We start from the raw sequence: 72,089 nt of genomic DNA on the forward strand, positions 1-72,089 counted from the left end.
CAGTAGTTGCTTTAGAACTCTTATCAAGCCAATCAGCTTATTCCAAAAGGATTAAAATTAAATAAAGCTCCTTCATTTAATACAGCTTGGGAAAGTTTCAAAGAAGAGTGGATGAGAATTTTAAAAACATGCTCCTTCTCACTAATCAATTTAATAATTAAGGAGAGGAGTTTGGATCTGATTTATCTAAATTAAGAGATTGAGGATTTTAAATTTCTCCTTGAACCCTTTATGGACTTGGGGGATGTGAAAACTAAAGGAAAAAGGATATTAGCACAATTAGAAAAAAACAGTAAGAAGCAAAAAATAAAGAAAAAAAAATACCAAAGAGATATTGCGAATTTAAAAATAAGAGATAAAGTGATAGTGGAAGATAAGAACTCACCACTAACTTTAAGATACATTAATAACAATCCTTTTAAATATAATAAAAAGCAATAAGAAAAAAATAAAATAAGACTTTTAGACAGATGAATCCTAAACAGGGATGTCTTCGGAAAAAAAGAACCTCAAAATCAATATTATAGTAGGGACAATCCCAGGCAATACCCTGGTAAGAAATCTCAGAGGGCATATTACCATTCAATTACCATTCGAGGTGATCGCAAATGAGAACTATTAATAAATTCTTTGGTAGAAATCCAGAAATTCCATTGAGGAACATATTCTCACCTTTAGGAAGGGAAGAGATACCTTCTGGTTCTTCCTCTTTTTTTAACATGGAATTGTTGGACCCCCAGGAGAGATTAAAGTATGTCAAACCACATAAGAAAACTAGCAGGGGGAAGAGGGGCGGCAACAAAAAAGCTAGATGTTTAAACAAGAAACAAAAAAATAAAACTATGAAAAAACAAAGAAGAGAGGAAAGAGTTACATAACAAAAATATAGAACACCACCTAGGAAAAGTTTTCAACTTTAGCTCCTATCAGTTATCAGAAGAGGAACTTAGGGCCTGATTCAGACCCACTCGCGAGCGGCTGTCCGCTCGCAAGTGGGTCGATGGTCTGCACTGAGCATGCGCACGACGGCGGGAGCTCCGTCGTGCGTATGCGCCAGACGCGACGAGCGAAGGACTTTCCTTCGCTCGTTGTGTCTGATCAAAGGGGGCGTGCTGTCGATGTTGATTGAAAGCACACCCCCTTTGGTGGGCGTGCCGAGGGTGTGCCTCCCTGATGGGGGCGTTCCCAAGGGAACGCCTACCGTCAGAAGCCGGCCCACTGACATCACTAGTGATGTCAGTGGGAGTGATTTTGGCTCTGATAGAGCCAAAATCACTCCGGGCCTTGCGGTTGAAAACCTCAACCGCAGGCTCCGGCTCGCAGTTTCGATGGTCGCGATGGTCAAGACCATCACGGCCATCAAACTGCACGCTCGTATAGGCTGTGGGTGGTGACCCACAGCTATACGAGCGTCCATTATGGAGGGCGTAATTATGGAGGGCGGCCCTCATTCAGAGCGTGCGCTCTGCTCAAAAAGGGGAGTTTAAATGTATGAGATATGCGCTATTTGCATTTTTACTAAATATTTAATTGAGGATATCAAATGCTTTTTATTTTGAAAATAAAGAGTAGACTAAGCTTCACTTCATTGTACTGTATGATGTCATATGGGAGAAACATGTAATGGAGAATAAAATATAATGAATAATTTAAACCACAGTAATGACAAAGTAATAGATCAAAGCTTGAGTCTTAAAAGTACATTATTATGTCTTCAAATACTTTAGTATCATGGTGTTTGTCAAGTGGATGGTGAAGCTGTGGAAAAGAACAGTGATGTCTTTGTTTTTCTTTTTAAAAACTACATTAAAAAAATGAGAAAAACATGTTAAAGTAATTGTTACCTTAGTACAGTGGTTCTTAAATTTGGTCCTCAGGACCCCACATAGTCAGGGCCGGATTAACGGGGGAGTGACAGGGGCGGTCGTCCCAGGGCCCCAACATATAAAGGGCTCCCACACCCACCAGAGGTTAAAGTGGAGTGGAATGGGAGAAGGAACCAGTTCCGCCTCCTCTGGCAAACCTCAGCCCGGCGCTGCAGGGAGGCTCCATTACCAGCGGGCGCCTGGCTCCCTTCCCACAGTGCCAGTGGCAGCCGGAGGCTGGAGTTCACTCCTGAGCTCCCAATTTTGGCTCCAGCAGGGTGAAGTGCACTATGGGAGAGACACAACGTCTCTCCCATAGTTCCGAGAGCAGCCTGTCGGACAGACGCGGATGCAGGAGTGGGGCTTAAGATAAGAATTGTGTTTTTTATTTTTCATGTAAGCGGCTTCACTATAGGGGGCACTACTACAGGGGGCATTACTAATGGGACAGGGGCATTTCTAGAGAGGAGATGGCCCGTGTGCAGTCTCCGACACGGGCCCCCTCTTCTCCGCCCGGCGGCCGGTAGCACTGAGTTATAGACTCTGGGCACTAGAGTGTGTCCAGAGTCTATAATGTATGCACAGGTCACCGGGAAAATGGCCGTGGCGGCCATTTTCCCTGTACTGCACATGCGCAAAAGACGGGAAAATGGCCGCTGCGGCCATTTTCCAGTCGTTTTACAGCACCGGACCCCCGCACCGTCGCGGGACTTCGAAGAGGTAAGTAATATTATGGGTGCAGGGTGTGCTGTGCAGGGCCCCCTTGGACCCAGGGGCCCGTGTTCCCCGCACACCCTGCACCCATTGGGGACACTACTACAGAGGCATTACTATTGGGGGCACCACCACAGGGGGCATTACTACTGGGGCATTGCATATGGGCACTGCAGAAGGGGCACCACTCCTGGGGGCACTGCATAAGGGGCACCACCACTGGGGGCACTACATAAGGGGCACCACTACTGGGGGCATTGCATAATGGGCACTACCACTACTGGGGGCACTGCATAAGGGGCACCACTACTGGGGGCACTGCATAAGGGGCACTGCATAATGGACACTACCACTACTGGGGGCACTGCATAAGGGGCACCACTACTGGGGGCATTGCATAAGGGGCACCACTACTGGGGGCATTGCATAAGGGGCACTACTGATGTGGGCATTGTATAAGAGGCACTACTATTGTGGGCATTATGTGTATTAGGGCCACTACTACTGTGGGCATTGTTGTGTAAGGAGCACTACAGTGGGCATTGTGTAATACAAGGAACGCAAGTGTGCGCACACGCACCCGGCCGTTGCGAGAATATGCTAATGAATGCATACGCACGGCAATCGCAGCAGAATAAGCAGACACCCAGCACTACATAATACCTCCCACTTCGCTTAACTTGCATCCTCTATACCTGGAAAGACAGCGGAAACTTCTGCCATACAGTAGTATTTACGGAGAGTATTATTTAAATTTACTGATAATGGAATTCTAAAATGCAACAAATGTCCCACGGTACTATCTTCATTGGCTCTGCGTATTCTCCTTATGTCCCCAGGGTCCAAAGACATTCTGGTTTTTTGACTTTTGACCATCTTGGCCATGGGTGTTTGGGAAAGTAGATTGTAAAATAAAATTATACCAATGTTATAGAATATTTTGGCACTACCCAATATATTTATACCAATCTGTTCTGCTTACTATGGGGGCATTTCATTTCAGCACACTGCTTAATCAGTCTAATGATTTCTACTCGCACCCTCAGGAGGGAGAAATCTGACTAAAGTGCCGACCGCGAGGCTGATTTCCGGCTTAGTGTGGCGCTAACAGCCTCACGGCCTTCACGTTAGTCGCAGAGTGACGGTTCTCGTGACTAAATACCCAGGTTAAGTCGTGAGAACCGACATTCTCCGACTTAACTGCTTCCCATTGGAGTAAACATCACACTGAATTGAATCGCCCTGTATGAATGATGCTTAACCCTAAACCCAACAAAAAAAAAAGTCAACATTCTGTTATCGACATGGTAAATGACGACATTCTGAATGTGCCGACATTTTATCCATGCCGATCCAAGTGTATGTCGCCATATCGGTTGTCATCCGAACGTCCATGTCGACATTCTGATTGCTGACATTCAGAAACTGTCGATATTCTGAATGTCGACGTGACACCAATTATGTTGCTATTCATTATTTTTATTGATGGTTGTTAACCATATGTTAGGTTAAACAATAAATAGAACATAACATTACCATTACTTTTGAATTTGATGCGATTATTTCTTTTGTCTGGTGCAAAACAATTACATGCTATTATTATGCTGTTTTCGTCACTGCTTGCTGTGTCCCAGAATAGATTCGCTCATCTATTTACACAGTTTTGTTCTTTTGCATGAAGATTTAAATAAACTTCAGCTTTCAGCCACAGAACCTTTTTCTCTTTGTTGGCCGTTTTCAGAAACACATTAAACATTCGACATTTGTTTGTCTGAAATATAATGGTAGCACAATCTAGTTCCATGGTTGTCATATTTTAATGTAAGTGATTTTATGCACCCAGAACACATGTGGGTCCTATCTCTTAAAATATTTATATTCATGCCCATTTGTCTGTGAACAAAATGGCATAATTACACTTGGATCACTGACAACAATTTTCAATATCACGTGCAGCTGTGTCAAGCCTGGTTCCATGAACTATAATGATCATAAATATGATTAACAAATGTCTTTGTTCTCTAATGACAGCAGTCGGGTGCCCAATATAGATTTACACTACTCTTAAAAGCATTTATGAGCCATTATCCACAGTGCTCTATTATATATTAAGGAACTCCTTGTAAAGTAGTCGAATCGATGTGCCAAGCTTTGCAGAGCTGTACAAAATGACATTCTATCTGGAGGAGTGAGATTACTGAAGAGGTAATGGGATGGTGAAGGTGTATTTCTTAGGGGTGCTCCTTTCGGTGTGGAAGGGCACATGGACATTTCAACTGTCCACCTTGGTGTTTGCACCAGCTCTGGATAGGGGGACATTGAGTCTTATCTAGAGTTCCTGATAGGATGTTTTAGAAGGGGAATAGGAAGGTGAAACTAGAGCTGCTGCAGCTGAGACCCCGCTACTATTATCAACCCCTGTATTCGGGTCCAGGCATCCCTGTTGCTTGTCCCAATAAAAGACTGGGACCAGGGACTGACAAGTGGGGAGGTCTGAGAGGCATTAAAGGGGTATGTAAGGTTATTATGATTAAACTGTATCCTCCTTAGTGATCAGCACTCTGCCCGAACACTATTATCCTATACTTTCAATGGGTTGGGTACGGGATCCTGGCGGTCGGGATGCCGGCGGGCAAAATACCTACAGCAGCATCCCAACAGTCAGAATCCCGACGCTTGCAGGTAAGTACCCCTACCCTAACCATACCCCTAACCAACCTTTCCTGCATCCTAATGCTAACCCTCCCCCCTGCAACCTACCCTTAACCCTCCCCCTAGTGCCTAACCCAAACTCCTAATCTAGCCCTCCCCCTAATTCTAGCATTTGCCGTCGGGATGCTGGCGGTCGGTATTCTGAGAGCTGACATCCCGAGGGCCAGGATGGCAACTACATCCCCTTTTCATGCAGAATGGGAAACATGCAGCACTAGGAGCCTTCACCTACTGCCCTGTTTGTTATAGCTTTTAACATGTGTTAAAAATGCCTGCTGATTTTGTTTTTAATGGTAATGTACAGCCCCTGAAGTGTGTCCCAGTGTTGTGCAGTTTGCCCAATGTAAAACACCACATCAAATCCACAAATGTACTGTAAAAGATAGCCTTAACATCAGGGCCGGCTCCAGGGGTCGGAACAGGGCAAAAATGGGGGCGTGGCCTAATTACCATAGGACACGCCCCCTACGTGACGTTATTTGTAGGCGTGCCCGCATGGCACACCTCCAAATAATGTCAGGCTGGGGGGAGTCTCACTAACTGGGCTTCCCCCAGCCCTCTCCTGTGCATGCGCACAGCATCTATTCAGACTCCGGGTCCGGCACCACCGGGGGTCCCCAACCTCCCAATTTGACCACTTGCTGCCCACTTCGACACACGGGTGGAACAGCGGGACAGTACTGTCCCGCTGACATTTGGGTGTTGGGGAGGGGTGCGCCAGCCCTGCTTAACATTCCCTATCTTCCAAAACTACGTTATAAAAGAGGATAACATGAGTAGTATTTTTCAAGATAATAATGGAAACCTACTACAGTTCATACTGTGATCTGGAATTAGGATGGAGGTGTGGCTACCACACCCTGGGAGTTCGACTTATTCATAGTGGGCGTGGCAACACCATTTTATTGCTACACACAGTGGAGACCATTTTATTGCCGCCACACTGTACATAAGTGTAAATACTTCCCAAACTCCTACAAATTGGGAAGAATATACTGAGTATGGGATTACAAGATTTTGCTCTCAAATCAGGATTGTTCCAGTAAAACCGGGATGGTTGTGAACTATGTAAATAGTTGTTGAGATGTTAGATAGCAGATGAATGCTGTGTTATCTGCTTTCTTTGGTGGTTACTCATTTGTTCCTGTCCCTGATCTCAAATACGTCAAAGCTAAACGTACTTTGTTAAAGGGTCCCCTCCCATGGGCATAGCTATAGTGGGTGCAGGGAGTTCCATTGCTAGTGGGCCCAGAGGCTTAGGTGGCCCTGACACAGGTCATATAGTTGTCTACCAAGTTCCCTGAATTACCTGCTGAGCAATTGGGCCTCAGTGAGGCGACATTCCATTTTCAGTGAATTATGTGAATAGTGGATAGTATAATGGTAAGGGGGTCCTGTAAGGTGGCATATTCTGAACTGTGCACTGTAATGTGGCACAATATGAATTGGAGGCACTATACTGTAGTATGGCATAATATGAACAATGGACACTGTAATAAGGCATAATACAAACTGGGGGCACTGTAATGTGGCGTAATGTAAATTGGGGCACTACAATGTGACATAATATGTACTAGAGACCAGGGCCGTAACTAGGGATGTGTGATCGGTGCGCCGCACAGAGAGCAGGGCTGTGTGGGCAACACAGTCGCTGCCCCGCTGCTTCTGGAATGACACCCTGAAGCCAGTATTGGATTGCAGCAGTGTCCTTTGGACGCTAGAGGCAGACACCCTGCCACTTGTACACTGCCCGTAGATGATCCGGGCACTGCTGCACTTATGGGTGCTGGCGGCTCCTCCTGTTGTGTGATGTCATGTGCAAAGGGGGCAGGGCTAGCATATTGCACTGTTAAGCCCTGTTACAGGCTTGCTGGGGACACTGTATGGTATAATGTGAATTGGGGGCACAGTGTGGCATTATGTATACTGGCAGCTCTACAATGTGGCATATTGAGAAGTAGTGCACTACTATGGGGCATTCAATGAAGTAGGGCACTACTAAGGGACAGAAAATGAAGTAGGGCATTACTATGGGGTGGGGCATAACATGAATTAGGAAACTGCTATGGGGAATAAAATTAACTTAGGCATTACTATGGAGCATAAAATGAACTGCTGCAGAGAAAGGTGTTTCTCTAGAAGCATTAGGGTAGGGGCCCTTTCAAATTGGTGCTATGAGGCCCACAAAGTTCTGGCTATGCCCCTTTTTCCTCCTAAATATATCTTTAAATAGTTTCACTTGTGTGCAGGGGCGTATCTATAATGGGTGCAGGGTGTGCGGGGCACACGGGCCCCCGGGTCCTGGGGGGGCCACTCTGCACCCATAGGTAATTATACTTACCTCTCCACCGATTCCCGAAGTGCTGCTCCACAGCGCCGGTTCTGTAGAGCAGCAAACTTTTTCCCAGTGATCTACGCATGTGCAGAAAAGATGTCCCCAGGAAAGTAGGCGCGGGCGTCATTTTCCTGGAGACCCGCGCATGCACTGTAGATTCTGGCATGAAGCCAGAATCTACAGCACTCAGTACCACCGTCAGAGAGGAGGGGTCCAAACGGAGGCTGCACACAGGCCCCCTCTTCTCTTAAAACGCCCCTGCTTGTGTGCGTGGAGGATGGGGTTGTTATAATTAACCCTGCCTGAGTGGAAGTGCAGAGGTAATAATGTTAGTGCTATTTTAGTGTCAGCTGTGGGTTGTGAGTAATATTGTGGTATTACAGCAGCATTATACACAGATTGATATAAAAAAAAGTAATTGGCTCATTGAGATGAACATGCATATGGGGGAGTGAAGCCTGGCAGAATGTGAAGCTTGTGACAAGGATGAAATAAAACATGATCATTCTGATGAACGGCTGTACCAGGATTCAGCATTAGTGATCAAGTAGCCTACAGCATTAATGTGTTTTTCATTTAAATGGACAATATGACATATAGATATAGGTGGTACCATTTTTTTAATATATTATAGCATCTACAGGCAATAGTGGAATCTGCTATTCTGTTATTTTGTGGAATCTGCTATTCGCTATTTTGTTTTAGGCTGATGTGGCCAGAATCATGGTATTAATGTAAGATGAATAAAAGAATGGGGAAAGGAAAACTTTACATTAAAAAATCGAAAACATAACTTTTATAATCTCAAGAATCTAACTTTAAAGTTTATTTGAAATACTTCAAAGAGAACTCATCAAGCAAAGTCTACAGGGATCCCTACCCAGTCATTGCGAGATCTACCCTTCCCTCATGAATGTATTTTGTAACCCTAGAGGCTGTGCGGCCTGGAAGCAGCAGCAGGCAACAATGAAAAGGATAATAGGTGAGTGAGTGTGCAGCAATCTGGCCTATTTTTTGGATCACCTGGAGGGCAGGTTCAATGGGGAAGTGCCGGGGCATGAGGATATGACGAGACCCTCACTGAACACTTCTCAAGATAAGTATAGAAGGGAAAAACGTACCTGCCCTGTGGTGCAAGTAGTTGCAATTTTGGAATGCAGTCAGGATACTGGTGGCCACTATCCCACCCGCCGATATCCCGACACTGACAACCAGACAGGGGACTAAAGATAGGCGTTGAAATCCCGACACCCATCATTAGCCCCACTACAAAATACCAGCACCGGCATACCGAACAAAGGTAAACCGGGTGGCTTACAGTCTAGCTGCGCGGGGGAAGTTAGGTTTAGGGACCCCCGGGGGGACTAAGGGTTAGGCATCCCCGGGAGGGTTAGGGTAGGGACAGAGGGGGTTAGGGTTAGACACCACTAGGGAGGGTTAGGTTTAGGGTGCAGGAAGGGGGGTTAGGTTTAGGCACTAACGGGGGAGGTTAGAGTTAGACACCACTAGGGAGGGTTAGGTTTAGGGTGCAGGAAGGGGGAGGTTAGGTTTAGGCACTAACGGGGGGAAGTTAGAGTTAAGCACCACTAAGGGAGGGTCAGGGTTAGGGGGAGAGAGGGGAGGGTTAGGTTACATACCAGCCCCAGTCGGGTATTAGGTCCGTCGGGGTTCCCCTGTCGGTATTTGATCCGGTGGCTATGCAGCCGCTGCCATTAAATAGCGATTCCGAAATTTCTTTGCAGTCTGCTGTTTACAAGTGTAATCTCAAACCAATCACGGCGCGTGCATGGTATGGCTCTCACACATGCGCAATGGCTAAATATCGCTCAATCTGAGTAAATATTGGCATTGCAGAAATCTTTGAATCAGGCCACTGGGTTACAGACATACTGTAGGGGCAAATTCAGAGTTAGGAGCAAAGGAAAAAAAAAATTAACAACTTTGCACCTATTACTCACAATGCAATGTGCTATTTATCATGCTCTGAAAACTAAAAATAAAGCCCAGAAACACTTTCCCAAATCCTGCGGATAATGGTGATGAGGAGAGTTAAGTTTCAGGGCATTTATCTCTATTTTAATAAATAGACTCCTATGAAATATTACTGCTTCTAGTGTAACGTTAGCCTGGCTGGGATGGTTATGGGATGCTGACAGTTGCGATCACGACACTCAGAATCCCGACAGGGTTAACATACTGTCACTTGTTGGTCGGTATGCTAACTCTCCCCCTCTCCCTACCCTAACCCTCCCTCTTTGGTGCCTAACCCTAACCACCCCCCTAGTGCTTGAACCTAACCTCCCTCTCCCCGCACCGTAAGCCTAACCCTGCCCCAGTGGCGTATCTATAATGGGTGCAGTGTGTGCTGGGCACATGGGCCCCCGGGTCCAGGGGGGCCCCGCACCGCACATACTGCACCCATATTTTTTTTAAACTTACATGTCCGAGTTCCTGTGTTGGGTGTCACTGCTGCTCAGACCACCGGAAAATGGCCGCCGCGGCCATTTTCTGGCATTCTGCGCAGTAGACTCCGGGCACACTCTAGTGCCCGGAGTCTACTAATGCTCCGGTGGCTGGCCAGCCGCATCAGTCACCAGGGAGAGAGGAGGGGGCCCCGCACGAGGAGTGCACATGGGCCCCCTCCTCTCTTAAAATGCACCTGCCCTGCCCCATTGGTGCCCGACCCTAGCCCTCCCCCTAATGCCTAACCCCTAAACCTAACCTTTCCCCCAACCCCGCTACTTACTTTCGGCATCCCGGCAGTCGGGATGCCAGAACCAGGATTCTGACCGGCGTTGGGATTCCGGTGCCAGGTAATGTAAGCATCGGCATCCTGACCGCCAGGATGCCGAACGCATCCCGCTTGGATATTGGTTTAACCCACTAAAGGGCATTCTTCGCTGCGGTTAGGTAGCAGGAAGACTATAATGTTTTCTACTATGTAAATGAAGCCATCTATTGTAAATGAGCAGTGAAGTCCGTGTTCACCACAACTCTGGCTGTCACTTTTAATTTTAGTAGATTCTCTGACAGATGATCTCTCTTTGCTCTGATGATTTCATTGCCTTGCAATATAATAGAACATGGAATTAAATATCTAGTGATAAAAAGGGTCCAGCAGTGACCTGTAACCACAATTAGATCACACAAGCCATAACATCTAATAAGTCACTTAGTTTGTGAAAAGATCGTGTATTACTGATCACAGTGCATCAAATATTTCTAGACTATAAATTTACTATGCAAAAGATTCTGGAGCAATCACAGTCACCAGTGACGGATCACAGACTGCATTTGATGTGGCAGTAAGCCTGCTGGGACCAAACGGATCTGGACCATCTGTGTTGCAAATGCCAGCCGGACAAAAGGCTCCTCTACAGGCGTCTCAGTGTTCAGAACTGAAATAACAGGATAATGGCAGAGAAAAGATATCTGCTAACAATTACCCTGCTCTCTCTTCTTCAGGACTTCATGGAAAAGGCTTCCACCACTTACAGGAATGTATTATTTTAGTGTATGGTGACAAGCGAGTATAATTAGAAAAATCAATAAATTGTAAACTATGAAAAGAAAAATAAAAGTAAAATCACGATATGAGAAGGTACCTCAGGCATGTACCAGGGACTGTGCCAATACCAAGGAGAGCTCCTGCATAGACCCCAGAACCCAGCTCAGGGACGGATTTAATACATCTTTTAAAAACAAATAGAAAAGATAGAAAAGAAGCATTGAAGCATAACATGAAATTATATTAATTAAGGGTACAGCACGGTTGGCACAGTGGTTATCATTAATGCTTCACAGCCCTGAGCTCATGAGTTCAATTCCTGACCAACGCAATATCTGTGTGGAGTTTCTATGTTATCCCTGTGTTTGTGGGGTTTTTCTCCCACACTCCAAATATATACTGGTAGGTTAATTGTCTTCTGACAAAAAAATTATCCTTAGTGTCTATCAGACTGATTCTGAGTTTGGAGCAATGCAAATAAAAAAAAAAAAGTATTTTTGTACCCTGCCAAACAAGCCATGTTGCAATGCAAGGGGTGCATATATAATTTTTTTTTTTGCATGCAGGGTAAGTACAGGCTGCTTTCACATGTAGCCCACAAATGCTGGATAGCTTTATTTTTAGACTACAATTTAGATTTGAGTTTGGACAGGCCCTTGTCAAATCTAAATTTCTCCGCACATTTTAAGTCTGGCCCATCTGCAGTGCAAAATGGTCTCACCAGAGCCGGATTTAGGCCTCATGGGGGCCTAGGCAAGATACCAGTATGGGGCTTCACTCCCTCAAACAATACATAGCATTATATTTTCTTTCCTGATTCATGCACTTACATTATTTTTAGTTTTTCCTCCTTATATTCAACTTTTTAAAGCTTTAACCATAACCCCTAATACCCTAACCCAGTGGTTCCCAAACTGTGCGCCGTGGCACCCTGGGGTGCCTTGGGACACATGCAAGGGTGCCTCAGGACACATGCAGGGGTGCCTCAGGACACATGCAGGGGTGCCTCAGGACACTTGCAGGGGTGCCTCAGGTTGGTGGTCCAGCACCAAATTAAATTATTTATGTTCAATGTAATGTAAATATGTGGACAAACAGAAGCACAAACCTGTCCACCACTATATAACCAAACCTAAGGATGACAGGTAAGTACAAGTTACTTCACTTTACCACTTCACTACATTTTTCTCTGAATCTCTCAATAACAAACTTTTGGCTTAAGGGTGCCCTGAAAATAATGCTGATACACTAGAGTGCCGTGGTTCAAAAAAGTTTGGGAACCACTGCCCTAACCGCTAAGCCCTACACCAACCCAAATAACCTATCCCTAATACCCCAATCCAAACACCTAAACTAAACCTAATACCCTAACCCAAACCGCTATACCAACCCAAATCTCTAATACTCTAATATCTCTAATACCCTAAGAGAACAACTAAAATAACCCTAATGCCCTAACCCTGATTTTCCCTCTTAGTATGGGTGCCCTCTGTACATACAACACATAAGCCGGATCTGAAAGAGAGCCAAGGAACAGACGGTCGCTGCGAGGTGGCATCTGCAGTGGGGGCTGTGGTGGGGACATGCAGAGAAATGTGTGTGACTGTTCTCAGCTTAGTGAAAAAATGGCGATGACTCTCCCCCCCCTCCCCCCTCCCCCAGCTCCACTTTATTTATTTTTCTAAAGTACACTATAGGACTTATTTTTTATGGTATGTTATATTACAAGTATATTACAAGTACCTAACATAAAAAATACAATCATCCTGAATTGATGTACTAATAATACTAATAATATCACGATCATCATAATAATACATATACTTGTAATATATACTATACATATACATGTATCATATATAGTATATTATTAGATATAGCTATATATATATGTTTTAGATATCTAATATATATATATATATATATATAGATATGTGTATACATATTATATATATATATATATATATATATATATACACTGTGTGTATATATATATATATATATAATGTGTGTATATATATATATGTGTGTATACAAATATATATATGTTTCATATATAGTATATTAGATATATATATATATATATATATATATATATACACAGTGCCTTGCAAAAGTATTCACCCCCACCCTTGGTTTTTTACCTTTTTTGTTACATTACAACCTGTACATTTTTTTTATCTGAATTTTATGTTATGGATCTGCACAAAAGAGTCCAATTTGGTGACGTGAAATGAGAAAAATATATATAAAAAAGAATCTTTATAAATAAAATTCTGAAAATTGGCATGTGCATATGTAATCACCCCATTTGCTATGAAGCCCCTCAAAAGTTCTGGTGCAACTAAATACCTTCAGTAGTCACATAATTAGTGAAATGAAGGCCACCTGTGTGAAATCTAAGTGTCACATGATCTGTCAGTATAAACACACCTTTTCTGAAAAGCCCCAGAGGCTGCAACACCACTAAGCAAGAGGCATCACACCATGAACACCAAGGAGCTCTCCAAACAAGTCAGGGACAAAGTTGTTGAGAAGTACAATTCTGGATTGGGTTATAAAAAAATATCCAAAACTTTGATGATCCCCCCGAGCACCATCAAATCCATCATCATCAAATGGAAAGAACATGGTACCACAACAAACCTGCCAAGAGAGGACCACCCACCAAAACTCACAGACCAAGAAGGGCATTAATCAGAGAGGCAGTACAGAGACCAAAGGTAACCCTGAAGGAGCTGCAGAGTTCCACAGCAGAGACTGGTGGATCTGTGCATGTGACCACAATAAGCTGTACACTCCATAGAGCTGGGCTTTATGGAAGAGTGGCCAGAAAAAAGCCATTACTTAGTGATAACAATAAGACACGATTTGAGTTTGCCAAAAGGCATGTGGGCGACTCCCCAAATGTATGGAGGAAGGTGCTCTGGTCAGAAGAGACTAAAATTTAACTTTTCGGCCACCAAGGAAAACGCTATGTCTGGCAAAAACCCAACACATCCCATCACTCCAAGAACACCATCCCCACAGTGAAACATGGTGGTGGCAGCATCATGCTGTGGGGATGTTTTTCAGCAGCAGGGACTGATTTGAGTTGATGGAAAGATGGATGGTGCTAAATACAGGGATATTCTTGAGCAAAACCTGTTTCAGTCTGCCTGTGATTTGAGACTGGGACGGAGGTTCACCTTCCAGCAGGACAATGACCCGAAGCATACTGCTAAAGCAACACTCCAGTGGTTTAAGGGGAAACATTTAAATGTTTAGTCAAAGCCCAGATCTCAATCCAATTGAGAATCTGTGGTCAGACTTGAAGATTGCTGTTCACAAGCGGAAATCATCCAACATGAAGGAGCTGGAGCAGTTTTGCCTTGAGGAATGGGCAAAAATCCCAGGGGCAAGATGTGGCAAGCTCATAGAGACTTATCCAAAGCGACTTGCAGCTGTAATTGCTGCAAAAGGTGTCTCGACAAAGTACTGACTTTAGGGGGGGTGAATAGTTATGCACGCTGAAGTTTTCTGTTATGTTGTTGATTCACAATATAAAAAAAAACACAACTTCACAGTTGTAGGCATGTTCTGTGAATTAAATGATGCACAGAGCGGGAGTTGAGGTGGAGACAGTGACAGTGACAGATTTTGGACAGAGATATCTGGCTGGTGTGATCCATCTGAGGAGGTGGTACTGGGAGATACACTGGGCCCTATAAACGCTGATGAGCAGTCAGAAAGAAGGGGACGGCCGCCGGCTCTGAGGCACACCTCAGGTACAGTGCCCGGACTCGGTAACTTTGAAATTAAATTGCAACTTCTCCTCCAGTTATAAACCATTAGCTACAGTAACAACTGTGTAACATAGAAACTCACTGGGAAGGCCTAACATTACACTGACCTGCTATAGCAGTTTCTTCTAACGTGATTCACGCTTACACTGGCTATATTTACAGTCATCAGTCAAACACTACCCTGTGAATATTACAAGAGAAAGCAAATAAATAGTGTACACCACTGAGCTCAAACGTAAAGACATTTTGGTTAAACCAAAAGGTAAATTGTTGTATTGTGCAATTTATTTATTGTAACGTGTTGTGAAGAGATTGCAACAGTTAAATTAGTGCTAAAGGTATTTTGCAACCTAAGAGTAATTTGTTGACATTGAATTGTATAATTGTATTGATATGTGCATTGTACTACAGGTTGAGTCTCCCATATCCAAAATGTTTAGGACCAGGGGTATTTTGGATATCGGAATTTTCCGTATTTGGGAATATTTGCATACCATAATGAGAGATCTTGGGAATGGGACCCAAATCTAAACACATAATGTATGTACTGTATGTTTCATATACACACGGCCTGCAGGTAATTATATACAATATTTTCAATAATTTTGTGGCTCAAAGTTTGTGTACATACATGAAATTCATTTATGTGTCATATACACGTTATACACACAGCCTAAAGGTACTTTTATACAATATTTTGAATAATTTTATGCCTTAAACAAAGTTTCTGTACATAGGAACATCAAAAAGCAAAGATTTCACTATCTCAGGCATGCTAAAAAAAACGTATTTTGAAATATTCCGTATTTTGGAATATTTGGATATGGGGGACTCAACCTGTATATGAACTGATCTTTTACTTTTCTCGAAAAATAAACCTAAACCTAAATAGAGGAACTTGCGTCTCTGAAAGGCTGGGGTAATTCGGGAAGGGGTACCACATATATGTGATAAATATTTTTGATACATATATGTTATATTTATATATATATATGTGTTCAGGATTATTGCTAGGTTGTTCTCTGCACTTCCCCTCCCCACCCATGGCTCTCACTGCTGCGATGGAGAGGGGGCAGACCAGCGCCAGCAGAGGTACATAGTACAGGGGAACAGGCCTGGCGCGGCGGGGTGGGCTAAGGTGACACAGCATATGCAGGAAACATACTACTAGTAATATATGAGGGAAGTGGAATAACATGAAATAATGTATGGAGAGAAGGAAATGTAAAATTGTGGAAGTAGATGGAACAATATAAAGGAAATAGATTGATATTTAAGGTAGATGGCATTTAAGGAAGCTTTGATGATATGGGCGAGAGAGAATGATTTGAGATGGATTTATATAATAATGATAATAAAAGGACATGGAATTAAAATAGAAAGACTATGGGGCCTATTCATCAACTGATAAATGGCCCGGTAACCATGCAGAAACACTAGTAGGTTACCGGGCTCATTATCATTAGGGGTCCCATATAGACCACCTGATATACAGCAAACTCCAAAAATGGAAAGTTTTCGGAGTTTGCTTCCAAGAACAAGCTCCATCTTCAGATGGCACTTGTTCTCGGATCCCCAATCCTTCCTATGGGAAGGAGTTCCTGGGATGCGAAGAGTTCCGAGGGGATCCCTTCACCGCCTCGTCACTACCTCCCCGGCGGGTCACGCATGCAAAACTAACCGAGAGGACAGCTGCTTTTCGGAAAAGCTGTCCCCTCACTGGAACAATGATGAATTGCTCCGGTGTCAAGTTTCCCCCGCTGTGAGTTAAGTACTTAAGTATCCCTCGCAGCGAGATCATTACTTAATCATCGGGGGCCATACAGCCTCTAATGATGAATAGGCCCATATATAATGTCATTCATACTGTGTTTTTAATGCTTTGCCCATTGTAAACTAGGTTGTGTTCCCAAATGGCTGCCTTGTATGGTACTTTCATGGTAAGAATCTGGGACACTGAGAGGGAGGAGTGGGTACTAAATAACCAGGCCTGGGCTTGATGGAGTGGCCAAGCAGGGACCTGGGTCTGCCCCCAGCCCCTTTCCCCCAACCTGGACGGGATGCATTAGTGTCAAAAAGCCGGTAAAATCTCCAAAAATTCTGTGTTTGGGGGTTTGACCGCATTTCTCATATGCACCAAGCCCCAGAATGCAACACTAAGCCTATGGGAAATGCAGCAGTGCCCAAAGCCATCCTCAGCGCTGTACAGACTGCAGGTACTTGTCTGGAGAGTCTAAAGGACGCTTTGGACAGCACTGCACTAGCGGTACTGGCTACGGGGTGCCGTTTCAGGCAACCTGCTATTCAGATGCATAAGTAATGGGACAGTGACGATGCTTCTTACACACCCCTAGTTATGGGTCGGGGGAAGAGCACTGCACTGAGCAACAAGGCTGCAGAAAAAATTTAACTGCAAGGAGGGTGAGTAGCCCCATGTCTGTACAGAGAACCTTTGCAACAATAGTACCCTTGCAGAGGACAAAAGCGGGAGCACTGCTTACCATAGTAAAGATGTCAGAAGTGCTGAGAACATATAAAAGGAGCAATGAATGGTAGTAATGTCTACTTAATAAATGCAGCTATGGTGAAGTGCTGAGAACACCTAAATGCAGTAATGTACAGGTTGTAATAACCAGAGAATAAATGCAGCTATGGTGAAGTGATGAGAACATCTTAAAGCAGTGAATGTTAGTAACATATACTTAATAAATGCAGCTATGGTGAAGTGCTGAGAACTGCAGTAATGTACAGGTTGTAAAGTCCATAGAATACAATGCAGCTATGGTGAAGTGCTAAGAACATCTAAATGCAGTAATGTACAGCTTGTAATAACCAGAGAATAAATGCAGCTACGGTGAAGTGCTGAGAACACCTAAAAGCATCAATGAATGGTAGTATTGTCTACTAAATAAATGCAGCTATGGTGAAGTGCTGAGAACACCTAAATGCAGTAATGTACAGGTTGTAATAACCAGAGAATAAATGCAGCTATGGTGAAGTGCTGAGAACACCTAAGAGCAGCAATGAATGGTAGTAATGTCTACTTAATAAATACAGCTACGGTGAAGTGCTAAGAACACCTTATTGCATTAATATACAAGTAGTCCACAGAATAAATGCAGCAATGGTGACATGCTGAGAACATCTAAAAGCAGCAATGAATGGTAGTAATGTCAACATAAGAAATACTGCAATCGTGAAGTGCTGAAAACTGGAAATAATAGTAAAAAACAGGTAGTAAGGCCATAGAACAAATGTAGCAATAGTGAAGTGCTAAGAATTTTAACACCTGATCGTAGCAAAATACAGTTAGTAAATATAAGCCAGTCCTGTCCACCCCCCAGACCCCACCTACCATAAAAAATAAATCCTACATAATTCAATCTATATTAAAGAGTAATTGCGGATATTACATTATAGTACAATTGTACCAAACTATTGATTGCAAAATCCATTGGAATAGAAGGTGTAGTTCCTGTGAGCTCCCCTTAAGTTTACACTAAACCACTCCTATGCCCAATCCCCATTGGCAGAACAAAATCACAAATTCTGTCACTCTTTTCTACAAAGCAACCCTACTGTATCGATCAACAAAATTAAGAGCTTAAAAGTGTTTGTGCATAAATTCCATTCGCTTGATCACATTACCTCACTCTGGTCTTAGGGACCAACACTGACTTGCAGCCCTTTATTATTAACTCTTCATTTTAAACCAGATTGCACAACATAAAACTACATAATTCAATCTATATTAAAGAGTAATTGTGAATAACACAGTACCCTATTTGCCTAGCTGCTGTGATTCACTGAGATCTGGATCCTTATGGTGCCCACACACATAGCGATATTTTACCCGATCTGGCCAATTCCAACGCATTGGAACGACAGATCGTGTAAAATTGTGAGGAAATCGTGAGTCCCCACTCACGATCACGATGCGATGCGTGTTCCCGCTGGTCGCACATCGCATCGTCAGATCTGCCGTGCAGTAGGGCAGATCTGGCAATCTAGGATACAATACACAGTGAAAAGTCTGGATGCAGGAGAGATCGTTTGAAGATTGGACACCAAATTGTGTGCATATCGTGTGCAGAGCTGTCGGGGAGTGTTTCAAGGGAAATCGTACATAAATCGTACACATTGGCTGATCGTGTGCACATCGGTATGTGTGTGGTGGACCTTACTGTCTCATTCAGACTCAGCCAGTCTAAACCTGCAGGTGTGCCTCTGTCTGTCCCTCTGCTCCTGGGTGCTGCATGCTACTGGTGGCAAGCCTGGCAGTGGCAGAGACTGCTGTGCTGGAGCTGGATGGGGCTGGACAGGAGAAAGTGATCCTCCTCTCCCCTCCTATGCACAGTCTGTGATATTGCAGACAGTGGCGCCGCACCGGGACTCTGGGAGTGCAGGTGGGTCCACGTGACATGTACTTGCGCAGTGCCCCTCTGGAAGAGTTTTGACCGTGTAGACTTCTTGGGGCACAGGGGCCTGTCCATGTGCCACTTGGGACCCACCGGGCCTAGGTTACCTTGTGGGAAATACAGCCCTGGGTCTCACCAAGGTGCAAAGTTACTTATTGTTGTTATTATTATTATTATTAGCACTTACTTGCAGCATACTCCACTTTGCAATTGGGACCAAAATAGTAATAGAATGAGACTGGGTAATAAAAGACAGACAAAGAGGTAAGAGGGCCCTGCTCTCAAACTTACAGTCTGTAGGAAAATAGGCATTGACAAGGATAGGTGCTACATATTGCAGATTGGTCCAGCCAGATTGCAGATGTTCTTAGTGGGCTATATGATCCAGTCACACAGGAATGTTGGCCTGTGGTCAGGATGATGTGAAAGTGAAGAAAGATAATATATGTAAAGTCATGTGTATATATATACTGTATATATATATAAAATTTAATAAACTTCCATATTATGATTCAAAATTACATGATGTGAAATATAGACATTTGCAAACCTGCAGTCACCAATGTGCAGTAACCAGCAAGATTTAGCCCATACATTGCATCTTGAAATCTACTGGCAAATAGTGATGTTCTGCTATTACATGTGTGCCTAAATGTATTATTTTCACTTTACTTTTCATGATTTTTTTGTATCATACAAAGCTATGTACTTACACACTTAGGGGTAAATTTACTAAAGTGAGAGTTTTTAGAAGTGAGTTTTAGAAGAGATGTTGCCCATAGCAACCAATCAGATTCTACTTAGCATTTAACTAGCACCTTCTGGAAGATAATTGCTAGAATCTGATTGGTGGCTATGGGCAACATCTATTCTAAAACTCACTTCTAAAAACTCTCACTTTAGTAAATTTATCCCTTACTGTACAAATGTGTAACAGTACAACATTCTCTCAACTATTCTGTTGCATGCGTTGGATTCTTTTAAAGTTCTGTGCCAAAATGCAAAAAAACAATAATATACTCTCATGGACAGAATAATAAAATCTAATTGTATTTAAAGTGACGGTCAGTTCTACTTGTAATTGCCTTTGTAAATCAGAAAAGCAAATGGGAGTCTACGGCTTGTCATTAAACGTGGAGGAACATTGTATTGCCATGATAAAAGAAGAACTGATAAATAAAATGTCTTTGGATAACTGGTGCAGCCCTGTTGTATTCAGCAATAAAAGTATAGTATTATGTTAACAGGTGCGTCTAGTTTATTGCCACATTTACACTTCACAATCGGTTCAAAGGGCCAATGTCTTCTGCATCTCTATCCAGTCAAGTTGGGTTTCATATCAGTGTCATCAAGGGTGTTGAGATTGTAGGTTGCAGGTACAAAACACTTGAGATATTCATGCCCCCTTCCTTCCCCCAGCTCACATCAGGCACAGCTTTGGCAGAGGGCCTGTATGCTTGGCCATAAGAACCCCCTAGCACTTGGACCAATTCATGAGTTTCATGACAGAAGGAGAGGAATAAAGGGATGCAGGAAGCCACTGACTGAGAGTAGATATTGGAAGTAGTAACGTCACACCAACAGCATAATGAGGAGGGGATGAGATGTGGGGTGAGCAGTAAGCCATAGACAGAGTTAGATAGTGTAAGGTGCACTGCGCATGCGTCCCGATTGTTACTGCACCTAGTTCAGGGTAATTACCCCAGTTTTTCATGCAGACACGGAAATAACTGATATTCCATCAGACTCCATTGTTACTGGAAGGGAGAGCAGGGAGCTATAGTAGCTGAAGTGAAACTGGTAGGGAAACAAACAATGATGATAATGAATTAGTTGAGGTAGCAAAAGGGTAACAAAAACAGTACCTTGTGGAAAACCAAAGACAATGATTTTGAAAGAATTTTAGGATAGTGAATGTTGACGGTACAGAACCCGTACACTTCTTTATGCACCTATTTTCTGACACCATGATTGATGAAACTGTCCATAACACAAATGTGTATGCACTCCAGAAAGGGAAGGAATATCTGTCACTGACAAGCCATGAATTGAAATGTTTTCTTTGGATAAGTTTGGCAATGTCCTTTCTCCATTATCCCAGATCCAGAATGTACTGGTCTTCAAATGAAAGACTTCATCTTAACCTGATTGCAAATGCAATGTCTGTAAACAGATTTAAAGAGATTCTCCGGTACCTTCACTATGTAGACAATTATTCTCAACAGCCAGGAAACAAAAACAAACTTGAGTTTCAGTCTGTTGATGAGCAGATCATTCCCTTCAAGGGCCATCAGTCCATGAAGCATTACATTCTCCAGAAACCCAAGCCAAGGGGTTAGAATGTATGGATGAGAGCAGGAACTTCTGGGTGCATGTATAGGTTTGAGATGTATCATGGAACAAGTGGAGACAGGGCTGAAGTTAGTGCACTGGGCATGTGTGGTGGTGTGGTTCTTCACTTGTGTGATGTCATACAAAACAAAAATCACAAGGTGTTTTTTGATAACCTGTTTTGTACCATTCATCTCCTCCAGAAGTTACACAAACTGGGTAACCGGCACATGTAGAACTAATAGGCTCTTGGGAGCACAATCAAAAGTGGAAAACAGCTGAAGGAAGAAAGAAGAGGTGCATCATCAATTTTTACTAATAGTAAAGTATAGTATAGTTTTTACTAATAGTAAAAACATGACCATTACACGATGGCTAGAGAGTACAGTGATTAATGATGCACTGCCCTGTGTAGGCATGCAACCACAAGATTCTGCCCAGAGGTGGAGCAAGAAAGAAAAGGAAGTGATCCACAACTTTCGACAATTTGCCATTAAACTGTATAACACGCATGGAGGGAAGGGGATCTTGTGGATCAGTGTGTTGGGATGTACCCACACAGACGCAAAAACAGGAGATGGTACATTTGGGTGTTGTTTCACTTTCTTGATGTGACTTGTGTAAACACATGGCTGCTGTATCAAATGTCTGGATTCAATAACAAGAATCAGTTGGATTTCAAAGCATCCATTGCTCAAGCATTGATCAACCTGGGCTCTATAGAGCAATGTCGAAGAGGAAGACCTAGTGAGGCTGCACCTCCTTTAAAGCACAGGCAGTATCAAAGGCACCCCCTGAAATCAGGCTCAGTGTGGGAAATCACTTACGGATGCAAGACATGCTATCAGGTGCCCGGATGCAGCGTGTACATGTAAAACTAAGTACATCAGCATGCAGTGTCATGAGCCTTTGTGATGCTTCTCCAACTTTCACACCAAGCGTTAAAATCAGTCAAATTCAGTTTTGTGAAAAAGGTTACCTTTCTAGGGGTCCCATTTATGAACAAAGCTAAACACCAGCGGCATATTTCATTTAGTATCGCAGTGATACAATTGAATATGCTGTTGGTATGTATCATTATTTACCCATCTGTTGATGTCCAGCGACGTCCTCCTCATTGGGGAAGTCAGAGTTGCCTACCTTTGTAAATCTCTTCCCGGGAGAAGCCCGGGTAAGAAAAGCAGGAGGGGGACGATGGGGGCGGGGCCTGATGATCCGCATCATTAAGCCCCGCCCCCCCGCAGGAAAATTGGCTAGAATTTGCATAGGGGACGGCGCCAAATGACGTGATCCATGTAGAATCACGTTTTAAGCCCCGCCCCCTACACGGAGACCCGCAATCGCTGCGGGTATTCTCATTCTGCCCACTTCACTAGGAAGTGGGCAGAATGCGGGAGAAATGCCTACCCTTCCGGGGGTGCGGGGATTACCTGAAAAATCAAGAGCCTCCCGCAAAAATCGGGAGAGTAGGCATGTATGGGCGAAGTCCTTCCCTCAGCTGCTGGCAGTCTAATGCTGCCAGGGACAGGGTTCATTGTAATGGACATGTGTGACGGTGTGTCTGCTTCACTCAAGCCAGAAAGATCGCACCGCATCGCTCTCGCCACCTAAAGATCTGAGATTAGCACTGCTTGTTGAATACAGAAAGGATGACGTAACCCTTTTAGCGAGTTATGCATCGTTGATAAATGGGGCCTTAGGTAGTGAGGACATTTTTCTTTCTAGATGAATATATCCATAATTAAGCAAAACATTTTTATTGTTTTCAAATTAGAGGATTTTTGGTTTTTGGAAAAACTTTTTTGTTTTTTGTATAAGCCTTGAAGACTAATAAAAAATTTTTTTTAAAAAATCTTGCATTAAGTGATCATACTTCATGCATTAAAGGGTTAATGATAGGAATGAGGGCCTGATTCAGCTTGGATTGTAGTTGCTAATATGCATGCAATCGGTCGATTGTTGTGTTCAGCGCATGGGTATGTATCGCAGTACGCGTGGGCAAACTAGCAATTGCGATGGGAACTGCGTTTGCAGAGACTACGCAGATCCAGAGCAAAGTGATTGACAGGAAGTGTCATTTGTGGGTGGTGACAGGGGGGAGGGTGGTCGGGCGAAAGCAGGTGTGACAGTGCTTTGTAACGCTGTTACAGGGGCGTGCATAAATTATCCACTACGTGACCATAGGCAGCCATAGCGCTGATAGCGTGCGTGGCTGTTAGCAATTTCTGAGTAAGGTCAGGGCTTGTGCAAGTGTGCATATGGGTCCGATGTTATCGATGTTACCTATTGTTTCGCTATGTTGCCCTAGTATACGGATGTGAGTAAGGGGAAGTGGGTGTCCTTATGTCTGGCTGTGTTTGCAATGTGAATGCAAACTTATAAATAGCACCGCTGATATTAGCAACTACGGAACGTGCGTATAAGCAGAATTGCGATCCGTAGTGGATCAGGCCCTAAGTCAGGAAATGGTGAAGAGCAACAGCACCAGTTGACAGTTTTGGGTCAGTTCTGTTAGGGGCGAGTTGGGCCCTGCGAGTCGTTCTCACGGCGAACTCCCATTGATTTTTTAGAGAAAAATAATGTTTTTTTGTGCGCACCCCTGAGCACGTGAAAAGGTTGGGAAAATATTTGAAGGTAAAAAATAACTATATTTTTTGCTTTATTGGTCATTTTAAAGTGAATTTGTTTGTTTGCTCCTGAGGAAAAGCAAAAATGTGTCTCACTCAAAAAGATATTTCATACAATTCAATGTAAGCGATAGCAACTCACTAATTGGAAAACACATTTTTAATTGTTTAGCTCTCTGTTTAAAGATTCATAAAGCAGTGGGTTTGCTGGTAGCATGAAGACGCATTGCCAAAGCTAATTAACCAGCCTAGCTCTGGCTATACACTGTTGTTGTTTTTAAAAAAATGTTTTGCCTTTTTTAATTTCTATTCCTTCATAATTATGAACATTTACTGTATATGTGCTGTGGTGGTAGGGAAGCTCAGTAAGCTATTGAATAGCTGCAAAGTTTCCAGTTACAGTGCAAGGTTATGACCCATTTAATGAATACATGTCTACCAGAGATCTATGTCCTGTAGTGCACCAAGACATAAGTCTAAGGGTGGGATATACTATGCATCGCATTTTGGTTGTGATACATCCTGCCACTTATTGGGTGCATAACGCAGGTATGCACTTAGAACTGTAATTAAAATCATAAAGGACAGCTATTTCAATAAAAGCTCTTTGCAATGAAAGAACTACCCTGTTATTGACCTTCTGTGCACGCGCCGCAGGACGCGCGTGCAACATGCGAAACTCGGAAGGATCCGATTGGATACCTCTCAGGGAACAATGACAAGAGAAGCCCTTAGGCTTCTATCAGGCAACGCTATCTATAGATGACATTGCTTGATGGATCCAAGCTTAAGAAAGTATCGCATTCTGGAGCTTAGTACATAGGGGCAATGCGGCCAAAACTCAGAACGGTAGTTTTCGGAGTTTCGCCCGCATTTGCTTTTTGTACATTCAGCCCTAAGTCTTGGATGGGCACATTAATTCTCAGTTACTGTCACTGTACCATTGGTGTTTCCTTACAATGCATGGGATAGTTAGATCCACTCTGTCAGCAGCCCTAGTAAAGAAATATAAAAAAATCAACAATATGCAATTAGAAAAAAAATAAAAAAAGTAAACATAATATGGTTAACAAATATCTGATCATCTCAAACTTACTGCTCAGAATCTTTAGTATGTGTCATGAACTCTGCATAAAACTGATGCATTTTGCCATGGACTAAAACAAATATGCCTGAATGTTACCAAACTGCCATGTACTATCTGCCTTTGGTCCCACCATAAAAATATACAAATGACTATACACCGAACTGATTGCCCAAGTTGTAACCCCATAGGAATAAAACATATTATGCACAGAAATGCGTAGTGGCAGTAGCGCTGGTGAGTCTGGAAACTATTATCACCTGCTCATATTTTAAGGGTTTTCTATGGATTCAAAAGTGTCCAAACACTACATTATAAGCAGGTTCACTAAACATGAGTGTAATTGTGGTGCACTATTGCCAATATAGATTAACTCACTGTAATGTGATGTATCCAATACAGGTAGTATTTGTAGTAACATTAGTAATGATCGGTATATTTAGGTAGTGAACTATGCCTGGAAATGTAAGTATAAATTGTTCCATATAAAAATAATACACGTTGCAGTGATCAGCTTAGGGTTGGTTCTAGACATGATTGGTGCCAAGACCAACAATTGGCCTAAACAGCAACCATGTTGGTAAAGAGGTCAGAGTATATTCTGTTGTTCAGCATATGACGTACAACAAATCCTGGAGGTAACTGTACAAAGCTGACTGTATTTTGGTGTCAAGTACATACATGTACATGCAATACAGGGTATGTTACCCAACAAGTATCCATCTGTCATTGACATAAATGTCCAGTATGCATTCCTAACCAACTATGGAGTAAGACTCCTGAGACTGTAATTTGTCTACCTTTGTGTAAATTAGTAAGTACTTAACACCGCACTGAAGGCCTGCTCTGTACTCATTTATCTTGTCCATTTCTATGGTAGACTTTGAGTAGCTGCTAAAGTCCACTGCACAAAAAGCCATGTACAAGCATGGTAGCAGAGCCGCCCTAGGCATAGGCATTATAGGCAAATGCCTAGGGCAGTTGTTCTCAAACTCAGTCCTCAGGACTCCACGCAGTTCACTTTATCGTGATCTCCTAGCAGGTCCACAGGTGTATTAATTACTCACTGACACATTTTAAGAGATCCACAGGTGGAGCTAATTATTTAACTTGTGGTTCTGTGAGGAGACCTGGAAAACATGCACTGTTTGGGGTCCTGATGACCGAGTTTGAGAACTTGTGGCCTAGGGTATCTTTAATGCCCTAGGGGCATTCTGATTTCCAAGCCTAGGGCCCAGCGTCAGAAGGGGTGGTGGCAGCTACCGGGTACCGCGATCGGAGCTCAGCTTCGGCTGGGCAGTGGTCAGACTGCGCTTCTGTGCATGTGCAGAAGCTCATTCTGGCTACAAGTAAAATTGCCGCAAGAGGGCACGCTGCGCATGCCCAGCCGCAACCAATCCTCCAATGGGCCTTTGCGTAGCCCGTGAGTCACACCTTATGGCTCTGCCTCCACCTCCATCAGCTGCCCAGTTCCCGCTCCCCACCAAGTCTAAGGACAGTCTAAGTGCTGGCCCTAATTTAAGAGTGAGTCTAAATAAGCAAGTCAGCTCTCAGCCGGGAAAGGGGTGCTGGATGACTGAGGGGTGCTGGGTGCTGACTGTGCTGGGAAAGGGGTGCATAGAGGCCAGCCTGGCCAGGGGTACTGTGCTGGATGACTGAGGGGTCCTGTGCTGGATGACTGAGGGGTGCTGTGCTGGATGACTGAGGGGTGCTGTGCTGGATGATTGAGGGGTGCTGTGCTGGATGATTGAGGGGTGCTGAATTTGCTGGGAAAGGGGTGCATAATGAGGCCAGGGGTGCTGTGCTGGATGAGGGGCGCTGACTGTGCTGGGAAAGGACAGCAAAATAAGGGCAAAAGTGCTGTGCTGGATGAGGATGCCGTGCTGGTAAGGGGGTGCATAATTAATGAGACCAGTGGTGCTGTGCTGGATGAAGGGTGCTGTGTTGGAAGAGTTTGCTGTGCTGTGAGGTGGGCAGTGAAGGAGGCAGTATGCGGTGCTGTGAGGAGGGTCAGTGAGTGCTGTGCGGTGGGCAGTAACCGGGTCAGTGCATGTGCTATATATATATATATATATATATATATCGGTGCCGCCAGAGACAGAGCAGAAGACTCTGGGGGGGGGGGGTAACTAATGTTGAATACCAGTGGTAGATTCATTATTATCACTGTGATACTAAATGGAATATGCCGCTGGTAATAAATTATGTTAATAAATGGGGCCCTAAACTTAGAGGTGGGATTATCTGCTAGGAGGCACCAGCCAAAATCTTGCCTAGGGCACCAAATTGGTTAGGGCCAGCTCTGCATGCCAGGATCTGTCTACTAACTGTTGCTGATAGCTTCAGGCACTTCTGGAAAGTGCAGGTTGATGGTGGAATTATATAAAAAAGAAAAATATTAAGAGGGCTGGGATGCAGGCAATTGCCCTTCTAATCACTGGCCAGTCTCATGTATTGGCATTTTATCACATATGTATAATTCCATCATTCCATTCCAAGGTAATGTTCTGTTAAATGGCTTTAAAATGTGTTCATTTTGTCTACATTATGTGTCTATGATGGTATTGTTAATAATTAATGACATTAAACTGCATCACAAAGTAGGTTAAGGAGATAAAACAAGACATAATTGTGATGGTTTTTTAATTATAGAAGAGAATCAGCAGATGTGTTTGCAGCTGTAATGAGCGAGCCTACAGTGCTGTGCTATAAAACACACATCCACAAACATATTAATAGCATTATATTAATGTAATGATTTCCAATGTAGAATACACAGGGATATTACAGAGCAAAATAAAACTGCTGTTTGCTGCAGAAATGGAGCAAAATGGCATATGGTATTAATGATTATTTATATTTTCTGGGGGATTCCTTATAACTGAGCAGATGAGTGTGCTATTATAATGGTTACAACCAAATTCCTTTCAACAATCCCAATTTTCAGTGCATAATATTTATAGACAATGGTATAGATCAGTGACAGACAACCTTCAAGGACCGCATGGGTAATCCCATATCCTTCAAAAGGGCCACTCATTCTAAAGGGCCCTTAACTCAGTAATAAGATGAAACAATAATCAAAGAAAGAGACACCTGTCTGTGATAACATATCTCAGGCATAGGCGTATCTATAGCGGTGCCACTGCTATGGGGCCCAGAGGCTAGGGAGCCTGGTTCACCTGCACCCTGGTCAAAATGTTGTCTACCAAGTTGTTTATCAATTTGACCTGTGGCACTACAGTGTGGTATAATATGTACTGGTGGCACTACAGTGTGGTATAATATGTACTGGGGGCACTACAGTGTGATATAATATGTACTGAGGACACTGTGTGGCAAAATGTGAACTGGGGCACTGTGTGGCATAATATATCATGTGACAATGTGTGGCATAATGTGAACTAGGGCAATACTATGGGGCATAAAATTAAATAGGTCACTACTATGAGGCATAAAATGATAGGGCACTACTATGGGGCATAAAATTAACTAGGGCACTGCAATGGCACATAAAATGAACTAGGGCACCACTATGGGGCATAACATTAACTAGGCACTACTATGGGGTATAAAATGAACTATGGCACTACTATGGGGCATAAAATTAACAACTGCTGCATCAAGAGGTGTCCCTCTGAAAGCATTGAGAGCCTCTTCAAAATGTTGCTATGGAGCCCACAAAGCTATATTACCAGCTATATCACCAGGTGGCATATGTGAACTGGGGTTTCTGTGTTGCATAATGTGAACTGGGGGTACTACAGTGTGTTTAACACTTTTGTGGTCCTGGGAGTATTTACACATTATATATATTTTTTTAAACAATAGTTTTTATTGTAAGAACAAGAATAAAAAAATATACATGCCAATTGAAAAATCAAATTCAATAAGACAAAATAAGAAAAAGGAACATAGTCTTATCGACAGTAGAATAATGAAAACGTAAAATAAAATGTATTCAACAAATTATCAAATGTAAACACTACAATAATAATGGGGGAAGAAAAAGAGAAAATAATAGAGAAAAAAAGGAGCAAATAAAGATAAGCCAAACGCTGGGAGGGGAACTTAGAATCTAGAGTTAAGGATAAGTAAACGACTAGTAAATTTAGGTTAAAGAAAATGACTGTACTCCAAACATATCTCGACATTTAAGAACAGAGGCCAAATACGTATCCGAGCCCACCTGGATAAAGTAAGATTAAGTATAAAACTACATAGGTCAATAAATACAATGTAAGTATAATATAAAAATATCTCTGAGCATAACAATAGCATAGATCACTGGATAGAGTCTTTAGGAGCTGGGGGTATGACCTGAGGCATAAGAAAACCACTGCTCAGATCTGATCAAACTTGCCCACTTTATCATGGAGGGAATTAGTAATTTTGCTCATACGCACAATAAACTAACGTTTAGGAGGAAGATTGCTTCCAAAATTTGTCCAGAGAGCAGCATGGAGAACATTAAGAATTAGTTTATTTGAGGAGTTACTAAAGAGTTATACCGGAGGACCCAACAAAGCCATTCAGGAACTCAGGGGAACCGGAGTTTGCAGCATATCCTCCAGGAGGCTCCCAACCTCAGCCCAATAGGGAGTAATTTTAGGACAAGACCACCATATACATTATACTTTTTAATTTGCCAGCATATAATATTGGCAATTTTATTTGTAGGGCCCCCACAAGTTATTTGCCATGAGGCCGCCACAAACCTTGATGCGGTCATGCTCATTAGCCCTATCAAATCTAAGATTATCCAATCTTTGTTTAGGTTCTGTAACTTTCATGAACGTCTTGGTAACCGGTAATGAGTGAAATTATGATTTTACCTTGTACTTTATTGGAATTCTTTGGTATTATAATTGACACAGCTGCCATGGAATTCAGACTATCTTGTCAAAAATCCTTCTAATTAGATATTTGATTGTCGCTATGTTAGTAAGAAAACTACTCTGAAGTATTTGAAAATATTTTTTAGGTAAGCTTCACAAATAATACCCATGGGAAGTTTGAGATCTGTATACACAAGTGAGGATTAACCTTAACGGGGTAACAATCTTTTTTTAGAACTCCTGTTTCTACCAACCATTGTTATTTTGGGTGTTTATTTTAGGAACAGGAGGGTTCTAATTCACTCAGACAACATGAGTGTTGTTTATGCAATTAATCGTCACTTACAATCGGCTATGGATGCCAAGTTACTACATAGACAAATGCAGGGGGGTTTCTGGTTGCCTGGAAACCCCCCTCCCCAGCCCACACCATGACCACAATAGAAATAGTAATATTAAATAATTTAACTAGTGCTGCATGTTCTTCTTAGCATCGCAAATGAAATAATTAGCATCACCCGTGGATCTTTTAACATGAGTCAGCCAGTAATAAATACACCTGTGCACCACCTAGGAGATCTGGAAAATATGCACTGTTAGAGGTGCAATGCTATAGACCATAAATAGGGCATATTATTAATACATCTAATAATACACTATCCAGTGCATAACAAGACCAATATGAACATATATGTCCATGGCAGTGCTAAGTTCTTCTGCTGCTCTCCAGACCCCCGGAATTGCTGCAATGCTCTGGAATGGTGCCCACGTGTACAATAAAAACATTCAGCTCAGACAGGATGGCCCTAATGGCATCTTATGGCTTACTGTGATCGCTGGCCCTGTACTGTATATGCTGGAATTATTGCACAAAATATACTTTGTACTGTGTGACGCATATTAAAGCTGGTTAAGTGCTAATTATGCCCCCTCCATGGACTGACCACACTCGCTCTAAAAGCAAGCATTTGGAAACCCCCCTCTAAAAATCCTACGTTTGCCACTGTACTAAGACACTTGTTTTTTTAATGTCTGAATATGGTAAAGGCTAAGGGCGTGAATTGCATGTGACTCAGCTCTGCTGACGGATCTGCGATGTTTAGCAGCTGCTCCTGCGTCGGAGGCTGCATACACAACTTTGAGCCAATATAGGAAATTCAGACTAGTACACATTTCAACCTCATCTTCACTTGTGGCTAAGTGGATGTAACTGGGTGGCAAAGGGGCATTCACACGTAGGATAAGTGTGTCATGAGGGTTACGAGGGTACGGAAAATTATTAGGATGCATTGTACAGGAGGTATACAGTACAATGCATCACAAAATGCATCCAGGTCTGCACCAATAAATTATGTGCTAGGCTTATATCTGGTATACACACACCCAGATACACTTATACAAACAATGAGGTCATAAGCACAAGAATAGTGAAAAACACATTCACGATAAGGTTGATACGAGAAACAATGTATAATAAAAGTGGTTGGGTACTGAATGCTGGCACTTAGGATCCCGGTGGTGAGAATCCTGACGCCGGCATTCCGACTGGGTTGGAACACCAACACTGGTCGTTAATGTACCCTAACCCAGCCCTTACCCCTAAACCTAACCCCCCCCCAGAGCCTAAACCTAACCCCTACGAAGCCTAACTATACCACACACTCCCCCTAGTTCCTAACCCTTCCCCTAACCCCAATACTTACCGTCGGGATGTCAGCGGTCGGGATGCCGGTGTCGGGATTCTGACTAGTGTAGGGATTCCGGCACCGCATTCTGAGTGCCGGCATCCGGACAGCCCGGGTGTCAACTACATCCCAATAAGACAGATATGTTTATTCTCAAGTACAAATGAAAGTAGCAAAAGTATTATTGTTAGAATGCACAAATAAAATCATATAATAGATGCAAGATTAATGATCAAAACAACTATCAATTTAAAAGGTGAATTCACAGTCAACCAATCAGAGGTGGTTAGATATGGATGTACACCATTTCTATTGGCATGCACAGAACAATATTTTACACAAGCATTTAGCTATATGTTAGAATATGGTAAGTCCCCTTTAGCTATTACTGAGAACATGGCAGTGTATTTGGTTGATAACTCAAGATTAGGATGTCTAAAGCTGGATACACTTTAGACAACCTGTGTACCCAGCCGACCCACGATGCGATGGATGACATAACGAGTGGTCCGTACACACCGCGCGATATGTCGTTCACCAGCCGCATCCAAATGCATGGAGTCGTTCATCACATTGACAGATTGAGCAGCAGGTTCGGCAGATCTGTCGATGCGATGAACGACCCTGCGGGAGTGCGCATGGGCCAACATAGTGCATACAGTACACACTTGCCGTTGTCGACGATATGTAAACCTGATCAGTCAGATCAGGCGACATATTGACTAATGTGTACCCACTTTAAGACTGATCAATACTCCAGAGAAGAGCGGATTAAGTTTAATTCTTTGTCAGTCTGTTAGGCCAAAACAGTGGCACTGTCTGTGGGTAATCTCCAGTTACTGTTTGGTCCGATTTAATTATTGAATGCTTAGTAATTTGTGATTTCTTATTGGTGCTACAAGATTGGCTGAATGGATAGAGGACATTTCTTCTGTATTTTGAACCCAGAGCAGAGCAGGCTCCTCTGTTTACACAGAAAACTTATCTATGGACCAAGAAATGTTTCAGGCTTTCTGGTTTAGCGTTATGGGTTTCCTCCTCTGTTAGGTATATATGATGAGTGATTGACCTGTGCCGGATATGATGATACACCTAAGGGGAAATTATGTTTGCCAGGTCGAGTATTATTATTATCTGGGACATAAATAGGGATCATCATACTATCTTTTCTGAAGGCTCTAATTGTATTCTCTGAAATAATCCCTAGGCTGGACTGGTCAATTTCTTAGGGTTTAAGTTGTCTATAAAAGATTAGGCAGAAAGCTATCTGGTTTTTGCAAATATTTATATATGTAATTAATGTACTTCAGGCAGTAGTTATGGAAGGAAAAGTTCATTATTTGTCTAGAAATAACATTGTGCATCTCTCTGACATTGGCACATGGGGGCTGGTGAAGTATGTCACCCAATTTAGAATTGGGAGAACTGCTTCTAATTAAAGTACATTCTAATAAAAGTACATTTGATGAACTGTGTTTATAGTGTTTGAGCAGCTGGTGTAGTCTTAGTTATGTGTTTATTATGTAAGCATTGTTTCAGTTAGTATCTATTTATATTGTATTTTATGTTTGTCACATTTGTTAAACCCTCAATAAAAGTACTTCGTGTCCATCCTGTGCTGTATTATTTAATAATAAGCTATAGGTGGGGGGTTCTCACACATAGGGCCGTATTCAATTAGAAGCGAATAGCTGAGATCCACGAAAAAGTATAGACGATTGTGACTTTTCGCCTGTCGAAAACTTATCTCTGTATTCAATTCCATCCGCTTTTTGCGTACACGGAAAGTTGATGCAATGTAATAGGCGAAAAATATTTGTCTCTGAATAGCAGGAGAAAAGAAGTGCTAATTTTTTATTTTGGGGTGCAAAGGTGGAGAAACCACTCAGAACCCTTGGAACAGCCCCCAAAGGACAACTGTGTCAAAAAATTCCAGGAAAAAACGTAAGAACACCCCATAAAAGTACTTTGAATTTGGGGGCAAAAAAGCACAAAGTGGACGGACAAGTTCGCAAACTAACGAAATAAGGTTCTGGGGGTGCACTAAGAAGGGGCCAAGTGTTTTTGGGATTGCAGGTGCTTTTATGAGGGAGGAATTTCACTTTTATTAAAACTACACTTTAGATACATTTAAAGATGCTTGCACCCATTTTCAGGTACCCCAAATATGCCAGGACTACTTATTTTCTCCAAAAAAACTGCTCTATGCCATTCTTCACCACTTGTGCAAAGGCGCTAATTAGAGGCCATTGTACCAACTTAAGTACCCCAAACAGTAGTATTAGGGCTAATCGGGCACTACTACATTGATCCCCAATGTTTCTGCATCTTTTTGGGGGGTTCAGGCTGATTTCCCTGATTCTGACACCACTTTCCGCCTGTTCTGACTTCGCGTGTCGCCGTTTTTGCATCTTTTGGAATTGAAAAGCGGGTAGGCGCACGATAAGTTTCCGTGGCTAAAATACATGATGTAGGTGAAAAGTCCGGCATGCAAAACTTTATCGCGGGTGCGAATCTAATTGAATACCGCCCATAGATGGGTACCGTCTTCTGCAAATACAGCAAACTCATTAGCAAAATCATATATGTAAATAATCTGTTGAGCTATATATAAAAGATGAACTATGCGGTATACAGTATTTGAAGGTGTTCCTGATTTTACAGGGCACCGCAACATGTTTTAATTCAACCACAGGAATTTACGTCACCCCCAAGGTGGCTCATAACAAATTTTAACGGAGTCCCTTATGCATCATATAGGTACAGCCATGCCGATGCTGTACCTATATGATGCATATGCATCTAGAAAATAATCTCTGAAAGCTGCACATATTTAAGTCAGAGGCATCACAAGATGTTTAAAGATAACATTTATACAGGAATATGTTGAGTGACAGGCATCACAAGATGCATACAGTACAAGCTCTGTGCCAGTAGCATATGGTTCATAATAACATCAGGCGTACTTCCACCCAACCAGGTCACAAGCACAAGAACAGTTTTACTAGCCAAAGTCAAATTCATTATTAGGACTCACTGGAAAAACAAAAACAAAAACAAAATATCTATAGTACAGCAGGTATAATATTCCTTCCCACTTAAAAGTGAAAATATCATTCTAAAATACATTCACAAAATCATATATAGAAGAAAGCAACCGCAAGCTTCTAATCAGAAGTAACTACAGTATACGAGTATATATAGTGCTGGCGATCATAATCACCATCAATGTGTTGCACATGTAAGTGATACAGTACTGACAAGCAGCAAAACCTATGGGGGTCCCATAGCAAAATTTTCCACAAGCCTCCCCCCACCATGCAAATTATTTTGTAGTTTATCCATTTTGATTGTAAATGATCTAATATTAGAACTATTTGCCTACTTAGCTGACATGCAGGATTAAAAGAACGATAATTAGCATATGGTAAGTATTATTAACGGAGATAAAAAATGTATAAATAAAATATATAGTCTCTCTAATCCTAAATGCTTATGATATAATGTGGTATATAAGAAGGCTATGTTTCATTAATAAATCAGTCAGTGAGGAGAGAGGGAGGTGGAGGTGGAGGTGGAGGTGGCTGAGCCAGTGACAGCAGATGTCCTGCAGCAGCACTCTGGTGAGAATAAAAAACCCAGGGCTGAGGAGATGGCAGTATAACTCTGTGCTGGGAGAGGGCCGGGCCCCAGAGGCAATCTGGGTCCCTGTACCAGCCCCATTCTCTGCACCTATTGTAGCTGTGCCCTTGCCTGTGAGAGGCAACTGGTCTGCCAAAGATTAGAAGAGTGTATACGGTGACACAATCCTATCAGTAGATTATTTCAGGTCAGGTGTAGATCTGAGATCTGCAACAAAATTGGACAGGTGTGTAGGCATATATTGGGTGTATGTTGTGGGTGTCAACAATCTGGTCTAGAGTTGGATACCCAGAGAATTGGACAGGTGCGAACCTATCTTAAGTCATGCAGTGTCACATCAGATGAATAATTTGCTTTATCCATTGTTTCTAAATTAAAAACTGCAGAAAAAATGGAGGGAGGTGTCTGAAGGGGTAGGGGTGACAGGTCAAATGTTGTGATATAGGGCCTCATTCATTACGAATGCAATAGTGATTATGCACACAGTTCAACTGCGATAGTATGCTAATCCATTGCGATCGCTATGCCGCCGCAGCACTACAAAAGGACGCCCACTTTACCGTACACACATCTGTAATGTTTAGCAAGACTGCAAAACCATCGGTACAATCGCAGCCTCACGCACACTTGCACAAGCTCTGACCTTACGCAGGAATTGCTAACTTAAGCGTATGCTATGAGACCTCAGGCTGCGTAGGGCATCGCAGTGTATAATTTATGCACGCCCCTGCAACGGCGTTCAAACACGCTTGAATGTTGCGTTTCACCGACCACCCCCCGTCACCACCCACTTCCTGTCAATCATTCTGCGATGGGTCTGCGTGGTCACTGCGATCACAGTACCGATCGCAGTGGCCAGCTCGCGCACTGAGATGCATACGCATGTGCAGAACGCAACAATAGGGCAATTGCGTGCGTATTATCAACTGCGATCCTTGCTGAATCAGGCCCATAGTCCTTACCTGAAGATGTTTTCAGATTCTTCTTCTGAAGATCTTGCTGTTCAGGAGCTTATTGGTAGATGTAATCAAAAGTCCTAATTAGTAATCGTTAGCCAAAGTCGCTTAAATAAAGCAGGAACTACTGAGAGAGTGTCAATGTAGGACAAAATGCCACCAGAAAATGGCTGCCAGTAGCCGGACATCTCTTATATAGGGCTGGGACCTGCATTGTGACATCACAATGCATGCAGGCAGCAGCTAGAGATGACTGTAGCTGAGATCAGCTCTGAGCCCAGATGTCCTGCAGCAGCACTCTGGTGAGAATAGAAAAGCCGGGGCACAGGAGATGGCAGTGTAACTCAGGGAGAGGACCAGGCTCCAGGGGCAGCCTGGGCTCCGCAGCAGCCGCACTCTCTGCTCCTACTATAGCTACTCCCTTGCTTACAAGCTCCATGCAGGTCTAGCTCAGTTTGCAATTACGTGAACATGCCCATAGAGTACTTGACCTATGTTAGACGAAAGGATAGCCATCGATAGTTAATAACCATCAATGGTTTAGTTAGACTGACAGTTTTCTCCCTTGTTCTGTGTCTCTGAGTGCAAGAAGGCACAACTGTCAAGTTTGCATAGGCACATAGACGTACGCCTTTTTTTGGCCAGCATGAGCAGTGCAAATTTCCATTATTTATGCTGCTCAAATGTGTGTACAGCCAAATCTGCATCAGTCCGCAAAGGTGCGGTTTGTCAAAACCATCTTAGTAAAGCCGTGCTTAGTACTTTTACCCCTAAGGTCCCCCGAAATTGAGCATCCACTGGATGTATGACAGGAAGTCCACAGCAAATATTGCAAATATCTGCTATGGTACTCCCATTTCTAATTGCAATAGCAGCACCCATAGGTTTGTATGAGTGGTGCTACATAGTGTAATTTACCAAGTAGCTAACGTTTTCACTAGATAGCATTTGCCATTGTGGACTGGGTGTGGTATAAGAGATAGACAGTAATTAGATAGACAATGTCTAGATAGACACTAGGGGTTAGGGGGCATATTTGCTAAAGTAAGAGTTTTTAGAAATAGAGATGTTGCCCATAGCAACCAATCAGATTCTACTTAACATTTAACTAGCACCTTCTAGAAGATAATAGCTAGAATCTGATTAGTAAATATACCCCTAGTCAGATACAATAAAGTTCGACATGTAAGAAGGTCGACGGGTACAAAAGGTTGACAGTGTCAAAACTTGGACATGAAGATGATCAAAACAAAAATGGTTGACAATTTGTTTTTATTTTTTGCCCTAATCTTCAGCCTAACCCTAACCCTCCCCTTGGTGCCTAACCCTCTCTCTTGGTGCCTAACCCTAACCGTCTGGGTAAGTCCCTAAGCGTGGGGGTAAGAGCCTAACCCTAACCCTCCAGTTAGTGCCTAACCCTAACCCTAAAAAAAGTGTTGACGATTTTCATGTTGAACTTTTGACCCTGTTGACCTTTTGAACCTGTCGACCTTCTTACATGTCAAACTTTAGTGTGTCTGACTTTTGTCCTTGTCGACCTTTTGTCCCTGTCTAACTATTGACTGTCTAACATCTAGGTGTCTATCTAATTACTGTATATCTATAGTCCGAAACCCTTGTGGACTATAGGCTACAGATGGCACATCATTTTATCAGGAGAAGGATCTATAGGATCCCTCCCCGGTAATGGGCACTTACACATGCGTGGTCTGATGATTCTTAATACATCCAGTCATTAGATAATTTGTTATTACCACGAATAGCAGCGATAAGCAATTGTAATTATTATCGGGTGTAAAATACGATAATAAATGGGGCCTTATGTCTCTTAGTAGCTCTGTGAAATGCAGCTGAAAGTTGACCGAGCAGTATATTGGGGAGACTATTAAAAAGAGGGGGACAAATGTAATAGTAGGCCAGGCCATGCTCATTTGTTGCGTTGCTCTTGCTCAGCAGGAGCCCGCATCTCTGTAGCCGCAATCCCATATAAATATACACAATGGCACATACATAGCTGCACACAGCTATGTATAGCTGCAATGAGAATGCCAGCAATGATATGCATATACAGGGGCGCCGAGAGGGAGGGGGAGCGGGCAGGGCTGCCAAGAGAAATCCTGGGCCCCGGTACAGCAACTTCCTGGGCCCCCCCTCTCCCCTCTGGAGGCGGTGTGACTGCAGCATTTTGGGGATTGTTACATTGCTCTAGGGTGTTTCTGGCCTCTTCCTCCTGCCCAATTATATTTTATGATATGTGTACTGCTGGAGGATCCCAAGCTCCCTTTTCCTGTGTGTGCTGGGACACATTAACACAGGCGATAGCAGCAGCACACTACATATAGGCAGCCACTGACCTAGCCCCAGGGAAACATAGGGAGGCTGCTGGGAGCATGCAGTTGGAATAGGGGGGCTTGCTCTTTGTTTCCCCTCTTTCTTGGGTCCAGTCTCTGGCTGCTGTTTTGTAGAGGCTGATCCTACTCTGATCCGAGTCTCCGGCAGCTATAAATAGCACATTACATTTACACCGGCTATTGGAGGGGGAGACAGGGCAGGATCTTATTGGCGCAGCACAAATTGTCAGCAGTGCATCTCAGCTATCATTGGTTGCAGAGCGCAACCCGCAGGACCCTATTATTTTATAAATGTGGATCATCCACTGTAATTTTGGGGTAAAGGATGTGCTATAGAGTGTAAGTGCCATTACTATATATACACACACACACATATATAAATACGGTAGAATAAAGGTACTCCAGATTAGAAATAAAGACTTACTGCAGCGTTACAGGATTTCAACGTTTCAGCACTTTATTGCTCCTTCGCTGGGAACAGCATTACTAATCTTATCCGGAGTGCTGCCATCTCACTATATTTATCTATTTCAGCAGCATGCTGTAACAGTGGAAGGAACCCTGTAAGCAACAGCCTTATTAAATCAGGGAGTGCCAGATCTATATAAATATATAGATATATATATATATATATATATATAAACACATTCAGATATACATATATATATATATATATATATATATTATATATATATATATTATATATATATTTATATATATATATAATTTATACATGTCTAATACACTAATTGTGATGATGCATTATATTTAACATTATATTTAACATTATAAAAATTATAAATTTACAGCTTTCAGCAGCAGTTGCCGCAAACTTGCAGCCTCAAACAGACTCAAACTTACAGCAGTCTGTGGCAATCTCGGCTCTTCCCTCAGTCAGTCACTGTCTCAAAGTCCCCGCATGGAGCCTGGTGCCTGGTAGAGAGGGAGCCTCGCGAGAAGATGACGTCATCATCTTGCGAGATTGTGAGCTCCGCAGCAGCGCGGCGCCTGCAAGTGAGTAACTCTGTTTGTACTCTGTAACCTACAGTGTGGTGACCGAGGCCTCAGACAAATAACCCCCCCCCCCAACCCCGACGGAACTGCCACCCGCCGCAGTTTAATCAAGAGTGAGAAAAAGATGAAAGGTGAAAAAAAAAAAAACACCAAAAAGGGTATTGACGTGCTGTGCGGCCCGGGCCCCCTGCCATGCCCGGGCCCGGGTAATCAGTACCCGCTCTCCCCCCTCTCGGCGTCCCTGGGAGCAGGTACTAATTACCCAGGTCCGGGTTTGCTGGAGGGGCTCGGCGGGGGCTGAGGTCAAGTGCCGCCCCATGCCTCCCTCCTACCTCACAGTGGGAGACTGCTTGCGGCTGCTGAGCAGCATTCTCCTATCTATGCCTGTGGGGGAGAGCGGATACACTGATCGCGCCTCCCCTTGGCTTTGCGCCGGGCTGAGGGGCTACGTGGCACTGCAAAAATTATTTTTTTCAATTATCCTAAGGAGGCATGGTCACTCCTCCCGCGGTTAGGCCACGCCCCTTCCACCCGGGCCTGCCACGGCTGTCAGTGCCCTGTTGCATATATTATGCCCACTGAGACCAACAATTACATGATTCATTAAACAAGTGGTTAAAGGATGAATCATGAAGCAACATTATTGGACACCTTCAGACAACACTAATGCTGGGTATACACTAGGACAATGGATCGGTCAGCGGACGTTGTTCACAGACCTATCGAGTAAACAAACCGGCCGATCAACTCGTGATATATTGTTCGTTGATCGAATATACGCTATACCGACAAGTGTGTACCCAGCATAAAAGAATGCAATTGAGCCCTCAGGACTATATTGAGAGATCTAATACAATGGGATGAAGTTAATTTACCAGCACCTAGGATGCCAGCCGTCGAAGTCCCGACCCGGGATTACAGATAGACGTTGAAATCTCGACGTCTATCTTTAGCCCGACGACAAAATCCCGACAGCTGGCATCCCGAACAAAGGTAAGCAGGGTCCTGTAGGCTGTTAGCCGCGGGGGTAGGAGGGTTAGTTTTAAGTGCCCCAGGGGGAGATTAGGGATAGGCACCCCCCCGAGTAGGGTTAGGCTACGGGGAGGGGGAGTTAGGCTTAGGCACTCCCGGGTGATGTAGGGTTAGGCACCCCCTGGAAGGGTTAGCTTTAGGGTGCGGGAAGGGGAGGTTAGGGTTAGGCACCCCTGGGGGGAGGTTAGGGTTAGGCACCACCAGTGGGAGGTTAGAGTTAGGTACCACTAAGGGAGAGGGATAGGGTTAGCATACTTACCACCCCTGTTGGCAACTTCATCCTTCAGGTTTCTGGTGTCGGGATATGAACCGGCAGCTATTCAGCCGTCAAGACTTCATACCCATTCCTAATACAATATTGTAACCCACATGTGTGGCTAAATTAAATCGCAATCCCTATAGTCGAGACAAGATGTTAGATTGGTCTATGGGTGGCAATCTTTCTGTATAACTTAACGTGTTTTTTTACCTTATCTTAAATAAGGAGTAGATTTACTAAAGCTTCTAAAAATTAGAGATGTGCAGGTTCGGTTTTACTCGGATTTACTCAGTTCTTTTTGCCAAAATGATCGCAAGTTCGGATTTCTGATTTATTTTTTTGTCTATCCAAAACAAGTGATAGCCGATAGCCAATAAAATGCAGTTTTTGAGATCTGAACATATCCGAGTAAACCCGAAACCGCACATATCTACTAAAAATGAAAAGTGGTGTTGTTACCCATAGCAACCAATCAGATTCTGTCTATCATTTCTCTATCGCATTTTAGAAAATGATATGCACAATCTGATAGGTTGCTATGGGCAACGCTTCCACTTGTCTGTTTTAGAAGCTTTAGTAAATGTTCCCCTAGGAGTAATAAACAGCCGCCCAATGACCTAGCACATACACTGGTACATGCTCATCCCGTCATACTTGCAGGTCCGATTAGAAAAGCACATGGCAGAACTAGCTTGCTGCCATGTGAGGACCACCTCCATCATTCATTCCTGCTTTTCTGTTTTCCTCCTAAAATACAGCTTAGTTTAGCCCCACTAATGTATTAAATTACAAAGGAAAATATGGGAACATCAGAACTGCCTTTATTATTTGTGTCCATTTTCAGGGCAAACTGTTCCTGAAAAGAATCTATCCTGTATGCAGTAAGTTTACAAGGAGGGCGGATAATGGGGCCACAAGCAAGTCTAGCACTTTCTGTATAGAACAGTGGTCATAAACATGTGAGTCACCAGGGACACTCTGCAGGTCGTTAGGCCTGGTGCTTTGCTTATATAGCCATGCTGATACAATGTATCCCAGTTTCTGTCTCTATGCACATAATTACTATCCCTATACTCGGAACAACTAGATGAATATTTTTAGAGTATCTTATTGGTATTACTTTGTAAGAGTAATGGTGCATACACACGTTCAGATTTTTCCTTCAGATATGAACAATAACGATTTAAAAATCGTTCAGTCGTTCATATCTGAAGGAAAATCGTTCATATCTGACATGCCTGAACAATGGACGATCAACGATGCGCGTTCCCGATGGTCAGATAACGATATCTGACATCTGGTGGGTTTGCAGTCAGACTTGGACGATTCCATTCATTTTAATGCAGTCAAAAATCGTTCAATCATTCAAATCGTTGAAAACTTTGGTAAAATCGTTCAAATCGTTCATCTGACAAATCTGACAAATCTGACCGTGTGTATGCTCCATAAGATGGAAAACTATTTGGTTATCCTAAACTAAGGACATAATATAAACAGCTGAATATGTTACCAACAGAAACCTCTGACTGATACCGAGTACAAAGCACAGTGGCCATTGGCTTAAATTTATCCCAGATGCCCGGAGGCAAGTAATAAGTTGGTGCCCCCCCTCATCACAGCCACTGACACTGTAATGTAGCATTTCGCATGCAGATACACCCGCAGTTGCACACAGAATATAGGCATGATTATTTTAATCAGCAGAAGCTGCTGCGTTCTATTCACGTCTCTGTGCAACAAAGACGCATTTGAAGGAAAAAATTAGCACAAAAATATGCTAGGTGCTAACAAGTCACTCCGCACGGAGGATAGATGTATGTGGACACATCTGTATGCACTAGTCACCTGTATGGTGCAATTAGCATGAGGCTCAGAGTCCTCCTGATGGAGGCGAAAGCCACCTGATGTGGGGTGGGGAACCCTCCTGATACCTCTGATGGAGGGAAAACCACCTGATGTAGGGTGGGGAGCCCTCCTGATACCTCTGATGGAGGGGAAGGCCACCTGATGTGGGGTGGGGAGCCCTCCTGATACCCCTGATAGAGGGGAAAACCACCTGATGTGGTGACTTTGAGGACTGAGTTTAAGTCAAAATACTGTAGGACTGCACTGTGGTGGGACTACAAGTCACAAAATGCTCAATCTACTGTCAACTGCATCACACGCTGGGAAGTTGCTCCACCAAAGATCTGCCCCCCAGACTCAGTCGCTGGCGCCCCAGGCCCCCGCCTCCCATGCCCTCTAACCCGCAGATCTGTTCGATGCATCCTTGTTGACATCCAGCTGCGCTTATCCTCGGGCCAGCCACTTAGGACTCTGCTGCACGGGTCCGCAGCTAGGGCTGCCGCCAGGAAGGAGTGAGATGCAGAGTTGTGGGTGTGTTGGGCGCCGGGACTGCTGAACGGGTCCATGGCTAGGGCTGTCCCTAGGGAGGAGTGGGACAGGAAGTTGTTGGTGAGGGGATACGCCGGGACTGCTGCACGGGTCTGAGCTGAGGCTAGGGCTGCCGCCAGGGAGGAGTGGGACAGAAAGTTGTGGGTGAGGGGGGCGCCAGACATGTCACACTGACATAAGAAGCTGCGACACCAATGAGTAGGGACAGGCTATAGATAGACGGAGGCGGAAGCTGATGGTCTGACATGGAGCTCCTCACTAGTGTACGGTAGGGGTGTGCACCGGCCTCCTTTCGTGTTTTGTGTTTTGGTTTTGGATCTGGATCTTTCTTCGTGTTTTGGATCTGGATTGGTTTTGCCAAAACCACCCTTCCGTGTTTTGGGTTCTGGGTTTTGTGTTTTGGATCTGTATTTTTTTTTTAAAAAAGCATAAAAACAGCTAAAATCACAGAATTTGTGTGTTTTTCTGCTCCTATGCTATTATTAACCTCAATAACCTTAATTTCCACTCATTTCCATTCTATTCTGAACACCTCACACCTCACAATAGTGTTTTTATATCCAAAAGGTTGCACCGAGGTAGCTGGATGACTATGCTAAGAGATACGAGTGGGCGGCACAAACACGTGGTCCATCTAGGAGTGACACTGCAGTGGCAGAGAGGATGGCAGTTTGAAAAACTAGGCCCCAAACAGTACATAATTCAAAGAAAAAAAAGAGGTGCAAGATGGAATTGTCCTTGGGCCCTCCCACCCACCCTTTTGTTGTATAAACAGGACATACACACTTTAACAAACCAAACATTTCAGCGCCAGGGTCTGCCACACGACTGTGGCTGAAATGATTGGTTCGTTTGGGCCCCCACAAAACAAGCTGGCAATTAATCTGTCCCTGCACAAACTGGCTCTATGGAGGCAAGATGTCGTCCTCATCCTCCTCATCCACCGATTCCTCACCCTCTTCAGTGTTGTGTACATCCTCATCCTCACAGAGTATTAATTCGTTCCCGCTGGAATCCACAACCACAGGTCCCTCTGTACGTTCAGGAGGCTGGTCTCCCTGGAAGAGTTGATAATTCATTTTATGAACATCATCTTCTCCACATTTTGTGGAAGCAACCTCCTACGCCTTTCGCTGACAAGGTTCCCGGCTGCACTAAACACTCTTTCGGAGTACACATTGGAGGGGGGGCAACTCAGGTAAAATAGAGCCAGTTTGTACAGGGACCTCCAAATTGCTTCTTTTTCCTGCCAGTACAGGTACGGACTGGCTGACATGCCTACTTGGATGTTGTCACCGATGTAATCCTTTAACAGACAGACGCACGCTTGTCGCTGCTGCTTTAAGGATGCAGGAGCGGCTACAGCCCACACATTTCACAAAGACAGAAAAAAAAAGAAGAATTTTTTTATTGTTTGTGGAGTGCACTTTGAGGGTTACACCACCCTTTAACAGACAGACGCACGCTTGTCGCTGCTGCTTTGAGGATGCAGGTGGAATCTAGACGGGATTTGGAACCGGGGACACACTACCTCCATCAATTGTCTAAATCCCACTGCACTAATGGTGGATACCGGACGCACGTCTAACACCAACATAGCAGTCAAGGCCTCAGTTATACGTTTTGCTTCAGGATGACTGCTGTCGTACTTCATCCTCATCGCTAGGGACTGTTGGAGGGTCAATTGTTTAGTAAAAGTAGTCATGTTCCTACTTCCTCTCTGGGATGATGAACAACTCCCAGCAGCAACAGCACTAGGAGGAAGTGGTTCTTGATCTTTCCCTATTTTATTTTTATCAGAGAAAGTTTGGTCCTCCATTTATGTTATATTGATATATACGTGCGGCTAAGGTGCACACAAACACAGAAAATATTTTTTTATTTTTGCTGGAGAGTAGTGCACTTTGTGGGTTACACCACCCTTTAAGAAATGAGCCAGCCGGCTCTTTACTTATGGGACACAGGCGCACGCTTGGCGCTGCTCCTTTGTTGATGCACGTGCAGCCACAGTGCACACAATTCACAAACACAGAAAATATTTTTTTATTTGGTTTGGAGTGTACTTTGGGGGTTACAGCACCCTTTAACGGTCAAGCCAGCCGGCCCTTTACTTATGACACAGGCGCACGCTTGTCACTACTTTGTTGATGCATGTGCGGCTACTGCGCACACAATTCACAAACACAGAAAATATTTCTTTATTTGGTTTGGAGTGTACTTTGGGGGTTACAGCACCATTTAACGGTCAAGCCAGCCGGCCCTTTACTTATGACACAGGCGCACGCTTGGCACTACTTTGTTGATGTACGTGCGGCTACTGCGCACAAAATTCACAAACACAGAAAATATTTTTTTATTTGGTTTGGAGTGTACTTTGGGGGTTACAGCACCCTTTAACGGTCAAGCCAGCTGGCCCTTTACTTATGACACAGGCGCACGCTTGGCACTACTTTGATGATGCACGTGCGGCTACTGCGCACACAATTCACAAACACAGAAAATATTTTTTTATTTGGTTTGGAGTGTACTTTGGGGGTTACAGCACCCTTTAACGGTCAAGCCAGCCGGCCCTTTACTTATGACACAGGCGCACGCTTGGCACTACTTTGTTACTGCGCACACAATTCACAAACACAGAAAATATTTTTTTATTTGGTTTGGAGTGTACTTTGGGGGTTACAGCTCCCTTTAACGGTCAAGCCAGCCGGCCCTTTACTTATGATACAGGCGCACGCTTGGCACCTCTTTGTTGATGCACGTGCGGCTACTGCGCACACAATTCACAAACACAGAAAAATTATATTTTTTTTTAGCACTTGGGGGGAGCACCCCTGACGGACAGAGCACCCCCTGGACAACACTACAGCCCCTATGGACAACTGACTGCACAACACAGTCCAGCCAGCCCCTATGGACTTTGAAGTAGTGGACACAGCCCCTATGGACAACAGCAGCACAGCACAACACAGCCAGCCCTTATGGACTTTGAAGTAGTGGACACAGCCCCTATGGACAACAGCAGCACAGCGCAGCACAACACTACTCTGCACTACACTACACTACACAGCCCAGCCAGCCCTAACTCCCACCCTCCCTCTTCACTGTCCACAGCCGAGTGAGAAAATGGCGCCGACGCGGGTTCCTTATATAGGATCCAAAACCCGCGAGATCCGGAAGGCGGGAAGATGACGTTTTGCCTCGATTTCAGATTCAAGTCAGGTGGGAAAAGTCGAGCCTGACTCGGATCGGCCTCGGATCGGGGGGGCTCGGGGGGGTTCGGATTTCAGAAATCCTAACCCGCTCACCCCTAGTGTACGGTGGCTTCTCAGGTGCCGGGAAGAGGTGCCATGTATTGGGCAGCCATGACGGTACTCTCCAGGTACATAGTTACAGCCCTAAGTGGGCTAAATATATTGTGAGCAATGGAGGAGGTGCCCCTTCAGTGCTGGAGCCTACATTGTCTCCCATAGTTTTGACAGTGGCTGTAGTTACGGGCAGCTGCGGGAGCCTGTTTTACTACTTAATGCTAAGTATCCATTTATCTAATGCAGTCGATCGTGCATGTGCGAGTGGAAACCAGCGCCGCCCACTGGTTTTATGCTGGCAACCGCATCATCATCAGTAACTGCACTTGCATCAGCCCCATGCTGGGTGCAGGAAATCCGCCACAACCTTGAATCAAAGAGTATGTGGGACTGTTGGTGGTCAATCTGGCTGTAACTAAATATTTCATGACCTTTGGGGGAGAATTAAGGCAATACCAGGAAATGTCATTGTAATAAAAGATTAAAGTTAGATCAAAATGCAAATATACCTAGCGTAACTTAGGCGCTCCTCCATGGGCAGCGATTTCTGTGCTTTAGTGCTTTTTCCCTGAATTTTGCGCCTTAATTTGCTAATAATGTAGTTAGTAGCTAATAGCATACTAAGGACCTCATTCAGACCCATTCGCTAGATGTGATCGCTCGCATCCAGCGTATGCATATTTGTGACGGCACGGGAAGCGATTGCTCGCCAAGGCATAAGCACACTCACTTTGGCTGTGCGAGCGATCGCTCTGTGTATGCAGACACCCATTAGCGTATGTTGAGATGCCCACTAGCGCAAGTCATCTCCAGGAAGTGTATTAAAACATTGGTACATCGAGCACCATCGGTAGTGATCGCAGCACTTGTGGTTGCCTTACCCTGCCGCAAGCACTGCGAGGACTTCAGTGTAAAAAACAGGCATGTAACGTGTACTATGACGCTGCCTGTTAATTATGCACGCCTTAAAAATGGCGTTGAAACACGAGGCACGCCAGCGTTCGCACCTCCACATCCCCGTTTTTAGTGTCCTACCCCTGTTACCACCCACAAATGGCCTCTCCTGTCACTCATTTCACTGGGCTATCTTTGCTGGGCAAGCGATCGGGCTGCGATCGCACAGAGTAGTTTGTGCACGCGCAGAACAAAGCGTGCGCATGCGCGTTCGCAAACCATCGGGCCACTTGCGAGCTCACAGCGCTAGTGAGCGGGTCTGAATGAGGTCCTATGTACTTATGAGTGCTATTTTTGTCTCAAAGGAATTGGTAAAAAGTAGCAGATTATGGGGTCTATTTACTAAGCTGTGTTCGGAGATAAAGTGAACGGTGACAAGGTACCAGCCAATCAGCTCCTAACTGCCATGTCACAGGCTGTGTTTGAAAAATGGCAGTTAGGAGCTGATTGGCTGGTACCTTATCACCGTTCACTTTATCTCCTAACACAGCTTAGTAAATAGACCCCCAAGGGTGAGATGTTATAAGCTCTGAAAAGTGATAAACTGGAGAGTGATAAACCACCAGCCTCTCAGCTCCCAACTGTCATGTTACAGGCTGTGGGGTCTATTTACTAAGCAGTGTTAGGAGACAGAGTGAAAAGTGATAAGGTACCAGCCAATCAGCTCCCAACTGTCATCTCACAGGCTCTGTTTGAAAAATGACAGTTGGGAGCTGATTGGCTGGCACCTTATCACTTTTCACTCTGTCTCCTAACACTGCTTAGTAAATAGATCCCACAGCCTGTAACATGACAGTTGGGAGCTGATTGGCTGGTGGTTTATCACTCTCCAGTTTATCACTGGTAGATAGGGGAGGGAATTAAAGAGGTGAGAAGTGAATGTAATCAATCTCACAGGAAAGGGGAGGTGACAGAAGATGATCACAGAGGAGGGAGGGCCGGATGGGAGGCAATCTGGGCAGTTTAAGGGAGCATGAAATGTAGAACTGGATCTCAGATCAGTAACTTATTTAGGATATAGAGCAAACAAACTGAGATAAAACTAACAGGCGGCCATCATAATGTGCAGCGCCCCATGAATTCCAGAAACCTGAATGGCGCCCTCTATCCATTTTGGGCCCACGGAGCTCATGCTCCACTGGAACCACCCTCGCTACTCCCCTGGCTGTATGTGGACACCCCTGTAGGCAGGGCCAGCTCCAGGGGTCTGAGCACCCTGTGCCAGCCCGCTGCGATGCGCCCTGCAATCGCAACTGAAATTGGGTGTGTGGCCTCATTACCATAGTCCACGCCCCCTAAGTGACGTTATTTGGAGGCGTGCCCACATGGCACGCCTCCAAATAACGTCAGGCTGGTGGTAAAGCCCAGCCCTCCGTCACTGGCTGGGCTTCCCCCAGCCCTCTCACGTCAGTGAATGGATGCCGCGCGCATGCGCGCTGCATCCATTCACACTTCAGGGATCCGGCACTGCCGCACAGCTGCGGCGGTGGGGTCCCCAACCTTCCGATTTGACCACCCGCAGGCCACTTCGGCCCACGGGTAGAACAGCGGGACAGTACTGTCCCGCTGAAATCGGGATGTTGGGGAGGGGTGCGCCCTCTATGGGTGGTGCCCCTGTTTGACCGCACTGGTCGAACACCCCTAGAGCTGGCCCTGCCTGTAGGTCTAAGAAAATGTAAGTAGATGTAAACATAAATAGATGTCACTGTTTTTAAATTTTACATAGAAAACGTATATATATATATATACAACTGGCATTGATTGCAAACATGAATTTCACAGTGTACCTTAGTTATTACTTATTCTGTTTTTCATATGGAATACTTGTGGCATTGTTAGGCATACTGTATAAATGAAGATAAATGAAATGCGTTAACAGGATACAGTTATTTCATAATTGCAGACCTTTTGGCTGCCTCGTCCGGGTCGGCAAGGTAGGTTGCAGAACTCAGCAGAGATTTACGGGACCGGCGACATGACCACGCGATTGCATCATCGCAGCCCCGCCCCCACTACGCAATGCCGAGATTACCGGATTTGTGGAGCAGGAGGTGGAGTGCCAATGAGACCTTTCAACAGAAGTGGGCGGCCGCAGCCAGGTGGCCCCAAACCCCACACCTGGGAAAATTGTCCACCTTTCCGTGTGTAGTCAATAGGTCAATAATAACAATGTAGACATTCATAATGTTGACAACACCATTGTTGACAGTTATATCAACATTGTTAAAAATGGCAACAGAATGTTCTCAGAATGCCGACATGTAAAATGCCAACATTGTCAGATTATCAACATATGCATTAAATACACATACATAAACTATATATACCATAGAATATCAACAGTACAATCAGAGATCTGAATAGTAGCTGAGAACACAAAGTGAACACCATATCATGCTATAAATTAATGGGCACAATGGGCCTGATTCAGTAGAGCTCACAATTGCGCAGGACCCATTCTTCGAGTGTGCAGAATGGGCCAGGCGTAGTCGCATGCAGACCCTTCTATGACTCTGCCTGATTGACAGGCAAAGGCAAGTAAAGGGCGGTTTCTCTAAACGGGGGGCGGCTCCGCTTTCCGAAAGTGGAAAGCCCAGGGACTGCGTCGGCTGACGCAGTGTTCTGGGCTTGCAAGCTTGCGGGCAGGGCCTTATTACATCTGTCGGCCTGTTATTCCCCAGTCTTGTTTCATTACATTTTTGTTCACAATTGTGAAGCGCAACAAAATATACTGGCGCTATATAAATATATGTTAATAAACATTAATGTTAATAAAGCTCAAAAATAAGGCTTTGATTTTTTTATTTTTCAGTTTTTAACACTTTTAGGGTTTGGAACAGTTCTGGTTACTTTGCTTGCAGATGCCTCTTGTTCAGCTTTTTTGAGATTGACATTGCTTAGAATACTCACAGTCAATTACGCAAATAACTTCTCAATCAGTGGGATCACAGTATATTTTCCTGGTGCTTATTCATGCTCTATTTCCTCACAGGTTGGATCAAAGTTGCTGTCTATCCTAAAAAAAGAGCATGTACTGTACTTAAATATGTGCATATATAAGAAGGTCAGAAAAGTCACTAGCTAGCTTATACTTGCTCTGGTAGTGCCATGCAAGACTCCAGCAACACCGGCACCTGGAAATACATGTACATCTGTTTTTGGATGATGCTGACCTACATTTCAGAGCTTTGTGTAGGTTCAGCTCTCTTGGAATTATATTTCATTGCTCTTACTTTTAGCTTGTTCACTGAAAAATAAATAATTAATTGCTTGACATTCTTTTTCCAGTTTACAAGATTGTTCTATTTGGTTGAAAAAGACTGCACCAGCTGGGGCGAGGAGTGTGAGCCCATAGACCACTGAGCTTCACATCCGTCCTGCCGCTCTTACTTCCCTCTGCAGCCATTATAAAGTGGTGAGTGAAAAACGTTTGTGGGGCCCTGCACTAAAGACAAAGAGGAGCCTGACTAATAGTTTCCATTTCCAGAGCTAATGCTGGGTACACACCTGTACAATCGTTGGGCAGTTCTTTCGATTTCGAGCCGTTCGTTTGATATCGGAAGAGTGTGTACGCACCTTGGATCATGTTTTGTCGGATGAAAACTGGTCACATCGAAGGAGCGCATCTTATGTGCTGTTTAATATTCTGCAGATCGACCGGGCTATATTGGACCAAAAGTTTAATGTATATGCACCTGTGACTGTTCTTATGACCGTACACCAAAAGCAGGGCTTCCTCTGGGCGTGCATAATTATACCAAGTCAGGTTTACCCAGCACATATACTCAGTCTGTTTGCCCTATTGGCAAAACCTATATCTTATAGAAAATGAAGCTGTTCTCTTCCAGGAGGTTGGTTTTATTCTGTAATCACGCCCCTTTGCAGCCCATTATGGTAATTCTTGGTACACCTACTGCAAGTGCAGCCCAGAATCAGGAGAGTGTGTACGGTGGATCATTTTCTTTTGATATTTCGGCAGCCTGGGATCGAAGGTCGCAAGTATGATTGTATAGGTGTGTACGCACTTATAGGCAATGTGGTCAGGACTTCCGAACGAGAGTGTAGTCGATCGAAACATTGCATCGAAAGTGTGATTGTACAGGTGTGTGCCCAGCTTAAGGGGAGGCAGAAGGGATGTTCAGTTAAGTAGGAAACAGAGATGTGCAGGTCCGGATTTCTGAGTAGAACCAGGTCAAGGTTCGGGTTCACTTTTGTGACCCGGTTTGAACCGAGTCCCGGGTCGGATCTGTTACCGGTTCAGAACTCAGATTTAAAAACTGAACTCTTTTCAAGCATTTTAGCTATTTTTATAAATTGTAGCTATTTTTATCTATTTTTAATAGATTTTTATCTGAAACCAGAACCTAAACTTGAAGATGAATCTAGATCCAAAACCAAAACACAGGGGTCTGCGCACATCTCTACTGGGAACACTGCTTCAAAGTAAATATATCATGTGCTATTGTCGCCCGTCACTAGGTCCACAGTGACTATGTTGTCATGATAATGCCGGCACCAGCATCTAAACACAGGTATAATGCTACTATAATGCTACTCACAGTATTTTGATCATTGTTTTTTCACTGGATTACAAGTCTCCGAGTGCCACCTATTTGCAGAGTTGATCTATGTTCGGGGTGCTGTCCTCCTTGGGAAGGCACCGGAGGGAGTTATCCCGTGTTGGGTCCAGAGTGCCGGGTTATACAGAGTATATATATATATATATATATTAGGGGTGTGCACCGGCCACTTTCGTGTTTTGGTTTTGGATCTGGATCTTTCTTCGTGTTTTGGATCTGGATTGGTTTTACCAAAACCACCCTTCCGTGTTTTGGGTTCTGGGTTTTGTGTTTTGGATCTGGATTTTTTCTTAAAAAATAAAAAAACCCGCTAAAATCACATAAAATTGGCCTTTTTTTGTTCCTACGCTATTAATAACCCCAATAACATTAATTTCCACTCATTTCCACTCTATTCTGAACACCTCACACCTCACAATATTGTTTTTAGGCCAAAAGGTTGCACAGAGGTAGCTGGATGACTATGCTAAGCGACACAAGTGGGCGGCACAAACACGTGGCCCATCTAGGAGTGGCACTGCAGTGGCAGACAGGAAGCTAATCAGCGTTATGGTCCCCAGCTCTCCAGGGAGCCCCGGCCGGGGCTGACTAGCGGTCAGGGCTGATGCTGCCGGTGAAAGGGCTCCCCTGGCTGTGGCATCAGCCCCCCGCTAGAAAAAGTCCAGTGCTGGTTCTGGAACATACAGGGGAACCCTACTAATTTTTTTCCCCTGTATTTCCAGAACCAGGACCGGATTAGAGCCCAGAGCTGGTTGCGCAGAATACGGGGGACCCCTACGTCGTTTGTCCCCCGTATTTTGGCAACCAGCGCTGGTTCTGACTAGCCCGGTGCTGGTTGTGCTTAAGTACAGGGGACCCCTACGTCGTTTGTCCCCTGTATTTAAGCACACCCAGCACTGGGTCACTAATGCCCGGGGCTGGTTGCTCTTTTTTGGGGGGGGGCACGCCATATTTTTCTTTTTTTAAACAGGTTTTTTTTTTTTTTTTACCACAGCAGCACAGACGGGTCTCACGGACCCGTCAGTGCTCTGTGTCAATGACACAGATGCAAGTAGCACGGATCTCCTGGTCCGTGCGTGCATCTGTGTCATTGAAATACACAGCAGCACAGCAGCACTGTGCTCTGTGTCACTGTCAGTCACACAGATGCATGTAGCACGGATCTCACGAGTCCGTGCTACATGCAAATGAGCACCATAATGCTGATTGGCTGAGAGCCGTGACAGACGGCTCTGTCAGCCAATCAGCACTTTGCCCATTAAAGGCAAAGGCATTTTTTTTTAAATGGCCGCTCGAGGCAAAACCTCGAGATCCGACAGCAGATCTCGAGGTTTTGCCTCGGGAGAGGGATCCGGGGCAGACAGGGAGATCCGAGCTTGGGCTCGGATCGCCCCGGATCCCCGAAGTTCGGGTGGGTTCGGTTCTCAGGGAACCGAACCCGCTCATCCCTAATATATATATATATATATATATATATATATATTAGGGGTGAGCGGGTTCGGATTTCTGAAATCCGAACCCCCCCGAGCCCCCCCGATCCGAGTCCGATCCGAGTCAGGCTCGACTTTTCCCGCCTGACTCGGATCTGAAATCGAGGCAAAACGTCATCATCCCGCCTTCCGAGTCTCGCGGGTTTTGGATCCTATATAAGGTACCCGCGTCGGCGCCATTTTCTCACTCGGCTGTGGACAGTGAAGAGGGAGGGTGGGAGTTAGGGCTGTGTAGTGTAGTGTAGTGTAGTGCTGCTGTTGTCCACTACTTCAAAGTCCATAGGGGCTGGCTGTGTTGTGCTGTGCTGCTGTTGTTAATAGGGGCTGTGTCCACTACTTCAAAGTCCATAGGGGCTGGCTGGACTGTGTTGTGCAGTCAGTTCTCCATAGGGGCTGTGTCCACTCCAAAGTCCTGTGCAGTGTCCCAGTCCTAAAGGAGTGCTGTAGTGTTGTCCAGGGGGTGCTCTGTCCATCAGGGGTGCTCCCCCCAAGTGCTAAAAAAATAATATATTTTCTGTGTTTGTGAATTGTGTGCGCAGTAGCCGCACGTGCATCAACAAAGTAGTGCCAAGCGTGCGCCTGTGTCATAAGTAAAGGGCCGGCTGGCTTGACCATTAAAGGGTGCTGTAACCCCCAAAAGTACACTCCAGTCCAAACCAAAAAAAAATTATTTTCTGTGTTTGTGAATTGTGTGCGCAGTAGCCGCACGTGCATCAACAAAGTAGTGCCAAGCGTGCGCCTGTGTCATAAGTAAAGGGCCGGCTGGCTTGACCGTTAAAGGGTGCTGTAACCCCCGAAAGTACACTCCAGTCCAAACCAAAAAAAAATTATTTTCTGTGTTTGTGAATTGTGTGCGCAGTAGCCGCACGTGCATCAACAAAGTAGTGCCAAGCGTGCACCTGTGTCATAAGTAAAGGGCCGGCTGGCTTGACCGTTAAGGGTGCTGTAACCCCCGAAAGTACACTCCAGTCCAAACCAAAAAAAAAATTATTTTCTGTGTTTGTGAATTGTGTGCGCAGTAGCCGCACGTGCATCAACAAAGTAGTGCCAAGCGTGCGCCTGTGTCATAAGTAAAGGGCCGGCTGGCTTGACCGTTAAAGGGTGCTGTAACCCCCAAAGTACACTCCAGTCCAAACCAAAAAAAAAATTATTTTCTGTGTTTGTGAATTGTGTGCGCAGTAGCCGCACGTGCATCAACAAAGTAGTGCCAAGCGTGCGCCTGTGTCATAAGTAAAGGGCCGGCTGGCTTGACCGTTAAAGGGTGCTGTAACCCCCGAAAGTACACTCCAGTCCAAACCAAAAAAAAATTATTTTCTGTGTTTGTGAATTGTGTGCGCAGTAGCCGCACGTGCATCAACAAAGTAGTGCCAAGCGTGCACCTGTGTCATAAGTAAAGGGCCGGCTGGCTTGACCGTTAAGGGTGCTGTAACCCCCGAAAGTACACTCCAGTCCAAACCAAAAAAAAAATTATTTTCTGTGTTTGTGAATTGTGTGCGCAGTAGCCGCACGTGCATCAACAAAGTAGTGCCAAGCGTGCGCCTGTGTCATAAGTAAAGGGCCGGCTGGCTTGACCGTTAAAGGGTGCTGTAACCCCCAAAGTACACTCCAGTCCAAACCAAAAAAAAAATTATTTTCTGTGTTTGTGAATTGTGTGCGCAGTAGCCGCACGTGCATCAACAAAGTAGTGCCAAGCGTGCGCCTGTGTCATAAGTAAAGGGCCGGCTGGCTTGACCGTTAAAGGGTGCTGTAACCCCCGAAAGTACACTCCAGTCCAAACCAAAAAAAAATTATTTTCTGTGTTTGTGAATTGTGTGCGCAGTAGCCGCACGTGCATCAACAAAGTAGTGCCAAGCGTGCGCCTGTGTCATAAGTAAAGGGCCGGCTGGCTTGACCGTTAAAGGGTGCTGTAACCCCCAAAGTACACTCCAGTCCAAACCAAAAAAAAAATTATTTTCTGTGTTTGTGAATTGTGTGCGCAGTAGCCGCACGTGCATCAACAAAGTAGTGCCAAGCGTGCGCCTGTGTCATAAGTAAAGGGCCGGCTGGCTTGACCGTTAAAGGGTGCTGTAACCCCCGAAAGTACACTCCAGTCCAAACCAAAAAAAAATTATTTTCTGTGTTTGTGAATTGTGTGCGCAGTAGCCGCACGTGCATCAACAAAGTAGTGCCAAGCGTGCGCCTGTGTCATAAGTAAAGGGCCGGCTGGCTTGACCGTTAAAGGGTGCTGTAACCCCCGAAAGTACACTCCAGTCCAAACCAAAAAAAAATTATTTTCTGTGTTTGTGAATTGTGTGCGCAGTAGCCGCATGTGCATCAACAAAGTAGTGCCAAGCGTGCGCCTGTGTCATAAGTAAAGGGCCAGCTGGCTTGACCGTTAAAGGGTTCTGTAACCCCCAAAGTACACTCCAAAACAAAAAAATATATATTTTCTGTGTTTGTGACTTGTGTGCACTGTGGCTGCACGTGCATCAACAAAGGAGCAGCGCCAAAGCGTGCGCCTGTGTCCCATAAGTAAAGAGACGGCTGGCTCATTTCTTAAAGGGTGGTGTAACCCACAAAGTGCACTACTCTCCAGCAAAAATAAAAAAATATTTTCTGTGTTTGTGTGCGCTTTAGCCGCACGTATATATCAATATAACATAAATGGAGGACCAAACTTTCTCCGATAAAAATAAAATAGGGAAAGATCAAGAACCACTTCCTCCTAGTGCTGTTGCTGCTGCTGGGAGTTGTTCATCATCCCAGAGAGGAAGTAGGAACATCACTACTTTTACTAAACAATTGACCCTCCAACAGTCCCTAGTGATGAGGATGAAGTACGACAGCAGTCATCCTGAAGCAAAACGTATAACTGAGGCCTTGACTGCTATGTTGGTGTTAGACGTGCGTCCGGTATCCGCCATTAGTGCAGTGGGATTTAGACAATTGATGGAGGTAGTGTGTCCTCGGTTCCAAATCCCGTCTAGATTCCACCTGCATCCTCAAAGCAGCAGCGACAGGCGTGCGTCTGTCTGTTAAAGGGTGGTGACACCCTCAAAGTGTGCTACACAAACAATTAAAATATTGTTCTTTTTTTTTCTGTCTTTGTGAAATGTGTGGGCTGTAGCCGCACCTGCATCCTTAAAGCAGCAGCGACAAGCGTGCATCTGTCTGTTAAAGGGTGGTGACACCCTCAAAGTGTGCTACACAAACAATTAAAATATTGTTCTTTTTTTTTCTGTCTTTGTGAATTGTGTGGGCTGTAGCCGCACTTGCATCCTCAAAGCAGCAGCGACAAGCGTGCGTCTGTCTGTTAAAGGGTGTTGTAACTCTCAAAGTGCTCCAAAAAAAAATAAAAATTTTTTAATGTGTTTGTGACTTGTGTGCGATGTAGCCGCACTTGCATCCTCAAAGCAGCAGCGACAAGCGTGCGTCTGTCTGTTAAAGGGTGGTGACACCCTCAAAGTGTGCTACACAAACAATTAAAATATTGTTCTTTTTTTTTCTGTCTTTGTGAAATGTGTGGGCTGTAGCCGCACCTGCATCCTTAAAGCAGCAGCGACAAGCGTGCGTCTGTCTGTTAAAGGGTGGTGACACCCTCAAAGTGTGCTACACAAACAATTAAAATATTGTTCTTTTTTTTTCAGTCTTTGTGAAATGTGTGGGCTGTAGCCGCACCTGCATCCTTAAAGCAGCAGCGACAAGCGTGCGTCTGTCTGTTAAAGGGTGGTGTAACTCTCAAAGTGCTCCAAAAAATAAAAAACTATTTTTTTAATGTGTTTGTGACTTGTGTGCGATGTAGCCGCACTTGCATCCTCAAAGCAGCAGTGACAAGCGTGCGTCTGTCTGTTAAAGGGTGGTGACACCCTCAAAGTGTGCTACACAAACCATAAAAATATTCTTCTTTTTTCTGTCTTTGTGAATTGTGTGGGCTGTAGCCGCACCTGCATCCTTAAAGCAGCAGCGACAAGCGTGCGTCTGTCTGTTAAAGGGTGGTGTAACTCTCAAAGTGCTCCAAAAAATAAAAAACTATTTTTTTTATGTGTTTGTGACTTGTGTGCGATGTAGCCGCACTTGCATCCTCAAAGCAGCAGCGACAAGCGTGCGTCTGTCTGTTAAAGGGTGGTGACACCCTCAAAGTGTGCTACACAAACAATAAAAATATTCTTATTTTTTCTGTCTTTGTGAATTGTGTGGGCTGTAGCCGCACTTGCATCCTCAAAGCAGCAGCGACAAGCGTGCGTCTGTCTGTTAAAGGATTACATCGGTGACAGCATCCAAGTAGGCATGTCAGACAGTCCGTACCTGTACTGGCAGGAAAAAGAAGCAATTTGGAGGTCCCTGTACAAACTGGCTCTATTTTACCTGAGTTGCCCCCCCTCCAGTGTGTACTCCGAAAGAGTGTTTAGTGCAGCCGGGAACCTTGTCAGCGAAAGGCGTAGGAGGTTGCTTCCACAAAATGTGGAGAAGATGATGTTCATAAAATGAATTATCAACTGTTCCAGGGAGACCAGCCTCCTGAACATACAGAGGGACCTGTGGTTCCAGCAGGGACGAATTAATACTCTGTGAGGATGAGGATGTACACACTGAAGAGGGTGAGGAATCGGTGGATGAGGAGGATGAGGATGACATCTTGCCTCCGTAGAGCCAGTTTGTGCAGGGACAGATTAATTGCCAGCTTGTTTTGTGGGGGCCCAAACGAACCAATCATTTCAGCCACAGTTGTGTGGCAGACCCTGGCGCTGAAATGATTGGTTTGTTAAAGTGTGCATGTCCTGTTTATACAACATAAGGGTGGGTGGGAGGGCCCAAGGACAATTCCATCTTGCACCTCTTTTTTTTCTTTGCATTATGTACAGTTTGGGGCCTAGTTTTTCAAACTGCCATCCTGTCTGCCACTGCAGTTTCACGCCTAGATGGGTCACGTGTTTGTGCCACCCACTCGTGTCGCTTAGCATAGTCATCCAGCTACCTCGGTGCAACCTTTTGGACATAAAAACACTATTGTGAGGTGTGAGGTGTTCAGAATAGACTGGAAATGAGTGGAAATTAAGGTTATTGAGGTTAATAATAGCATAGGAGCAGAAAAACCTACAAATTCTGTGATTTTAGCTGTTTTTATGCTTTTTTTCAAAAAAATACAGATCCAAAACACAAAACCCAGAACCCAAAACACGGAAGGGTGGTTTTGGCAAAACCAATCCAGATCCAAAACACGAAGAAAGATCCAGATCCAAAACCAAAACACAAAACATGAAAAGTGGCCGGTGCACACCCCTAATATATATATATATATTGGGATGCAGTCAGGATCCCGCTGTGCGGGACGAAATATCGGCGATGAAATCCCGACAGCGTCAGGATCCCGGCACCAGAATCCCGACCGCCGGCAACCTGAAGGTAAGTATTGGGCATTAGGGAAAGGGTTTGGGTTTGGGTGCGGGTAGGTTAGGTTTAGACACTAGGGTGGGAGGTTAGGGTTAGGCTTAGGGGTAAGGGTTAGCCTGACCTTATTTCCTTATGGGTGTCGGAATTCTGACAGTTGGGATGCCGCTGTCGGTATTCTGGCCAGCGGCATCTCAACAGCCGAGATCTCATACCCATCCCATATATATATATATATATATATATATTTAAAAATATATTTCTGATGTGATATTTTTTACATAAATTCGGTACCTATAATTAATATTTTTATGCAAATTTACCACCAATCCTTGCAAAAACAGACTTGCTCCAATACGAGCACGTCCTGGGGAAGAGCTGGAAACAGTGTGATAGAGTGATGCTATTACACTGCTTCCTGGTTCGGGTCCCCAGCAGTCAATGCACATGTGCGGCCATCAGCTGGTGCATGCATCACCTTTTCTGAAGAATTTGTGATATGGTAGCCCATAGGCTACTATAGGATCATCTTAGAAATCTATGGGGGCTGCATTTGCGGACGAAAATGGAGGGGCCTAATACATCTGAGTGATCCTTCATTTTTGCGAATACCCCCCCAAAAATATCTGTTTTCGAGGAATATCCTGCAAATATTTAATGATAAATAGGGGCCTTAAAGGTAGGTAAATAATGTAACAAAGCAGTTGGGAAATCTATTCAGATGTTAGTTTGCATAGAAAGAGGAGTGAATGAAGAGGTGGTAATGTCACTACAGGTAAATGGTAAGACCACACCTAGAATACTGAGTCTACTTCTGGAGACCTTCTCTCCAGAAGAACATACATAAATGGGAGATCATGCAAAGTAGGGCTACTAAAATAGTGCACGGTCTACATCACAAAACTTACTGGGAAGGGTTAACGGATCAAAACATGTCTAGCTTGGAGCAGAGAAGGAATAGGGGTTAATAGAAGGCTTTAAATATATTAAAGGTGGTACTGGAATAAAATATTCCATCAGAGTAAATGCACTTACAGTGGAAGTTAGTAGGTTTAGGGGCAACTTAGATAGGTGGAATAGACTCTCAACATGCTAATAGAGTATGAGAATGTAAACATGCATGGTATTGTACTCATAAACTTAAAAAAGCCAAATAGAGTGTACAGTATGGCTATTAGAGATAAGAAATAGTCAGATTAGATGGGGCAAATGGTTGTTAGCTACCATCAAATTCGATGTTTATATGATCTGCAGGTCTTAGAAGAGTCAGTGTAGATAAGCCAGCAAGTATGGATTTTTCTATACAAGATCACAATACATGTAATGCAAGATTTATTGAAGTTCAACAGAAAAATGATGTTTTGCTTTCAAGATGGTAGTGAAACATTGAGAAGACTGACTATGAATCAATAGAAGGAGACAGTGTCAGCTCATCATAGTATAGAACTACAACAACCCGCAGTAGTCATAGAAAGTTCTGCTGTGTCTATTACTTCACCTGACAACTCTCAGGAACATGTTCTTCAGAGAAAATAAATATAAAAGAAAGAAAAAATATGGATCCTGATTCCCAGTCTTTAGACATAATCGACGGTTTGTCAAAGCGGCTGATTACTGGCGGCTTTGACCAATAGTTTTAAAAGTGGCAACAGACATAAACGATGAACCAGACTGGTTTAGCATTTATTTCTGTTGCCTCTTCAAACCCATCAGTCGATGACTAGTAGCTTTGAGAAACCATCTAATAGTAAATATACCCTTAACATGCCTACTCTCCCGGGAATCGCGGGAGGCTCCCGATTTTTTGGGTAACCCCCCGCGATCCCGGAAGAGTAGGCATATCTCCCGCATCCCGCCCACTTCCTAGTGAAGTGGGCAGGATGAGAAGATTTTACCTGAAATTATGGGGTCCGTCGGGAAGGGGTGGGGCTAAATTAAGTAAATCGCGTCATTTAGCCCCGCCCCCTCCTCACGGATCCGCGAATCACGGGGGTTAATGCCGTCTATCGTCTGGCCCCGCCCCCCGAAGAGGAGAGCAGCAGGTCCCCTCCTGCTGCTCCCGGAAAGCTGCCCAGCAAAGTAGGTAAGTATGCCCTAAGAGCATCATTTAGGGATAGATTTACTAAGGAGCAGGTTGTCAAGCTGACGATCATAAGCGGCTTTGATCAACTAATTTGAAACAGCAGATTAAAGGGTATGTGCATTTGCCCACAGGTTAAAGGGTGTATACATTTGCCCACAGGTTAAAGGGTGTATGCATTTGCCCACTTGCATTTGCCGTCATACACATCCCAGCAATAGGATTAAATGCCAAAGTAGACCTAATTTAGCATTTATTTAGGTTGCTACTTTAAAAGTATTGGTCAAAGTTGGCGTTGATCGGCAGCATTAACAATCCACTCCTTAGTAAATCTACTCCTTAGAATCTATTTGGGGGCATAAACATGTAATGCATCTGTATTGAGATTTGACACTTGCTATATACACAAGAGACATGAGTATACATAAGCATTGTACAACTATATAATAGTGGATTACAATATGAAAGTATAGCAGGAATGAAGCAATATTGATATTGATAAAAGCAGAGCTCATGCACACAGACAATGAAAGACATTAAGGCAGGGGTTTATTAAGAGAGGAAGGGTCCTGTGTGCAGTATCTGTATGTGGCCCCCTCTTCTTTACCCAGCGGCTGGCTGCGTTCTGAGCGCAGCAGTAGACTCTGGACACTAATCTATGCCGGAAACTACTGCGCATGCGCAGATCACTGGGGAAATGGCGCGGAAGCCATATTCCCGGTAATTTCCCTACTGCGCATGTGCAGGTCACTGGGGAAATGGCGCGGAAGCCATATTCCCGGCAATTTCCCTACTGTGCATGTGCAGGTCACTGGGGAAATGGCGTGGAGGCCATTTTCCCGGCAATTTCCCTACTGCGCATGTGTAGGTCCCTGGGGAAATGGCGCGGAAGTGGCGGTGGCCATTTTCCAGTTGACTTGGATAGCGATGCTAACGCAGGACTCCGGACAGGTAAGTATTGAATAAATGGGTGCAGAGTGTGCTGTGTGGGCCCCCTTCGACTCAGGGTTCAGTGTGCACCGCACACCCTGCACCCATTATACATATGCCCCTGCAATAAGGAGTCAATTAAATTACAGACGATGCTGGCAATGTGCGTTTCTGGAATGTCACACTGCATCTGGCTACATCACCTCTTTTTCCTCGCATCTCAAACATATGTGCAGCCGTACATCAACTAGCTGACCTGACCCCTAAAACATAAAAGCATAAACAAAACCATGTACATTGTCCTCACCTTAACACAGTGTTAGTTAAAGCATTTCAAAAATTCTCTGCAACAAAGTGTGTTATGTACATAGAGCTCCACTGTATTTCACTGAATGTTAATGTTTCTGAATTGTAGGCAACATCGAAATTAACATAAAAGAAAGAGAACACTTGACAGGAAGTGTGGCCAGATACGTAGCAGGGCTCACTGCCACCGTGTGCTACCCCAGGACCTATGACATCACTCGTGGGGGTGGAGCCGCCGGCAGGGGAAAGTATAAGAGCTATTTCACACACTCTGGTTCTGGCCGGCCAGGCAAGAACCGGACGGTAGCTGGCCGGGGTTTTGCAGGCACTCTGTGCCTTTCACAAGCAGCGGCTTTGAGCGGCTTTTATTTATTTATTTATTCTTTTACCCTATTGGGCATGCACAGCAGCAGCTGCTGCACAAGCCCGGCCGGCAGAAGCCAGTGTGTGTGAAAGGAAACATTGTTTCCTTCACACTGCTGGCGTGCCGTGTGAAAGGACCCGCTGAATTCCTGCATGTACTAGATTTTACACCAGGCTGAAAACCGGGCGGCTTTTTGCCGCCCGGTCAAAACCGGAATGTGTGAAATATCTGTAAAGCTGCTCAGACGCCCCGGGCGGCTCTACACACTGCAGGTTGTGTACCTGGAGCGTCCTTTGAAGCAGCGCTACTCATTGCAGGGTGCTGTTCCAGGCACCCTGTTAGCTAGATGCAGGGGCCGTGGGACAGTGACGGTGCCGCCCCCAGGGTTCTGCGCCCTGGACAACAGCACTGCTCGCACACCCTTACCTACAGCCCTGATGTGGTCACAGGTACATTTGGTTACATTATATTTTGGACTATGAACATGAAAGCACATTTAATAGACATTAAGAAAATTATGGCCCTCATTCAGAGCCGCTCGTTAGCGGCAGTACGCTCGTTCCGAGCGATGTTCGCACATCTGCGCATGCGTACGGTTTTTAGTACGCATGCGCGAACCAGTCAGTGCGGGCAAAAATCGTTTGTACGCTATATAGCGAGTGCCTGCTATTTTGAGTGACAGAATGAGGCGTATGTGGGTGGTAACAGGGGAAGGTGCTTGAAAATGGGGAGTGGAGATCCGAACGCAGGCGTGCTTAAATGTCAAAACGGGCGTATTATGGGTGTGCATAATTAATACAGCAGCGTCATTGACCACGTCACTGGGTTATTTTATAGCCAGAACTGCTCGCAAATTTGTGGTAGCAAACACCAACCACAAGAATAGCGAGCAGTTCATACGCTGGTCGATGTACTCGATTAATCTAATAAATAGCGGACATGACGTATGGTGCGAGCGGCCAGGGGGCGTTTTTAACAAATAAACGAGCGTATGTTTTGCTCGCTCGTTCAGACTTAGAGGTGTGAACAGACTGCAATTTGCGAACGGATCATTTGAATAGCCACCCCTTGTTTTTGAACGAACGACCGCAAATAGCGAACGGCTCTGAATGAGGGCCAATGTTCAATTGGTTAAAATAACAACTGTATATATGAAGCCTCAGTTTCAAATAAAAACTACTGTATTATAAGGAATAATAAATTCCCTACAGCACCAAAGGGATATTAGAGGCCACAACATGTATACTTTCTGCTGTATATGTATTCCATAATTAGGCCAAAAATTTATTAAAATGATCAAAATCACTGAAGCTTTAGACCAGGGGTTCCCAACCACGGTCCTCAAGGCACACTAACAGTCCAGGTTTTAAGGATAGCCATAGTTGAGCACAGGTGACTTAATCAGTACCTTAGTTATTTTCATTTAACCACCTGTGCTTAAGCATGGATATCACTAAAACCAGGACTGTTAGTGTGCCTTGAGGACCGAGGTTGGGAATCACTGCTTTAGACAGTCATTATATATACAGTATGGATTGCAATCTATAGGAGCTCATGAAAGTTAATCTGGGTGCAATCATGACATTCTTAGGGGCACCTCCTTCACAATTCCATGAAGATATGGGAGAACTGTCCCCAGCTGCGGTGCTGGGACGCCGATGGATGAACCCAGAACTTTCTTGTTCTCTTGCACAACTCCTTCTATCTGTCACTCTCCTCATAGCAATAAACTATAGTATAGTGGTTCAAAAATGCATCTTGCGAACAACAGATACATAAAACGAAACTGGCTGTACACCCAGCGCACTTTCCGCACATTCCCCAGCCACCCACTTCTGGCACCAATGATTCCAATGCATGTGTCTTGTAAGGGAAGCATTAAGATACAATAATGAGCACACTTCAAACATGAGGTGAAAGGCACATAGGCTAAAATTAATGACAGCTTATAATCAATCATTGAAAACACGCTGTTCGGGGCAACACTTCTCAATGGATTTATTCTAACATGCTCATTTTTTAACTATCATTTTCAGATCGCATAATGTCGAGAGAACAGCACTTATCCCTACATTAAACTATGCCCACATACATTCTCAGTCAATTGTTGATTTACTACCTCTGTGTAGCCTACTGCATTAACCCTTTCACTGTACATGATATAGACTCATCCTGCTGTGAGTACTCTACATGGGAAACACCATAGAGATACACAAGGATGGGAGACTCTGCTGTAACAGTAGGGAAAAATATATAATATTTACTGAATTATGCAAGAATGGAATGAAAAGTCAACATTGAGACTGCCAACATTCAGAATGTCGACACCAAAAGGTCAACATGGAGGTGGATTCAAATAGCGTCGAAAAGCCGAGATCCGCGATAAGCGCAATGTTTTCACCTCATTCGCCTGTTTTTTTTTAGGCGAAGTTATCACGTAGTTGAATTGCAAAACAGGCGAAAACGCGGACTTGCAAATGCCGTGAATGGTGAAACTAGCAAAAGGACTTCTTTTTTGGAAATCAGTCTGTACCCCCAAAAAAGCTTAAGTGACCCTGGTAATCAATATAGAAGTGTATTCAATACGGTAATCAATATACAAGTGTATTAAACTTCCTGGAATTGAACAGGGCAATATTTCGGAAACTGGCAAAAACTGCGCGTCTGCGAAAATTTTTAGAGGCTTTTCGCCTCTAAATGACTACGTGTCATGGTCTTAATGTTCACATTCAGAATATTGACATGGAGTGAATGTCGACACTGTGAACATCAACAGTCGGCATGTCAATAATGTGAATATTATAATGATCAATCGCCCACCAGAAATGATCGTGCTTCTGTTGAGGAACAAATGATAACCCTTCATTCAACAGTTAGATCTCACTTGATGTAAGAGAGTAGGATGATAAATTAAAGATTAATTCAGAAGCTACTTCTTTAGATTTTTTTCTTGTTTTCATATCCACCTCTCCTTGGGTGGGATCTAATCCTGTACCTCTTCCTCCGCCCAACTGCCGCCTGTTGGTCCCCCTTAAAAAAGGCTGTCTTCATGGCAAGCTCTCCTGGGAGTCCTACTCAGAAGCTGACTGTGATGAGTAAATATCTGATCTAATGGGCCGCCCAGTGCATGCTCCTCTAATTTGTCTACATGATCCGAAGTTATTACCATCACCAGTGAGCCATCTATATACGCTATGCTGTTTATAGTTGTTATTTACAGTTTCCAGTTTACGTCTCTTAAACGCCAGGAACTCACTGTTGTAATTTTCAATCGTATTTTGCGACCTCTCCAACCTCTTTTCTGCCTTATCATCTACCAGACGTTTCTAAAATGTATCTGAAAAACCTTTGATCTCAGGTTTAAGCTTGGACAACTCACTTCCCACTTCTTCAATTACTAATAGAAGGTGATCCAACGAACACTTATTAAACACCCCACACCATCAGCTACAAAAGCAGGATTATTCCTACCAATGGTGGGGGTGTTAGACACACAGAACCCTCTAGGAATCTCTTTAGACTTGAAATATTCAGAGAGAAATTGCCCGTGTAGAATAAGATCTATCTCTCTCTTTTTCAATTTAAGCAATTTGTGATAAATATCCAGAGGGGTTTCTTCTGGATCGTTGGTACAGGTTGAGTCTCCCATATCCAAATATTCCGAAATACAGAATTTTGTTAGCAAGACTGAGATAGTGAAACCTTTGCTTTTTGATGGTTCAATGTACACAAACTTAGATTTTGGTCCCATTCCCAAGTTATTTCATTATGGTATCCAAATATTCCAAAATACTGAATATTCCAGTATCCAAAATACCCCTGGTCCCAAGCATTTGGATATGGGAGACTCAACCTGTACTTAATTGGACACTTATAGTCTTTTTCCGGATAGTGCGGCCGCTTGTTGTTGTTGACATTGTCTTGGCAACTGGTTGGTGTCTCCACGATCACATGTCCGCTCTTGCTCCACCTGCCCCCTTCTGTTGATGGGGGTATGGGCGGGGGACCCAGCTCGTGCGCGCGATGACACATATGGGATGAGTCTGCTTTTTACGCTGGCATGTATACTGATGCCTGCCACGATTGTGCGCCTGTTTCTGTATGGAAGATGCCAAATGGCAACTCTAGGATGAGACCTGGAGTAATTTGCATTGGTGGGGGCGTGTCTGTAATGGCGTGCGTTCCAGGTCTCTAGTGGGAATTAGGGCTGTTCTGAAAATTCATCATGTGTCTATTATGGAGGCCTGTCGATTGGATGTTCTAGGAAAGGCTTGGAATACATGGTGTTGGTGGGGGCGGGGCCTAATTGGCGTTCGTTCCAGCACACCTGTGGAGTCTGATCTACTGCACCTGGTAAGACATGCTTGTGTTTCTATTTAAATTGTTGATTATTGTATTGTCTCTGACTATTTCTGATGGCTGTGGCTTCTTGACAAATGGTGTTCCTTGAAAAGGTCTGATATCACACCGTAACATCGGACTTTATATTATGATACTGGTGGTATGTAACTATTAAAGAACCTTTTTAATGCTGCAATAGTGAGTGCGCTTCAAAATGTATTTTTTACACATATGTGAAACCCAATTTTTTTGTGGTTACACTGAGGTCGCAGCCCGCTATGCAGGACCGGCACTGCCATTAGGCAGTTTTACGCAGTTGCCTAGGGGCGCCGACCACTAGAAGGCGCCTCTGAGTCCGCCTACCAGAAGTCTGAAAGATGTCTCTCATCTACAGTGGAAACTGCGGGTGCTAGCAGGTGCTGTCACTTCTTTCTCTTTGAGCTAGTCTAATGTGCTGTGCTGTCCAGGCTGCCATCCTTCCTTCACACAGCCAGGCAGCCAGCCCATCAGGATAGCTCTGTCTCTCTGTTTTCCTCCTCTCCCCTTCCCTCACTCGAGTCCCAGCCAGTCACAGAGTAGCTTTCCCCCATAATAAGGAGCTGCGATGGTTGGGAGGAACAGCTGCATGCGGAAGAAGAGAGTGTGACAGTCAGGCTGGTAAGTGATGTTTGCCGACTGTCTATGTGCCAGAAGTAAAAGTAAACTGACACCTAAGAGTGCAGCACCTGTAATTATTTTGTTTTACAAACACATCTGTGCCCCACCCCCCCTTTCCCCTCTGCTGGAGGAGGCTGATAGAGATGAGTAAGGGTTAAGAAGAGCTCCCAAACACATAGTTTGCATGACGTGGGGCAGATAAGGGACCTGAACAATATCTTAGGTCATTGCAGCTATACTACTCTGCATCTGCCCTGTCTTGATATAACCATATTTAGTGCTCTTGATATGTCAGCCTCCTTCTAGGTGAGATATTGCTAAACCCTATAATTATACTGTATTTACTGTATTTCTTGAATTCTGTATTGTAATGTTTTGAAACAACTTTTTTATTTTTGCAAATCATCTGTTTGCAGCATGTACTGCATGTTTTATCACACTTGCCGACATTCAGCTCCCTCCTTCCGGGAGGGAGCTGAATGTCTGTGGACAGTGGGGGCGTGGCCGGGTAATGATGCGGCATTGGGGCAGAGCCGCAAGATCGCATCATCGTGGCTCCGCCCCCTCTTCACAATGCTGAAAATATTGGCATTGTGAAGCAGGGGGCGGGGCCACGATGACACGATTCAGCCCCCCTGCTGCTGGGGATTCTATGAGTAGTGGGGGGGCGGGGCAGGCAGCAGCCAGTAGGCTTGCCTGCCTTTCCGGGGGTCGGGAGCGGCAACCGAGATTCGGTAGGCTCCCGACCAAATCGGGGGGGGGGGGGGGGGGATAGGCAAACCTGTATTTTACATATATGCAACATGTAAGTATGTTATGTGTGTAAATATATATATATATATATACTGTATATTATATATATTCTTATTTTCGGAACAGCACACGGTTAGCATATTTGGCATTAACGCAAAGGCAAAAGACACATTCAAACTGAATTGATCACATTTGAAATAGCCTACTTTTTATGCAGTAATTATTATTTTGCATATAGCTATGGCTTGTCAAATCAGTTTTCAGTTGTCAGCCTCAGATAGTGCTGCATCTGTCAAATATCTTCCAGCTGTCAGCAATGAAGGATCTGCAATTATAGGTGCCAACAGGTGGTAATTATATCCTGAACGGTGGCCGATTCTAGTTGTTGGGGGATTACATTTTAAATATAACATTATACATTTTCCCAAATGTAACTTTTCATTTATCTTCTCCTTACCCTTAGGGAATCGCTGGGAACATTAAGCTGAAACATTTATTTAGTAAACAGTGGTGGAAAAATCTGGTGCTGCGCTACAGCCTATGGAGGAGTGACCACATGGGCCAATCAGAAACTCAGGGCCTGATTCTGACCCGCTCGCGAGCGCTGTACGCTCGCAAGCGGGTCGATGGTGCCTAAGTGCGCATGCGCACGATGGAGGGAGCTCCGTCGTGCGCATGCGCGAGACCCGGCGAGCGACGGGGAATCCGTCGCTCGGGGTCTCGCACCAAAGGGGGCGTGCTGTCGATGGTGAGTGACAGCACGCCCCCTTTGGTGGGCGTGCCGGGGGCGTGGCTGCCAGACGGAGGCGTTCCCATGGGAACGCCTACCGTCTGGTTCCGGCCCCACTGACATCACTAGTGATGTCAGTGGGAGTGATTTTTGCTCTGATAGAGCCAAAATCACTCCTGGACTTGCGGCAACGAGACCCTACCGCAGGGTCTCGTCGCAAGCCCGATGGTCGCGATGGTCTTGACCATCGCGACCATCATCATGGATGCTCGCATAAGCTGTGGGTGATAACCCACAGCTATGCGAGCGTCCAAGAGGCCGCTCCAAGAATAGGTAGGAGGGCCCTGATTCAGAGCGAGCGCTCTGGTCAGAGTGTCCGGCTCTGAATCAGGCCCTCAGAGCGAGGTGCATGCAGCTTCAGATTCGCCCTCCTGCTCACAGCTGCTGTATTTCCGCTGCTCATTTTTTATTGGAAAACAAACAACTTGTGGGTGATATCCTACAGAAAATAAAACTAAAGGGAAAACCTAATTCAGTGTTCAGTATCCAGGGCTCATCTACTGGAAAGGAGCAACGCAGTGATAATGTAATGTGTGGCCGGGATTGTTGTTTAAAGTAGTAACTTAAATTCTGATAATAAACATTAACAGCAGTGGCTGACGTCTCCATAGCAACCACATGCCATTTCATTATTCATTATTTATTCATTGGGACATTATGGCTAGTTACAATCTGCATTTCAAATGAGGCTGTAGTATGATATTGTGATATTTTCCACTAAATTCGCATAGAATTTTTGCAAAAAATACAGTGAGAAGGTGTCCCCACGCATGTACCGCCGGCTCACCCGACCCCTCACCCACGATCACGACCTGGATGCAGGTGTTGTTTTTTTTTAAGTGATCAGCTTGTGGTCTATTTAATGCCACACAACTGATCACAGAGGCCGGCTCCTGGCTCTGCTCTGCCTGTCGCCTGTCGGAGCAAAGCAGGAGTCGGGGAACCTGGTGAACGCCCTGATAATGCCATCTGAAGAAGGAGTTATTATCACAGGGCTTTCCCACTTGTTTTTTTTTTATTTATTTTTAGTACATTTCAGGCAGAACACATTTCGACATTACAAGTATGGGAAATGCGATATTGCTAAAAATATGTGAATTGATAGGATTGGAGTAGTTTTTCACGAAAACTACTCCAATTGACCTTTAATGTATTCATGTGATACTAAAATAATGTGAAACGGGTGTGAAAACACTCCAATTTACATTTTATTTAGTAAATATAATATTGATAAATAGGGCCACAAGGAGCTGATTCAGACCCGGACGCTAAGCCGCGGACGCACGCTATGGGCGATTATTGCACGTTTGCGTATGCATCTGCGTCAAACTACGCATGTGCAAACCAGTCACTGCGTCCGGGAATCGTGCGCCCGTACTACACAGACTGGACGCTATTTTGAGTGACAGCGCCGTTTGTGGGTGGTAACAGGGGAAGGTGCTTGTTAACAGGGGACTGGTGCTGCGAGTAGACGTGTCTGGGCGGCAAAACTGAGTTTTATGGGTGTGCATAATTAACAAAGATGTGTCATTGTACACGTCAATTGGCTGTATTTCAGTCTGTAGTGATTGCAGTGCTTGCAGCGGGGTAGGGTCTACCTCAAGCTCTGCGTGCAGCTCCGATGGTTCTCGATGGTTCAGATTATTCATACACTTCCTGGAGATGACGTGTGTTGAGAGAGAAAAGTGGGCGTCTTTACACCGGCGTGCATTCGCTCTGCTGTCGCTCTCTAAGACATAGAGGACGTCCTTAAACCAGACAGTGCGATCGCGGAATTTGCATACCCCTCCCCTTTTAGTTGCGAGAGAGTGCAGCTTAGCGTACGGGTCTGAATGAGCTCCTATGTTTTAACATCTCATATTAATGAGCTCCTATGTTTTAACATCTCATATTAATGAGATGAACCACAAAATGTGAACAGGTGGTGAAAAAAACTGCTTGATGAATAAACATTGTAGGCTCTCCAGAATAGAACATAACCTTTACAATAGTACAAGTAATAAGTCTTCCAAAGGTAGGTTAGCCAGTAATGGACCTAAGCACTTTTTGCAACTCATGCCCATAAAAGTGGTCAAACATGCTATGGACGTCCAATTAAGCATTTCAGACATAATTTTCCATTCTGGATCATCATCTGATGGGGATCCACCATATGTCGGCTAGAATATATGGTAAAGTGTCCTCCGCCTCCGCCTGTTCTAGTGATGCCTGGTCTACGTACATGTACTATATTGCCAAATCAGTCAGAAATCCACTATACTACCAGTTAAAAATAACTTGTTTTTAGAACTATGGCCCTCATTCAGAGCCACTCGCTATTTGCGGTCGTTCGTTCTAAAACAAGGGGTGGCTATTCAAATGAACCGTTCGCTGTTTGCGGTCTGTTCACGCCTCTAGGTCTGAACGAGCGAACAAAACTTGCGTTCGTTTTTTGGAAAAATACGCCCCCTGGCCGCTCGCATCCTACGTCATGTCCGCTATTTATTAGATTAATCGAGTACATCGACCAGGGTATGCACGGCTCGCTATTCTTGTGGTTGGTGTTTGCTACCACAATTTTGCGAGCAGTTCTGGCTATAAAAGAACCCAGTGACGTGGTCAATGACGCTGCTGTTTTAAATA

Source organism: Taudactylus pleione, unplaced genomic scaffold, assembly GCF_031769625.1.
Source record: "Taudactylus pleione unplaced genomic scaffold, aTauple2 ptg000043l, whole genome shotgun sequence".
NCBI classification, from domain to species: domain Eukaryota; kingdom Metazoa; phylum Chordata; class Amphibia; order Anura; family Myobatrachidae; genus Taudactylus; species Taudactylus pleione.